Raw genomic sequence first — 70365 nt, forward strand, 5'->3', positions numbered from 1 at the left:
TGGAATAAAATGGTCCATTCTGCAGTGTAAATTTACAAATTATCTGATTAATAATAAGCTGGCTAATAGCAATCACAGTCTTGTGGCGCAGTGGTAGTGTCCCTGCCCCTGGGCCTGAAGTCCTGGGTTCATGTGTCACAAGTTAATCAGCCTGGCAATCCTCCCAATACCCCTGACAGTAGGCGGTAAGAGTGGGAGAGTTTCCTGGTCCAACATACGGGAGAAGGCAACAGCAAACCACTTTTCCAAGCTTAATCGTGGGTCAGTCTGTGGGAAGCCCATGGTCATCAACATTCTCTTAGATACCTGAAAGGGAAGGATCAGCAATCAGGAGGAGGAGATTCTCCCTGAATCATCATACCGCCCATCAGCAAAGAGCATCCCATCCAGATTGTGGGTAACACTGCCAATTCAGGAATCTCAACTTCCTTATCCGTCCCCAAACTCTTCCCCTATCCTGCTCCGCCCGCCCACTGCGCACCCTATCCAAACCCCTCCCTCCCCCACTCCCTCCGCCCTATCCAAACCCCTCCCTGCCCCACTGCGCACCCTGTCCAAACCCTTCCCTCCCCACTCCCTCCGCCCTATACAAATGCTTCCCTCCCCCACTCCCTCTGCTCTATCCAAACCCCTCCCTCCCCACTCCCCCCGTGCTATCCAAACCCCTCCCTCCCTCACTCCCTCCACCCTATCCAAACCCCTCCCTCCCCCACTCCCTCTGCTTTATCCAAACCCCTCCCTCCTCCACTCCCTTCACCCTATACAAACCCTTCCCTCCCCCACTCCCTCCACCCTATCCAAACCCCTCTCTCCCCACTCCCTCCTCCCTATCCAAACCCTTCCTTCCCCCACTCCCTCCACCCTATCCAAACCCTTCCCTCCCCTACTCCCTCTACCCTATCCAAACCCTTCCCTCCCCTACTCCCTCTACCCTATCCAAACCCTTCCCTCCCCTACTCCCTATGCCCTATCCAAACCCTTCCCTCCCCTACTCCCTATGCGCTATCCAAACCCTTCCCTCCCCTACTCACTCTGCCCTATCCAAACCTCTCCGTCCCCACTCCCTCTACCCTATCCAAACCCCTCCCTCACCCACTCCCACCGCCCTTTCCAAACCCCTCTCTCCCCCACTCCCTCCGCCATATCCAAACTCCTCCCGCCCCCACTCCCTCTATCCTATCCAAACCCCTCCCTCCCCCACTCCCTCCGCCCTTTCCAAACCCCTCCCTCCCCCACTCCCTCTGCCCTTTCCAAACCCCTCCCTCCCCCACTCCCTCCGCCCTTTCCAAACCCCTCCCTCCCCCACTCCCTCTGCCCTTTCCAAACACCTCCCTCCCCCACTCCCTCTGCCCTATCCAAACCCCTCCTGCCCCCACTCCCTCCGCCCTATCCAAACCCCTCCCTCCCCCACTCCCTCTGCTCTATCCAAGCCACTCCCTCCTCCACTCCCTTCACCCTATCCAAACCCTTCCCTCCTCACTCCCTCCGCCCTATCCAAACCCCTCCCTCCCCCACTACCTTCGCCCTATCCAAACCCCTCCCTCCCCCACTCCCTCTGCCCTATCCAAACCCCTCCCTCCCCCACTCCCTCCACCCTATCCAAACCCCTCCCTCCCCCACACCCTCTGCTCTATCCAAACCCCTCCCTCCTCCACTCCCTTCACCCTATCCAAACCCTTCTCTCCCCCACTCCCTCCGCCCTATCCAAACACCTCCCTCCCCCACTCCCTCTGTTCTATCCAAGCCCCTCCCTCCTCCACTCCCTTCACCCTATCCAAACCCTTCCCTCCTCACTCCCTCCGCCCTATCCAAACCCCTCCCTCCCCCACTACCTTCGCCCTATCCAAACCCCTCCCTCCCCCACTCCCTCTGCTCTATCCAAACCCCTCCCTCCTCCACTCCCTTCACCCTATCCAAACCCTTCCCTCCCCCACTCCCTCCGCCCTATCCAAACCCCTCCCTCCCCCACTCCCTCTGCCCTATCCAAACCCCTCCCTCCCCCACTCCCTTCGCCCTATCCAAACCCCTCCCTCCCCACTCCCTCTGCCCTATCCAAACCCTTCCCTCCCCCATTCCCTCCGCCCTATCCAAACCCCTCCCTCCCCACTCCCTCCGCTCTATCCAAACCCTTCCCTCCCCCACTCCCTCCGCCCTATCCAAACCCCTCCCTCCCCCACTCCCTCCGCTCTATCCAAACCTCTCCCTCCTTCAAATTCCTATGTTCCAAATCCCTCCCCATCATAAGATCTATCCCCACATTTCCTACACGCCACTTCATTATTTTATCCTTTCTCTGTCCACTCTCCCTCCAGCTGTCTCCTCCTGGCCTGTCTTGTGTTTGCCTGGATGAGGGGCAGAGAGTGGACATATTGCAAGGCTACAATGGAAACCTGGAGCGACATCGTCCTGATTCATCCAATGAAAGTAACACAGGTTTGGGGGGAGGCTGGGCAGTGGGAGGGGCGCTTCCTCACTGGGGCGTGGGTGGGTGGGTGGGGGGCAGGCAAGAGTCCATGACATGGGGGCAGAACATTGAAATGGGAGCCAGGGCTGTTCAGAGGTGATGTCAGGAAGCACTTCTTCATACAACGAGTAGTGCAAATCTGGAACTCTCTCCCCCACAAAGAACAGTTCAAGTTGGTGAATCATTTAACAATGTCAAAACTGAGATCGATAAACTTTTCTTAGATAAGTGTTTGGAGGGTCATGGAACCAAGGCAGGTGGATGGAGTTAAGATACAGATCAACCACGACCTAAGTAGATAGTGGAACAAGTTGAGGGGCTGAATGGCCTCCTCCTGTTTCTATGGGAATATATCACAGGATATATTTCTTATAGAATCTTACCACACAGAAGGAGGCTATTCAGCCCATCATGCCTGGGTTGGCCCTTTGAAAGAACTACCTTCCACCCATTGGCTGAAAGGCCTATCCTTCTATGCGTTCTCTCGAGCTGCCATTATTTTGCAGCCAGCTCTCATTGTGTAACAGGCTCCCGTTCCTGGAGATCCCACCCCCCTCTTCCTGTTTCTTGTGGGTGTCCGGGTTTGCTTCAGTCTCTGAATGACAGGAAAGTTATTGATAGCAAAAGTTAGGCGTGAAAAAGAAAGTAGTTGGAGGGACTTTTGTTTGGTTTAATTGCTGTCGTCATCTGCAAATCAGGGGCTTTCCACAGGATGGCTGGTCTCCAAGAATCATAAACCAAACTGCTTTTAACCACAAACTGCTGGATGAAAAGAGTCAGATATTACAAGGTGTCTCCAGGAGACCGTGCAGTCAGCAGGGCTTGACTGGTTAACCCTGGAATCACCGATTGTGCTTTTGAATGTCAGTTGCAGCTCAGTTAGTGTGTTTCTCATCTCTAAGTCGGGTTGTGGGTTCAAGCTGCACAGCAGCAATCTGAGTAGAGATACCAGGCTGGGTCTCCCGGTGCAGTACTGAGGGAGTACTGCACTATCTTCGGTGCCATCTTTCAGACGAGATATTAAACTGAGGCCTTGGCTGCTTTCTCAGGTGGATGTAAAGGATCCCAATTAGGCACTATTAAAAGTAGAGCAGGGGAGTTCTCCGAGATGTCGTGGCCAACATTTATCCCTCAATCAACACCTCTAGGACTGATTATCTGGTCAGTAATCTCATTGCTATTTGTGGGATCTTGCTGTGCACAACTGGGTTGCTGCGTTTCCAACATTACAACTGTGACTGCACTTCAGAAGTATTTTAATCTGATTTCCATCTCTACCACAGTACCAAAACTACTCCTATCAAAATCACAAATGCGACTGACAAAGGTAAACTTTCCCTCCTCATCCTTCTCAAAGGCTGCTCTCTTCAACACAGTTGCACTGTTGATCCCACCTTCATCCACCAGCATCTCTCCATTGTCGTCCAGCTGCGTGGGACAGCTCTCACTTACTTCCATTGTTTTCTAATCACAGCCAGAGAATCACATGCATTGGCTTCTCTTCTACTCCCACACCATTACCTCTGGTGTCCCACAGGATCTATTCTTGGCTCCCTCCTATTTCCCATCTACATACGCCCATTGGACATCATCCGAAAACACGGCGTTAGTTTTCACATGTACGTTGATGATGCCCAGCTCTATCTCACCATAGCCTCTCTCGACTCCTCCACTGATGCTAAATTATCAGGCTGCTTATCTGACATCCAGTACTGGATGAACAGAAATTTCCTCCAATTAAATATTGGAAAGACTGAAGTCATTGTCTTCAGTCCCCTCTCCAAACACCGCTCCCTACCAACCAACTCCATCTCTCTCCCTGGCAACAGTCTGAGATTAAGTCCGTCTGTTTGTAACCTCGGGGTCTCACTTGATCCCAAGATGGGCTTCCAGCCTCAGATTCATGCCATCTCTAAGGCCATCCATTTCCACCTCTGTAACATCACCAGACTTCACTCCTGTCTCAGCTCATCTGCTGCTGAACCCTCATTCACGCCTTCATTACCTCTAGACACGACTATTCCAATGAACTCCTGACCTATGTCCCACATTCTACCCTTTGTAAACTTGAGGTCATCCAAATCTCTGCCACCCAATCCCATTCCACTATCACCCCTGTATTCACTGAACTACACTGGCCCCCAGCTAAGTAACATCTTGATTTTAAAATTCTCATCCATTTTTTGCAAATCTGCGATCGTCTAATTCTTGCTTCTCCTGCATCCACAATTTTAATCACTCTAACATTGGTAGTTGTGAATTCATTGCCTAGGCCTCAAGATCTGGAACTCCCTCTCTAAACCCCTCTGCCTCTCTCTACTCCTTCAAGACCCTCCTTAAAACCTTACTCTTTGACCAGGTTTTTGGTTACCTGTGCTGATATCTCCTTACGTGGCTCAATGTCAAATTTAACTTGGTAATTTTCCCGTGAAGCACCTTGGGTGCTATGTAAACAAAATTTGTTGTTGTAGCGGTATTGCCTGTAAAGCACTTTGAGACGTCACTCCTTAATTTTACATTAATTTATATATTTAGGAATTAGCTATGGGATTATTTAAAGACTGACAGGACTGGGACATCTGCCCCACAATGAGTGAGCACAGCAAGTGAAGATTTAACTCTTACATTCAGCATCTTTCCACTTTGCTTCAATGGAAAGCCTGAGACAAAAAAAACACTTCCATTTGCTTAACCTGTGGAGGAGCAGCCCCACCTGGTGGAGATCCTACAGCACTGCAGTGCTTGCTGTAAAATGGAGTCTTGTCATCCCAGCTTGATGTTCATCAGCACCTGGAGTGACAAAGATAAATTTATTTGCTCTGCCTCCCTCACTTGCCCTGGGTATATCATTGTGGAGATGCATGGAGGAGGTTTACTTAATGTAACACCCACATCTTGTCACGGCTCTGAGATATACAGCTACTTCGCTTCATGCAACACTCCTCCACACAACACCTGTTCCACTCATCACCAGTGCACCATTCTGTAATGAAGCAATCATTATATTACAAATTATATGTCTATACACTTGTCTCAGTGGGTAGCATTCTTGCCTCTGGGTCTGACATTTGTGGTTTCAAGTCCCACTCTGGGACTTGATCACAAAATCTAGACACCACTCTCATTGCTGTACTGAGAGAGTGCCGAACTGGCAGAGACGCTGTCTTTTAAGTGATGTTTAACCAGAGAGCACTGATGGTTGGCTAAAGAACCAAGGGTGACTTGAAGAAACCTTTTCTTGTTCTGATCTGGAATGCACTGCCTGAAGGGTGGTGGTTGTAGATTCAATAATAACATTCAAAAGAGAATCGATTAAATACGTGAAGGAAAAATAGTCACAGGGCAATGGAGAAAGATTCAGGGCTGTGGGACTAGTTGGATCGCTCCACCAAAGGGCTTGCACAGGCACATGGGGGCTAAACAGCCTTGGTCAGTGTGCTGTAAAATAAACCAATGACCCTTCCGCACGCGCAGAGCGGTGTAAAAGATCCCAAGGCCACTGCTTGAAGAAAAGCAGGTTGTCTTGCCCAATACTTATTGTCTTGGTCGATACTTATCCTACAACTAAAATCATTGTCATGTTTCAGTTTATTACGGATTTTCAGTCAATAATTTATATTTTTAATAACCACAAAAAGCTACAAAAGGATGGCGGCCCAAAGATCACCTGCCTTCTCTTGTGGATTGTAACACGTCCCTGCCTTAGGAGGGACCAAAAGGAATTTTCCAGACTGATGTGGACTCAATGCCTTTTCCCTAAAGCTAATTCAAAAGGGTAATTTCAAATTGAATGGGTCACTCAGAAACAAGGATACTAACTGTCTCGAACTGCAAGGTGTGAAAATCATCAGACAGGTTGCATAAGCCACCTGGCCGCCCACCTTATTGGGAAAAAGACTTTGGGCGTGTAACAGGTCACATGGTAAGACAGTCATGTTGCCTGCATTTAAATCAACAAGAAGCTGTTCTGGACAGAAGCCCAGGTTCCACCATAAGCCATCAACCAGCTGCAAAGACATCTAAGCAGCTAAGGTAATAAACAGCAATTCCTTGATGGTAGAAGGACTCTTCCCAAACTATTCCAACTTCACGCTCAGCTGAAATCTAACCTCCTTGAGGTCAACTATAAGAAGCGATGCAGCGTAGTGAAAATTCTCTGCTGTACAACACCGTCACTTCAACTAAAGTTTCAACTCATCTAAGAAACTACAGGCCTGACACGAAAGGGAGACTGAGACAATCATACATTGTAATTGTATTGTTTTTCTCTCAACTTTATCTAATCTTTGTGTGAGTGATAGTGTGAGTGAGTCAAGTGAGTGAGATGTCATGTTTTAAACCTCAGGGGCAAGTGTGTGATAATAAATAACCTTCCTTATTTTTAAATTCACAAAAAGCTGGCTGCTGGAATAATTAAAATGGGACAATCACTACTAGGATAAGAAAATACACATCCTTCACATACAAATCATGCTGATCATGGGCAGTGAGAAAACACATAAATTCAGTTCATCACATTACATGAGGCCCTACAAGCTGAATAGAGGGAGTTAGGATGTAAATTAAAAAGTAGGACCTTAAAGGTAGGAATCTCAGGATTACTACCAGTGCCACTGCTAGTGAGAATAGAAATAACAGGATATATCTGATGAATACATGGCTGAAGAAATGGTGTGAGGGGGAGGGATTCAGATTCCTGGGATATTGGGACCGGTTCTGGGGAAGGCGGGACCAGTACAAACTGGACGGGTTGCATCTGGGCAAGACTGGGACCAATGCCCTCGGGGGGTTGTTTGCTAGTGCGGTCAGAGACGGTTTAAGCTAGAATGGCAGGGGGATGGGAACCTGAGCAGGGAGACAGAGGAGGGGGAAACAAGGATAGAAACAAAAGACAGAAAAGTAAGAAGCAAAAGTGGAAGGGAAAAAACAAGGGTGAGAAACAAATGGGGTCACAGTGCAAAATAAAGCTAAGATGCCTTATGAGGTTAAAAAGACAAGTCTAAAGGCATTGTATCTTAATGCACGGAGCATTCACAATAAGGTAGATGAATTAACAGTGCAAATAGGTATAAACTGTTATGATATAGTTGCAAATCCAGAGACATGGCTGCAGGATGACCAAGGATGGGAACATCCAAGAGTATTCAATATTTAGGAAGAACTGACAAATAGGGAAAGGAGGTGGGGTAGCATTGTTAGTAAAGGAGGAAATCAATGAAATAGTGAAGAAGGATATTGGCTTGGAAAATCATGATATGGAATCTGTTTGGGTGGAGATAGGAAACACCAAGGGGCAGACAACGTTGGTGGGGGTTGTCTATAGGCCCCCAAACAGTAATGGAGGTGTAAGGGAAAGCAGGAAATTAGAGGCACATGCAATGTGGGTAAAACTGTAATCATGGGTGACTTTAATCTACATATAGATTGGACAAACCAAATTAGCAATAATACTGTGGAGGAGGATGTCCTGGAGTGTGTAGGTGATGATTTTTTAGACCAACTAGAGGAACCAACTAGAGAGCAGGCTATCCTAGACTGGGTATTGTGCAATGACAAAGGATTAATTAATAATCTTGTTGTGCAGGGTCCCTTGGGGAAGAGTGACCATAAAATGATAGAATTGTCCATTAAGATGGAGAGTGAAGGAATTGAATCCGAAACTAGGGTCCCGAATCTAAATTAAGGGAACTATGAGGGTGTGAGGTGTGAGTTGGCAGTGGTGGATTGGGAAAACTTACTAAAAGGATTGACAGTGGATAGGCAATGGCTAACATTTGAGCAACATTTGCATGAATTACAACAATTATTCATTCCTGTCTGGCACAAAAATAAAACAGGAAATGTGGCTCATAAAGAAATTAGGGATAGTATTAGATCCAAAGAGGAGACATATAAAATTGACAGATAAAGCAGCAAGCCTGAGGATTGGGAGCAGTTTAGAATTCAGCAAAAGTGGACAAAAAGATTGATCAAGAAGGAGAAAATGGAGTATGAGAGTAAACTTGCAGGGAACAGAAAAACTGACTGTAAAAGTTTCTATAAATATGTGAAGAGAAAAAGTTTAGCAAAGACAAATGTAGGTCCCTTACAGTCAGAAATGGGGAAATTATAATGGGGAACAAAGAAATGGCAGAAGGAGTGAACACATATTTTGGTTCTCTCTTCACAAAAGAGGACACAAATAATTTCCCAAAAATGTTAGGGAACCAAGAATCTAGTGAGAGGGAGCAATTGAAGAAAATCAGTATTAGTAAATAAATGGTGCTAGAGAAATTAATGGGGTTAAAGGCTGAAAAATCCCCAGGGCCTAATAATCTACACCCCAGAGCACTAAAGGAAGTGGCCCTGGAAATATTGGTGCATTGGTGGTCATCTTCCAAAATTCTATTGACTCTGGAGCAGTTCCTACAGATTGGAGCATGGCAAATGTAGCCCCACTATTTAAAAAAGGAGGGAGAGAAAAAACAGAATTACAGACCAGTTAGCTGAACATCAGTAGTGGGGAAAATGCTAGAGTCTATTATAAAAGATTTGATAACAGAACACTTAGAAAGCATTAACGGGATTAGACAAAGTCAGCATGGGTTTATGAAAGGGAAATCATGCTGAACTAATCTACTGGAGTTTTTTGAGGATGTAACTAGTAGGATAGATAAGGGAGAACTAGTGGATGTGGTGTATTTGGATTTCAAGAAGGCTTTTGATAAGGTCCCACATAAGAGGCTGGTGGGCAAAATTAAAGCACATGGGATCAGAGGTAATATGCTGGCATGGATTGAGAATTGGTTGACAGATCGGAAACAGAGAGTGGGAATAAATGGTTCTTTTTCCGGATGGCAGGCAGTAACTAGTGGTGAACCGCAGGGATCAGTGCTTGGGCCCCAGCTACTCACAATATATATAAATGACTTGGATGAGGGAACCAAATGCAATATTTCCAAGTTTTCTGATGACACAAAACTGGTCAGGGTTGTGAGTTGTGAGGAGGATGCAAGGAGGCTTCAGGGCGATGTAGAGAAGTTGTGTGTGTGGGCAGACACATGGCAGATGCAGTATAATGTGGATAAATATGAAGTTATACGCTTCGGTGTGAAAACAGAAAGGCAGAGTATTATTTAGATGGTGATATATTGGGAAATGTGGATGTACAAAGGGATCTGGGTGTCCTTGTACATCAGTCAATGAAAGTAAACAGGCAGGTGCAGCAAGCAATTAGGAAGGTAAATGGTATGTTGGCCTTCATTGCAAGAGGATTTGAGTTCAGAGGTAGGGATGTCTTACTGCAGTTATACAAGGCCTCGGTGAGACCACACCTGGAGTATTGTGCGCAGTTTTAGTCTCCCTACCTGAGAAAGGATATACTTGCCATAGAGGGAGTGCAGTGAAGGTTCACTAGGCTGATACTGGGGATAGCAGGATTGTCGTATGAGGAGAGATTGGTTCAACTGGGTCTGTATTCACTAGAGTTTAGAAGAGTGAGAGGGGATCTGATTGAAACGTATAAAATTTTAACAGGGCTAGAAAGACTGGATGCAGGGAGGATGTTTCCCCTGGTTGGAAGAGTCGAGAACCAGGGGCCACAGTCTCAGGATATGGGGCCATTTAGGACTAAAATGAGGAAAAACCTCAGAGGGTGAACCTGTGGAATTCTCTACTACAGAAGGCTGTGGAGGCCGGGTCACTGAATATATTCAAGAAAGAAACTGATAATTTTTTGGATATTAGGGGCGTCAAGAGGTATGGAGAGAAAGTGGGAATATGGTGTTGAGATAGAGGATCAGCCATAATCATATTGAATGGCAGAGCAGTCCCGAAGGGCTGAATGGCCAACTCCTGCTCCTAGTTTCTATAAAAACTGATTATCTAGTCATTGTCTAATTGTGGGAGCTTGCTGTGCACATTGGTTACTGCGTTTCCTACATTACAACAGTGGCTATATTTCAAAAGTCCTTCATTGGTTGGAAAGTGCTTTGGGATGTTCTGAGGTTATGAAAGGTGCTACATAATTCAGGTCTTTCTTTTAGGCAATATTGTATTGTCTTACAGATGACCAAGGGCAGGTAGTTCCCATTAACCATTGAGACAGTAAAAGGCAGCACAAACTAATCACAAAACAAACCCAAGGGGAGAGGAGAAAAATCTTGACACTGAAGCGGAGTCATTTAAAAAAATAGTATGGTACTTGCTTGAAGAAGGGGGGACTTTAAAGAATGTGGGGAGCAAGCAGGAGAAAGGTATTGGATACTGCAGTTGAGGCAAAATTAATGACTCGAGATATAAATGAGGCGTTGGTCCCAGAACAGCCAATAAATGCAACATCAATGAACACCTTTGGGTGACTATTATTGGACCAAGGGAGAGGATTGGTGAGGCACTGTAGATCAGTCTGACACAGTAACTGGACACCAAGGGATTTACTGGTAGATTGAATACAGCAACCTGTATTCAAACAGAGCAACAAAACAGGCACAGGCAAGAAAAGATCCATTTGTCTTCCTTCCTTCTCATAAATAATGGAATCAACTAATGGGGAGAAACATGAGGATTATTTGTACAACTAGAACTTGGTTAACAGCGGTCGGCATGGGTCCACGAGTGGAAACTCTAGGCTGCCCAGCCTCCCTGACCCACTGAGGAAGAACACCAAAAGAGGGCATTCGAAAGGCACTTCACCAGAGGTATGTCAGATACGGTGTGACACTGGGCCACATGAAGGAGACCAAACTAGGTCCAAAAGCACGGTAAAAGAGGTAAGTTTTAAAGGTTGCCTTGAAGGAGAGAGATGGAAGCTGAGAGGTCTGGGGGAGGGTGGAATTCCAGAGCTTGGGATCTTGGCAGCTGAAGCCACAGCTTTCAACACTGGAACAATTAAAGTCGTGGTTGTGCCAGGGGTTCAAATTGGAGGAGCGCAGAGGTCTTGAAGGCTTGTTGAGGTAATGTTCCCCGTAAGCGGCACTGCCTCACGAGCACACAACAACCCAAAAGTCCCAGCACAGGCTGCGCACAAGTTAGCCCCTTCAATTTCCCGCGTGTCCACAGCCACTCTAAAAAATTTAAAGGGGTGATGAATTTAACTAAAATCAGAGGGAGCGGCTCTTGCAGGCCTGAAGGTGTTACAGGAATAGGAAAGGGTGAGGCCACAGCACAATTTGTAGCCATGTCTCAGTAATCCCTGCTATGTCTGGTCTGGGCCTTCACATCGTATTATTAGAAAGCAAGGATGTAAGTTTAAAATTCAAGGCATTGCTACATCACGAAGCAGTGTAGGCCAGTGAGCACAGAGCTAATGTGAATGTGACTTGGTGCAAGTTGAGTTACAGGGAGCAGAGTTTTAGGTGACCTCAAGTTTACGTCAGAGGAGAGGGTTGGAATAGTTGAGTCCAGAGGGGTCGAAGGCATGGATGAAGGTTTCAGCAGTGGATAAGCTGAACGATGGTGTGAAAATGTGGTCGGAAACTCAACGTGTGGTCAAGTATGACACCAAGTTTGCGAGCGAGCTAATTGAATCATGGACAGTCGCTAGAGAGAGAGATGGAATGGGTGGCTAGGGAGTGCTATTTTTGGTGAGTAACAAGGACAATGACTTTGCTCTTCCCAATATTTAGTTGGAGAAAATTTCTGCTCATCCAGTACTGGATGTCGGGACAAGCAGTCTAATAATTTAACCAGTGGAAGGATCAGGAGAAGTGGTAGAGAGGTAGAGCTGGGAGCTTTCAGAAGATGTTGTGAAGGAGCAACATTACCAAGAACAGACCCTTGGAGGACACCAGAGGTAACTATGCAGGAACAGGAAGAGAAGCCATTGTAGGCGATTCTCCAAACCAAGGGATCATCAAGTATGGGGCCAGGCGAGTGCAGATGGATGGAGGGGAGGCCAATGGTGTGTTGAAAGTGACAAGGAGGGATAATTTATCACCGTCAGCCACATAAGGATGTCAGCTGTCACTTTGGTAAGAGCCATTTCAGTACAACAGCAGGAGTGGAAACCTGATTGGAGGGATTCAAACGTGGAAGTTCTGGGAAAGAAGTGACAAAAGGTTCAAGGGCCTTGAAGAGGAGAGAGGGATTGGAGATGGGCAGCAGTTGCAAAAATGGTGGGGTTAAGTGTTTTTTTTTGAGGAGGGATGTTGATGCCAGATTTCAAGAAGGCGGGGGGTGGGGATGGGGAGAGCAGTGCTTGGAGGGTACACACAAAAGAGGAGGTGAGAGAACCATTTGAAGTAAGAGCTAACATGGGGACTAAGAAGGGAAGGCAGGTGACCAGCAGTTTAAGTGAGAACAGAGTTAAAGGTGTGGTTCATGAACAAGATGAGATTGGAGAGGCCACAGGGAAGATAGGAGAGGGACGAGAGAAAGGTTTGAGTTCAGGACTAGGGCAGGGGGGAGTATTAGAGGATGTTTGGCCCAGTGTGATCCTGGGTCGACATTGGCTCCAAGTCCAAAAAAGCCTTGAATATAAAGTTTTCATCTTTTTGCTCAAATCCCTCCATGGCAGTGTCCCCCTCCCTCAATAAACTCCCCCTCCCTCAATGACCTCCTCCCTCCCTCCCTCCTCCCTCAATAACCTCCTCCCTCCCTACCACACTCCCTCAATAACCTCCCCATCCCTCAGTAACCTCCTCCCTCCCTCAATAACCTCCTCCCTCCCTCACTCAATAACCTCCTCCCTCCTCAATAATCTCCTCCCTCCCACAATAACCTCTTGCATCCCTCCCTCAATAACCTCCTCCCTCCCTCAATAACCTCCTCCCGCCCTCAATAAACTCCTCCCTCCCTCAATAACCTCTTCCCTCCCTCAATAAAGTCAACCCTCCATCTCACAATAACATCCTCCCTCCCACAATAAACTCCACCCTCCCTCAATAACCCCCTCCCTCCCTCAGTAACCTCCTCCCACCCTCAATAAACTCCCACTCCCTCAATAATCTCCTCCCTCCCTCAATAACCTCCTCCCTCCCACAATAACCTCCTCCCTCCCCCTCAATAACCTCCCACTCCCTCCCCAATAGCCTCCTCCATCCTTAATACACTCCCCCATCAATAACCTCCTCCAGCCCTACAACACTTCCTCCCTCAATAACCTCCTCCATCCCTACCATGCTCCCTCCCTCAATAACCTCCTCTATCCCTACAACCCTACCACTCTCTGTAACCTCCTCCATCCCTACAACCCTCCCTCTCTCTGTAACCTCCTCCAGCTCTACAACCTTCCCTCTCTCTGTAACTCCTTTACAACCCTCCCTCTCTCTTTAACCTCCTCCATCCCTACCACCCTCGCTCTCTCTGTAACCTCCTCCATACCTACAACCCTCCCTATCTCTGTAATCTTCTCCATCCCTACCACCTTTCCCTCTCTCTGTAACCTCCTCCATCCCTACAACCCTCCCTATCTCTGTAATCTTCTCCATCCCTACCACCTTCCCTCTCTCTGTAACCTCTTCCATCGCTACAACCCTCTCTCTCTCTGTAACATACTCCAGCCCTTACAACAGTCCCTATCTCTGTAACCTCCTCCAGTCCTACAACCCTCGATCCCTGGATATCCTCCTCCAGCACCTACATCCCTCCCTCCTTCCATAACCTCCTCCAACCCTACAACCCTCCATCTCTCTCTGTAACCTGCACCAGCCCCTACAACCCTCCATATCTCTGTAACATCCTCCAGTCCTACAACACTCCCTCTCTCTCTAACCTCCTCCAGCTCCTACAACTCTCCCTCTCTCTATAACCTCCTCTAGCCCCTATAACCCTCACTCTCTCTGTAACCTCCTCCAGTCCTGCACCCCTCCCACTCTCTGTAACCTCCTCCAGCCCTGCAAACCTCCTTCTCTCTGTAACCTCCTCCAGCCCTACAACCCTCCCTCTCTCTGTAAACCCCTCCAGCCCTACAACCCTCCCTCTCTCTGTAACCTCCTCCAGCCCTACAACCCTCCCTCTCTCTGTAACCTCCTCCAGTGCTAAAATCGTCCCTCTATCTGTAACCTCCCCCAGCCCTTACAAACCTCCCTCTCTCTGCAACCTCCTCCAGCCTGACAACCCTCCCAATCTCTGTAAGCTCCTCCAGCCCCTACAACCCTCCGTCAGTCTGCAACCTCCTCCAGCCCTGCAAACCTCCTTCTCTCTGTAACCTCCTCCAGCCCTACAACCCTCTCTCTCTCTGTAAACCCCTCCAGCCCTACAACCCTCCCTCTCTCTGTAACCTCCTCCAATGCTAAAATTGTCCCTCTATCTGTAACCTCCCCCAGCCCTTACAAACCTCCCTCTCTCTGCAACCTCCTCCAGCCTGACAACCCTCCCAATCTCTGTAAGCTCCTCCAGCCCCTACAACCCTCCGTCAGTCTGCAACCTCCTCCAGCCCTCTAAACCTCCCTCTCTCTGTAACCTCCTCCAACCCCGACAACCCTCCCTCTCTATGTAACCTCCTCCAGCTCCCACAACCCTCCCTCTTTCTGTAAACTCCTCCTGCCCCTACAACCTTCCCTCTCTCTGTAACCTCCTCCAGCCCTGCAACACTCCCTCACTCTGTAACCTCCTCCAGCCCTTCAACTCTCCTATTCTCTGTAACCTCCTCCAGCCCTACAACCCTCCCTCTCCCTGTAATCTCCTCCAGCCCTACAATCCTCCCTCTCTCTGTAACCTCCTCCAGCCCCTACATTCCCTGTCTCTCTGCAACCTCCTCCAGCCCTACAATCCTCCCTCTCTCTGTAACCTCCTACAGCCCCAACAACCCTCCCTCTCTCTGTAACCTCCACCAGCCCAGACAACACTCCCGCTCTCTGTAACCTCCTCTGCCCCTCAACCATCCCTCTCTGTAACCTCCTCCAGCCCTACAACCCTCCCTCTCTGTAACCTCCTCCAGCCCTACAACCCTCCCTCTCTGTAACCTCCTCCAGCCCCTACAAACCTCCCTCTCTGTAACCTCCTCCATCCCCGACAAGCCTCCCATTCACTGTAACCTCCTCCAGCCCTATAACCCCCCTCTCTCTGTAACCTCCTCCAGCCCTACAACCCGCCCTCCCTCTGTAACATCCTCCAGCTCCCACAACCCTCCATCTCTCTGTAACCTCCTCCAGCCCAACAAATGTCCCTCTGTCTGTAACCTCCTCCAGCTCATACAGCCCTCCCTCTCTCAGTAACCTCCTCCAGTCCGACAACAGTCCCTCAATTTATAAACTCCTCCAGCCCTTACAACATTCCCTCTCTTTGTAACCTCCTCCAGCTCCTATAACCCTCCCTCGCTCTGTAACCTCCTCCAGTCCTGCAACCCTCCCTCTCTCTGTAACCTCCTCCAGCCCTACAACCATCCCTCTCTCTGTAACCTCCTCCAGCCCCTACAACCCTCATTCTCTGTAAACTCCTGCGGCCCTACAACCCTCCCTCTCTCTATAACCTCCTCCAGCCCTACAACCCTCCCTCTCTCTGTAACCTCCTCCAGCCCCTATAACACTCCTTCTCTCTGCAACCTTCTGCAGCCCTACAATGCTCCCTCTCTCTGTAATCTCCTCCAGCCCTACAACCCTCCCTCTCTCCGTAACATCTCCCAGCTCCTATAACCCTCCCTCTCTGTAACCTCCCCCAGCCCCTATAACACTCCCTCTCTCTGTAACCTCGCCCAGCCCCATAACACTCCTTTTCTCTGTAACCTCCTCCAGTCCTACAATGCTTCCTCTTTCCATAACCTCCTCCAGTCCTACAACCCTCCCTCTCTCTGTAACCTGCCCCAGCCCCTACAACCCTCCCTCTCTGTAACCTCCTCCAGCCCCACAATCCTCCCTCTCTCTGTAACCTCCTCCAGCCCTAATCGTCCCTCTCTTTGTAACCTCCTCCAGCCCTACAACCTTCCCTCTCTCTGTAATCTCCTCCAGCCCTCAACCCTCCCTCTCTCTGTAACCTCCTCCAGCCCCTACAACCCTCCCTCTCTGTAACCTCCTTCAGCTCTACAACCCTCCCTCTCTCTGTAACCTCCTCCAGCCCCTACAACCCTCATTCTCTGTAAACTCCTGCGGCCCTACAACCCTCCCTCTCTCTATAACCTCCTCCAGCCCCTATAACACTCCTTCTCTCTGCAACCTTCTGCAGCCCTACAATGCTCCCTCTCTCTGTAATCTCCTCCAGCCCTACAACCCTCCCTCTCTCCGTAACATCTCCCAGCTCCTATAACCCTCCCTCTCTGTAACCTCCCCCAGTCCCTATAACACTCCCTCTCTCTGTAACCTCGCCCAGCCCCATAACACTCCTTTTCTCTGTAACCTCCTCCAGTCCTACAATGCTTCCTCTTTCCATAACCTCCTCCAGTCCTACAACCCTCCCTCTCTGTAACCTCCCCCAGCCCCTATAACACTCACTCTCTGTAACCTCCTCCAGCCCTACAACCCTTCCTCTCTGTAACCTCCTCCAGCCCCAATAACCCTCCCTCTCTCTGTAACCTCCTCCAGCCCAGTCAACCCTCCCTCTGTAACCTCCCCCAACCCCTATAACACTCCCTCTCTGTAATCTCCTCCAGCCCAGACAACTCTCCTTCTCCCTGTAACCTCCTCCAGCTCTCCAAGAAATCTTTCTCCAATTCTGACCTCTTGAGCTTTCCAAATTTTTGTTGCTTTATGTTTGCTGGCTATGCCTTCAGGTGCCATGGCCCCAGGAATTCTCTCTCTAAACCTGTCCACTTCTCTCACCTCCTTTAAGAAGGAACTTAAAAACCTACCTCTTTAACCATGCTGACAGTCACCCATTCTAATCTCTTTCTGTGGTTCACTCTCAAATTTTCTCCAATAACCCTCATTTGCAGCAACTTGGGGCATTTACGACATTACAGCTATTAAATAGTCTCAGAATAGCTAGTGCAGGCCATTCAACCAATCATGTCTGTGCTTCCCCTTCTGAAGAAGCAATTCGCCTGCCTTTTCCTCGTAGCCCTGCTAATTTTTCCTTTCCAGAGAATGATGCAATTCCCTTTTGAAAGCCTGTTGATCCTGCTTCCACCATACTCTCAGGCAATGCATTCCAGATCCTAACCACATGCTGCATGGAAAAGATTTTCCTCATGTCACCATTGCTTCATTTGCCAATTACCTCAAATCTGTACCCTCTGGTTCTCAAGCCTTCCACCAATGAGAACTGTTTCACTCTTATCTACTGTCCAGTCCCCACATTTTGAATACCGCTATCAAATCTCCTCTCAACCTAATCTTCTCCAAGGAGAAGTCTAAATTTCCCTAAACTATGTACCTGAAGTTCCTGTTCCCTGAAACCACTTTAATCTTTTCTGCACCCTCTTCAATGCCTTTACATCTTTCCTATAATGCAGTGCCCAGGACAGGACACAATGCTCCAGTTAAGGCCAAATCAGTTGTTTTATACAGGTTTAGCTTTATTTCCTTGCTCTTGTACTCTTAAGCACCTACTAATAAAGCCCAGGGATGCTGTATGTCTTATTAACTGAGCTCTCAACCTGTCCTGCCACCTTTGATGATTTACATATACACTTGGATCCCTCTGCTCCTGCACCCTTTTAGAAGTGCACCTTTTATTACTTTATATTGTCTCTCTGCACTCCCACCAAAATGAATCAACTTACAATTCTTTGCACCAAATTTTATCTGCCACTTGCCCACCCATTCAACCAACCTGTTTGTCCATTTGAATTCTAAACCATCTTCCTCGTAGTTCATAATACTTGCAAGTTTCGTAACATTCACAAATTTTGAAATTGTTCCCTATACACCATGGTCTAGGTCATTAATATCAGGGAGAACAGGGCTCCTAAAACCGATCTCTGGGGAACTCCACGACAAACCTTCCTCCAGTCCAAAAAGTTACCATTCACCATTGCTGTTTCCTGTCACTCAGCCAATTTTCTATCCATTTTGCTATTGTCCCTTTTATTCCATGAACTCTAACTTTGCTCGCAACTCTGTTCTGCAGCACTTAATAAAATGTCTGCAGGAAGTCCATGTACCCCACATCAACATTACTCTCATCAAAAAACACCAGTAAGTTAAACACGATTTACCCTTCACAAATCCATGTTGACTTTGTTTAACCTGCTTTCTTTACCCAAGTGACTATTAATTTTATCCTCAATTACCATTTCCAGAAGCTTCCCCACCAGTGAAGTTAAACTGATTGGCCTGTAGTTGCAAGACTAGTCTTTATACCCTCTTTTCAACAAGAGTAATGTTTGCAATGCTCCGGTCCTCTGGCACAACCCTTGAATCAAAGGAAGACTGAAAGATTATGGGCAGTGCCTCTGCAATTTCCACACTCATTTCCTTCAGTATCCTTGGGTGCATCTCATCTGGTCCTGGCACCTTACCAAATTTAAGCACAGCCAGCCTGTCCAATACCTCCTCATCAATTTTAAAACCTTCAAGTGTCTGAACCAACTCCTCTTTCACCATGGTCTGGGTAGCATATTCTTCCTTGGTGAAGACAGGTATTAATACCTCAGCCATTCTTCTGCCTCCATGCGTAAATCCCCCATTTTGGTGCCCAATCGACCCCGTTCCTCCTTTTGCTATTTAAATGCCCATAAATGTTGCCCAGACAAATGTGCAAAGCAGCCAGACTGTGTTTGCATGAACCCAAAGCTATAATCGGCGGGCACCATACTTCCTTATGACAGCCTGGCCCAGATCAGGAACATGAGATATGGTTTACTGAGGTGCATCACAACAACACGCCATAAATCATGCCCCCTTCACAAGACTTCCTTTTGAAACAATGAAGACCATGAAAGGTTGCATTTGATTTAATAAATTTATTAAAAATCTCAAGATTAACAGCATTCATTTCAATCAAGCAGCTGTGGATCTGGGGGTGGGGAGGGGGTTGGAGAATTGCTTGACAACAAGTTCCAAGTGTGTAAGAAATGGACTCTTCTTGTAACAACCATAATATATTCCGTGCCTGTACAGGACGACATCTCTGACATAGTTAAGCCGAGAACCAAATGACATTCAGCAGTATAACTGCAACACGATACCCAGTGAATTAGTATTCAAAAACAGCCAACAGACTGGTGCAATAAATAAAGTGACGCAACCGGAACCTATAGTGATGAAGACGACAACATTTGAATTTATACTTCCCGATTTCAATTCAGAGTCCACTTTATGCTAAATATATACAATGAGAGAGAGAGGGGGGTTGGGGGGAAGGGGTGGTGGTGTGACTGATCCAACTTCCAACCATCGCAGGAAACTCACTTCACTCCACATCATCTTCGACTAGGGTCTGTGCAGTCACAATCCTCTGCAGAGGGAAGACAAGACAGCGGTTAGCAATCTCTACTCGCCAGCTATGTTTTGTACTCTTTCTGCCACCCCCACCATCATCTAACTTCCCTTCCAGTTTATCTAGCAGCTATCTCATTGCTGTTTCTGGGAGCTTGCTGTGGACAAATTGGCTGCATTTCCTGCATTACAACAATGACTACACTTTGAACCAAGTACCTCACTGGCTGTAAAGCACTTTAGAACGTCCTGAGATGAGGAGAGGTGCTAAGGCACTCAGCAAAGGTACATTCCAGTGAGAAACAAAAACTCCAGAGTTAGGACACAACATCCATGGCTAACTAATGAAGTTAAAGATAGTATCAAGTTGGAAGAAAACATACAATTCTGTGAAGATTAGTGGCAGGTCAGAAGGTAGGATAGAATATAAAAAAAAACAGCAAATGAACAATAAGGAGGGAGGAATTAGAGAAAGAGAGAAAGCTAGCTGGAAATAACAACAGATAGTAAGAGTTTCTGCAGCTATTTAAAAAGGAAAAGATTAAGTAAAATGAGTGCTGGTCCGCTAGAGAATGAGAATAGGGAATTAATAATGGGAAATAAAGAAATGGCTGATGAATTGAACAGAGATTCTGTGTCTGTCTTCACTGTGGAGGATACAAATAACACCCCAAAAATAATTGTGAATCAGGTGGTCAAAGGGAGGGAGGAGCTTCAAACAATTACAATCACCAGGGAAAAGGCACGGAGAAAATTATTCAAACTAAAATCTGCCAAGTCCTCAGGTCCTGATTCACTTCATCCAAAGGGTATGGGGAAAGGCAGGAGAGTGGTGTTGAGGCCACACTCAGGTCAGCCATGGTTTTATTGAATGGTGGAGCAGGCTCAAGGGACCAAATGGCTGACTCCTGCTCCTAATTCATATGCTTGTATCCTAGGGCCTTAAAAAAAGTGGCTGCTGAGATAATAGTGCATTGGTTGTGATTTTCCAAAATTCGTGAGATTCCGGAAAGGTCCCAATAAATTGGAAAGTAGTGAATGTAACTTCTCTATTCAAGAAAGGAGGGAGACAGATGTAGGAAATTACAGGCCAGTTAGCCTAACATCTGTAATAGGGAAAATGCTAAAATATTATTAAGGAGATTACAGCAGAGCACTTAGAAAATCATAATCAGGCAGAGTCAATATGGTTTTGTGAAAGGGGAATTGTGTTTAACTAATCCATTAGAGTTCTTTGAGGAAGTAACAAGCAACATGGATAAAGGGCAATCTGTGGACGTGATGTAATTAAATTTCCAGAAGGCATTTTTTTTCAAGGTATCACATCAAAGGTTACTACACAAACTAAGAGCTCATGGTGAAGGGGGCAACATATTAACATGGATAGAGGATTGGTTAACAAGAAACAGAGTAGGCATAAATGGGTCACTTGCAGGTTGGCAAGATGTGACGCGTGGAGTGCCACAAGGATCAGTGCTGGGGTCTCAACAATTTACATCAATGACTTGGATGACAAGACCAAATGTATGGTTGCTAAACTTGCTAATGACACAAAGTTAAGTAAGAAAGTAACTTGTGAAGAGGAAATTAGGAGTCTGAAAAGGAATATGGATAGGTTAAGTCACAAATCCAGCAGGTGGGGGACAAGGTGGGAAAATGTTAATTTGTCCACTTTGGCAGGGAGAATAAAAAAAAGCATATTATTTAAACAGAGAAAGATTGCAGAACTCTGAAGGATCTTAGTGCCCTGGTACATGAATCACAAAAAGTTAGTGTGCATGTGCAGCAAGTGATTAGGAAGGCAAATGGAATGTTGTCGTTTTTTGCAAGGGGAACAGAATAAACAAGTAGAGATGTTTTGCTACAGTTGTGCAGAGTATTGCTGAGACCACATCTGGAGTACTATGTATAGTTTTGGTTTACTTATTTAAGAAAGAACATAATTGTGTTAGCAGGTCAGAGAAGGTTCACTTGACTGATACCTGGGATGAAGGGATTATCTTATGAGGAAAGGTTGGACAGGCTGGGCCTGTATCCATTGAAGTTTGGGAGAATGAGGTGTGATCTTATTGAAACATGTAAAATCCTGAGGGGACTTGACAGGGTGGATGCTGAGAGAATGTTTCCTCTTGTGAGAGAGACTAGAAATAGGGGACACAGATTAAAATTAGGGGGTCTCCCATTTAAGTCGGGGGTGAGGAGAATTTTTTTTCTCTGAGGGTCGTGAGTCTTTGGAACTCTTTTCCCTAGAGACCAATGGAGGCAGGGTCATTGAATATTTGTAAAGCAGAGGTAGACAGATTCTTGACTAACGAGGGAGTCAAAGGTTATCAGGGGTAGGCTGAATGTGAATCGAGGCTATAATCAGGCAGCCATGATCTTATCGAATGACAGAGCAGGCTCAAGGGGCCAAATAGTCTACTCCTGCTCCTAATTCGTACATTTTTATGTATAGAAACACACCTACAGTTAATGAGTGGAGATGACTGTGTCTGAGAAGTTTCCCCAATTAAAAAACTCAACAAATCTTTCTATTCCAAAGCCAAAGTTCTGTTCCCCCCTACCCAAATACACCACTGTAACGGGGCTGTGTTAAATCCTGATGAGGAAATGAGGACAGATTCCTCTTCCTCACAATATTCACATCGATATACATACTAGTCTACATCAGTTCTTTTTGCCGGGGTAAAACTTTCATCAGAAGATATCGAGTGGGTATAATCAGCCTTCTCCCACAATCTCTCCCTCAGTTTAGTGTGGAACTTAAACACTGGCAGTGGGCCTCCCCTGACCCTGGCCCCTACTCCGCCTTAGGCCACCCCAAAACCATCCCTTGGCTAGATCACCCCTCCCTAATCCAGCCCAAACACCTGACCCAAGCCTATCCTACCACTGTGCCCAGAAACCTGGCCTATGGAAACATCCACTGACCGTTCACTGCTCCTTTACAGAGGTGTCAGAGTGGTGAAATAGCGAAAAGCACAAGTGAAGCTTAGCACTTTGGAATTCTCTGGAGCTTTCATTTAGCATTCCTTCTTGTCCTGGTCATTGTGATACAAAATAACCAGGGGGTTTAAGAGAATGCAGCTCTGGTAATGGGCAGGCAACACATCCCCACCCACAGCTCCACCGTGCACCCACCCACAGCTCCCCCGCACCCAGCACATCCCCAACCACAGCTCTCCTGCACCCAGCACATCCCCACCCACAGCTCCTCCACACTCAGCAGGGACTTGCAAGTGACAGAGTGAACACAGTTCATGCAGGACTGGCAAACCTAGGACTGTGAACAAGTAATCTTCGACCAACCGAGACTTTAATAGGGCACTGTTCACACCACCAGATTATGAATGGTTCTTTCCTCACCATGACTGTGACCTGGCATCATACCACTGCATACCATTTGATCTCATAGTAATGATCTCATAGTGAGGGCGCCCCTAAATAGCTGTGATGATAATATGCTTGAATTTTACATTTTGTTTGAGGGGCAGAGAAGTGGGTCTGAGACTATGCTTTTAAACTTAATTAAAAGCAATTATGAGGGCATGAAAGCAGAGCTGGCTAGTGAATTGGCAAATTAGGTTAAGGGATAGGTCAATAGAGATGCAGTGACAAAAAAAGGGGATATTTTAGAATACAGATTGGATACATTCTAAAGAGCAAGATAAAGTCCAAGGCTCAGACACACCATCCTTGGTTAACTAGAAAGGTTAAAGATAGTATGAAACTTAAAGAAAAAGTATTTAATTGTGCAAAGATAGATGGAAGGCCAGGGGATTGGACAGAATATAAGGAACAAAGGATGACTAAAAGATAAAAAGGAGGGACAAATTAGAGTACGAAAGAAAGCAAGCCAGAAATATAGGGTAGAATTTTCAGTAATGAGCTGCCCATCCAACCTTAAGGTTGACAGGCAGGTGAAGAGCCCAGGCGGTCTTTGCATTTATCATGAAACCTCATCCACGGGTGGGATGAGGTTTCATGAAGTTTTTATAAATTAAGTGTATCATTAATGTTCCTTGACATGTCCTAGCTCATGTGACAGTGTCACATGAGGGAACATGTCTTAAAATATTTTCTTTCCTTTATTTAGCTTCTAAAAACTTTAACGAATCTCCTTGAGGCACAGAGGTACCTCAGGGAGATTTCTGAGCTCTTTCACGTGCATGCGTGAAAGAGCTCAAGCCCTGACTCAGGGAATGTCCCCCCACCACCTGCACAGGGAGCGCACAGCGCTTCTGGGTGTGCGTCATGCTGGGCAGGCCTTAATTGGCCTGCCCATGCAAAATGACAGTGCGCACCCGATCAGGGGCACCAATCGGTTTCCCGCCCACTCCTGCACAACCCCCCTGGGTGGGGGGGGGGAGGTGGATTCTGCCCATAAAAACAAATTGTAAGTCTCTATAAATATTTTGGAAAGAAATGAGTTAACAATGTGAGCATTGGTCCTGTAGAAAGTGAGTCTGGAGAATTCATAATAGAAAACGAGGAAATGGCAGATGAATTGAACAGGTATTTTGCATCAGTCTTCACTATACAGCATACAAGTAACATTCCAGAAACAGATATAAATCAGGAAATGGAAGAGGGGGAGGAACTCAGGAAAATTACAAGCACCAGAGAAGTGGTACTGAGTAAACTGTTGGAGCTGAGGGTTGACAAGTGCCCAGGTCCTGATGGACTTCATCCTTAAACAAAATGTCTGGTGAGATAGTTGATACGTTGGTTTCAATTTTCCAAAATTCCCTAGATTTGGGGAAGATCCCATTAGATTAGAAGATAGCAAATGTAACTCCATTATTCAAAAAGGGAGGGAGACATGAAGTGGGCAACTACAGGCCAGTTAGCTTAACATCTGTCATAGGGAAAATGTTAGAAGCTATTCTTAAAGAAATTATAGCAGGGCACTTGGATAAGTTCAAGGTAATCAGGCAGAGTCAACATGGTTTTGTGAAAGGGAATCAACATTTAACCAACTTATTGAAGTTCTTTGATGAAATAACATGTGTTGTGGATAGAGGGGAACCATAGATGTACTGTACTTAGGTTTCCAGAAGACATTTGATTAAGTGCCACATCAAAGGTTATTGCAGAAAATAAAAGCTCATGGTATAGGGGGTAACATATTGGCAGGGATTGAAGATTGGCATGGATGGAAGCTCGGCTGGCTAACAGGAAGCAGAGGGTGGGCATAAATGGGTCTTTTTCAGGTTGGCAAGATGTAACAAGTGGTGTGCCACAGGGATCAGGGCTGGGATCTCAACTGTTTACAATTTATATAAATGATTTGGCTGGTTGCCAAATTTGCTGATGACACAATATAGGAAAGTAAGTTGCAAAGAGGGCATAAGGAGGCTATTAAAAGATATAGGTAGGTTAAGTGAGTGCGTAAAGATCTGGCAAATGGAATATAATGTGGGAAAATGTCCATTTTGGCAGCAAGAATAAAAGATAAGCATATTATCTAAATGGTGAGAAGTTGCAGAGTTCTGAGATGCAGAAGGATCTGGGTGTCTTAAGTGCATGAATCGTAAAAAGCCAGTGTGCAGGTACAGCAAGTAATTAGGAAAGCTAATAGAATGTTATCATTTATTGCGAAGGGAACTGAATATAAAAGGTTATGCTTCAGTTATACACAGCACTAGCGAGACCACATCTGGAGTACTGTGTACAGTATTGGTTACCTTATTTAAGGAAGGATGTAAATGCGTTGGAAGCAATTCAGAGAACGTCTGCTGGACTAATAGCTGGAATGGGTAGCTTGCCTTATGAGGGAAGCTTGGACAGACTAGGCTTATATCCACTGGAGTTTAGAAGAATAAAAGAAACATATAAGATCTTGCGAGGTCTTGACAGGGTGGATTTGGAGAGTATGTTTCCTCTTTTGGGACAATCTAGAACTAGGGGCCAGTTTAAAAATAATGGATTATCCATTTAAACAGAGATGAGGTGAAATTTTGTCTCTCAGAGGGTCATGAGTCTTTGGAACTCTCTTCCTGAAAAAGCAGTGGGAGCAGAGTCTTTGAATATCTTTAAGGCAAAGATGGATAGATTCTTGGTAAGCAAGGGGGTGATAGGTTATCGGGGGTAGGTGGGATGCGGGTTTGAGGTCACTATGAGATCAGCCATGATCTTATTAAATGGCAGAGCAAGCTCGAGGAGCCAAATGGCCTACTCCTGCTCCTTGTTCATATGCTCACCATCTTCAGGATAACCACCAGAAACAATCCTCTCACTTTGCAGGATACAGAGGGAGTTCAACCAACCCTCCTCCCCACCCCACCCCTGTCCCACCCTAACTGGTTACCCCATACCTGGCTGATAGTTGGCAGTTTGGTCAGGAGCATCTGGAAGACAGGCGGAGGCAGTGTCTGCTGCAGCACCTGTAGGAGCTGCTGAGGTTGTCCACACACGGCGATAGCATTCGTCAGGTGCTCCACACCCTTCTCATAGTCACCTAAAGAAACAAGACAGTCACTTAACTTCCACAGAGCGAGGGGCAGGGATAGTCACAACTCCATGTTCCACTGACTTTGGCCTCTTGGTCAGCCCCCACTCCCCTTGTCACACGAGTGGTGGCCATGTCTTCAGCTGTCTAGGCCCTAAGCTCTGAAATTCTCACCCCAAATCCCACCCACTCTCTCCTTTAAGACACTCCTTAAAACCAACCTCTCTGACCAAACCTTTGATCACCTCCAATAACATCTCGTGCGACTCGGAGGTTACATTCCTGTTAAACTCCCTGGGACTTTCCTACATTCAAGGCATCACAGTCTTGGTTTGGAGGGTACCACTCTCATTTCTAAATCAGAAGATTTAAGATTTCAAATCACACTTCAGTGACTTGAATAGATAATCCAGGCTGACATTCCTAGTCCAGGGCTGATATAAGATCCTATGGCACTATTTCAGCTAACAAAACAGAAACAGAGTTATCAGTTCATTTTCTCATTGCTCTTTGTGGGATATTGCTGTGCAAATTGGCTGCCACGCTTCCTACTGTATAATGGCGTCTACTCTTCAAGACTACTTCCTTGGTTGAGAGTGCTTTAGAACATCCTGTGGTCCGAAAGGCATAACAGAAATGCAAGTCTTTCTTCAGAAATGTTATTTGGTATCACCGTTCAAAAATTTGGCAGGACCAATAATGAGACACACGTCCGCATAGAAACTTGAAAATAAAAAGCAGGGTCCGAGCCCACCACGCTGACAAAGAAAGGGCAGGGGGCTTTTCCAGCATAATTCACCCACAATCAGCCAAACCAGGTAATGGGATTGCAAAGCTCAACAGTGCTAGAAGCTGGTCTCCCCACAAAACTGTCCACATCCCCAGCTCAAACTAATCATCACAGTGAAGTTCCGCTAGCTGAGCCTGCTTACACGCTTTCAAGGGGTTTCTTAAAATTAAACTTTTCTTTCAAAAAGGAGAGCTAAAGGAATGTTTTAAAAACTTTTGAATTTTTTTTTGCATTTACTAAAACTAACTACTGTATAAGAACTTGGAAATGGTTCTCGAAATAGTTTTTTAAAAGTCATTTTCAGTTACTTGAAGTCAGGTTAGTGGAAGAGACACTGATTGAAAATGTTTCTTTTGTGATAGACCAATTTTCAGCTATTTAATAAAGCTGCACCAAGTTAATGATGGAATAGCTTTTAAAACATTTTTTTTCAAAAACAAAAATTACCTTCCAAAGCGCACTCTGTTGTGCTGGTTCATGTTGTCATTATGTTAGGTGATATTCAAATGAGTTTAAACAGAAATTTGAGGGAGAGAAAAGAGTTCACAAAACTAGCACAATTTGCACCTGGAAGCTCCAGGCCAATATACTTACTGTGCCTGTGCTCAGGGGTTTAGTCAATGACTGGGTGCAGAAGCCAAATCTTTATTGCATTGCTGTCATGACCTGCCAACAATGGAAAGTGCTGCTCACTGTGAACACTCACTCACTCAACAGTACATATACACTGAGCTGATATCCAACAAATGTGTTTCTATCCAAACCCTCCAAAAGGAACTTGTACCTCAATACCAGCTGGAACCCTGATAAACAGTAATGCCTGGAACTGAACATTTTAATATAAAAATCTTAGATTGATATAGTACCTTTCACAACCTCAGGTCATCCCAATTTACAGCTAACAATTTACTGCCTAGAACGTACAGTCATAGATCAATTGTCTATACTGGTGTTTATACTCCACGCAAACTCCCTTCCACCCTACTGCTATATCCTTCTATTCCTTTCACCATTGTGTGCTTATCTAGCTTCCCCTTGTGGTGAGGAGTTCCATGTCCTAATGAAATATGCTTTGAAGTGTACTCACTACTGTAATCTGATGCCACATTGCAACCCTGAACCATGTTCAATCTGCTGTTCCCTTGCTTTGAATCATTTGAGTGATCAATCTCCTTCACTCACAATGTCTCAAGAGAAGCCTAAGCAATAACAAGCTGGCTTTCAAAACTCCATGCTTTTTGCCTAACTATCAGAGCAAAGCCAAATTTACAACACTGGACTTCACATTATAGGAAGGATCTCCAGGCCACTGAGAGGGCGTTGCATGGATTCACTGGGATCAGTGAGGTCTTACTGGGTTAAGGGTTATTGAGGGACGTGAAACCAAGGCAGGTAAAAGGAATCAATTACAGATCAGCCATGATCTAACTGAAAAGTGGAACAGGCTCAAGGGGCTGCACAGCCTGGTATGAGGGTTACAAAAAGACATGAACAATCAAGGCTATTCTTATCAGGCAATTCTGGGTGATATGACATGGTATTTAAAATTACAAGAGGATGGGACAGGATAGATAGACAGACTATTTCCTGTGGTTGACATGTTTAGATTGAAGGCTTATAGATTAAATGTAAAAGATTTATGGTAGTGCAGAAGAAGAACAAAGTTCTATTTCTAGAGGGATAGAACTGGAAAGTAGGGAGGTTTTGCTACACCTGTATCAAACCTTGATAAGACCACATAAAGAGTACTGCATGCTCATCTGGTCATCACATTAAAAGAGTGTAGAGGCACTGGAGAAGGTGCAGAGAAGATTTACAAGGATGATACCAGAAATGTGTGGTATACATATCAGGAAAGGATTGTCAGTCTGGGTCTTGTCTCTTGAAAAAAAGGCAAGGGGGGACCCAATAAAGGTCTTTAAAAATCACAGGGTGAAAGATTTTTGATAGAGTGGAGACAGAGAATGCTTCCTCTTGTGAGGAAAAGAATAATTTAAGGCATTCTACATACGGTAGTCACCAAGAAATCCAATAGGGAATTTAAAAGAAACTTCTTACCCAGAGTAGTGAGAATGTGGAACTCACTACCACAGGGAGTGGAAGAGGAGAATAGCATAGATGTATTTAAGGGAAAGCTAGACAAGTAAAGAAAGAGGGTTATCATAGTGGATTTAGATGAAGAAAGATGGGAGGAGGCTCAAGTGGATCATAAACATCATAAAGACTGGTTAGGCAGAACAGCCTGTTTCTGAGCTGTATATCCTATGTAATTTTTTTTTAAATTACAGAACATTGGTAGCCTGTGGAATGCATTGATTGAAGCAGAGGTCATATCAATATTTAAGGACAGGTTAGAAAGATGGCTAAAGGATAGGGATATAAACAGGACAGACACAAGGGAACAACATACTGTTCGTGTGCAGAATAAACACCAGCACAGACTGGTCAAGCCAAATGGCTGTTTTTCCTATGTTGGAAATTCGATACAGTTCTGCTCTGTAACTCTGCAGCATTTTAACACCCTCTCCCCCACCACTATTATTATCATGGGTTACCATTGGCTTGTTTTTAAAGAACTCAGCAAATTCAGATGGACCAGGGATTGCAGCTTGGGAAACAGAATATGGTTAAGGAGATCAGAGTGGTTGTGACAGGAGGATGGGCAATAAATGCCAGCCTTGCCAGCAGCATCAACACCCCCAGATTCAATTCACAAAAAGAACAGGCATTCTTTTATTTCCCACATTTCAACACTTCAGAACAGAAGTTCAATGGCTGTAAAGCACCTTGAAATGTCAGGAGGTTGTGAGGGGTTACATCAGAGCAAGTTCTTTCCTATACTCATGATGCACAGATCAAGCAGCATTGGACAGAGGTGTGATAAATGGCACCAAACAGAGGCAAATAATACAACGAGCAGCATGACATCTTGCATTTATATAGAATGTGTGACATAACAAAGTGTCCGAAAACACTTCACAGGAGTGCTCCAGATAAAACTGGCATTCCAAATCATGTAAAAGTACTGATGACCAAAAGCTGGATCAGAGCATCTTGACAAAGGAAGAGTTCAGAAGGAATCCTAGAATTTGGGCCGAAGTAACTGAAGGCATAGCTGCCAGTGCTGGAGTGATTAAAATCAAGATGAACAAAACCAAGGAAGGAAGGAAGAAAAGCTTTGCATCTATATAATGCTTTCCAAGACCACTGGACATCTTGAAGCACCTTACAGTTAATGAAGTACTTTTCACTTATGGTCAATGTTGTAATGTAGGAAATGCAGCAGCCAATCTACATTTAATAAATACCAACAAAACAACAACATGATAATGACCAGATAATCTGTTACTGAGATGATCAAGGGAGAATTATTGTTCAGGACAACTCCACCTGAGCCACCTTTAACATCTCATCCAAAAGACACCTCAGTTGGTGTAGTACTCTGTCAGCACTGCATTGGGAGTGTGAGCCCTGATTTTTGTGCCCAAGTCCTGGGGTGGACACTTGAACCTACAACTTTCTGACTCAGGCTGTCAGAGGTGGAATGCTACCAACTGAGCCACGGCTCACAGTGAATTGTACGATGAGACTAGTGTCTGAAAACTCAGCAATCCCTTCATTGTTGGTCCAGTCAGAGAAGAACTAAAGGCCAGAAGCTTTTTAAACTATCTTTCAGTTAATTCTGAGTGCGTGTAAGGCCAATATTTATTGCACATCCTTAGCTGCTCAAGAAGCTGGTCTTGGGCCTTCTCCTTGAACCTCTACCAGTGATCTGATAGAACATTCCAGCTTGGCAGGCCCACTTCAGTCAACCACGATGGTATGGCGCTGCAGTCACATATGTAAGCTCTGACCAGGTAAGAACAGCAAGTTTCCTTCCCGAAAGGGATCTGAGTGAACCAGTCAGGTTTGTAAATGACAAGCAGACAGCTTTGAGTCCACTTTTACTGAGACTAGCTTTTTATTCCTGAATTTGAAACAGCAGAATTAAAATTTTCAAACTGTGACAGCATGATTTAAACTTGTGCTCTCTGGATTGCTGATCCAGTAGCAACTGATTTACTCCTGAACCCAGTGCTTTTGAGCCATGTGCACTAAAGAAGGGAAAGGACAGCGTTGTTTGTTTTTTATATTATAGCAAAGGACACTTTGAAAGTACTGACCTTGTGCCAACAACTCTTCACCTAGTTGGATCTCTTCCAGAAAAAACTTCTGCACAGCTTCTGCATCTTTCAAGTCTGGAAGCTAAGAGCAAGGAGGGAGCATATAGCTTACATGAGAAAAGAACATAAGAAATAGGAGGAGTAGTAGACCACACAGCCCATCGAGCCTGCTCCGCCATCCAAAACGATCATGGCTGATCTTGGGCTTCAACTACATTTTCACGCCCGCTCCCTGGATCCCCGAATTACCCAAGACCCCAAAAATCTGTCTATCCCAACCTTAAATATAGTGAATGATGGAACATCCACAACCCTCTGGGCAGAGAATTCCAAAGATTCACAACCCTTTGAGTGAAGTAATTTCCCTTGTTATTAAGAGCTTTGTTATACCTCACCAGCTGTATACTACAGTCTGATGAGGTGGTGTTGGGGGGGCGGGGGGGTGGGGGGGGGTAGCAAGGAGTGGCAAAGATAAAGTTGAAGCAGGGTTTAGAGGAACAGGTGGCCATGGCTTGGTGGGAGCAATGCATTTGGACACCCAGTTAGTTCCCCATCCCCTGAAGGACAGAGATCTCCAGCTCGAGATGAACAATCATTGAGGAACGTCATTGTTTCGGAATACATTTTATTGGGGTCTCTCCGTCTCTGACCTCAACTATCAATGGTTCATATCACAAGGTTTGGTCACAAAGCCCTGGGTGCTGGAAAAGCCCACAAAGGCTCTTGCATTTCATTATCAGTGCCAAACCATATTTATTTACTCTTTCACAGGACGTGGACATCACTGGCAAGGCCAGCATTGGTTGCCCACCTATAACTGTGCTTGAACTGAGTGACTTGCTCAGCCATTTCAGAGGGAAGTTAAGAGTCAACCAGATTGCTGTGGGTCTGGAATCACTTGTAGGCCAGACTGGATAAGGATGGCAGATTTCCCTCCCCAAAGAACATTAAAGAACCAGATAGGTTTTTATGACAATCGATAGTTTCATGGTCACCATCAACGAGACTAGCTTTCAATTTCAGGTTTAATTAACTGAACTGAAATTCCACCAGCAGCCATAGTGGGATTAGAACCCATGTACTCAGAGGCTTAGCCTGGGCATCTGGATTACCACTACGCCACCATCTCACCTTAAATTAACTAATTTGGTAAATACAAGCTTGATAGTCTAGGCTGGTATAAAGAAAGGTCATGAGAGTGGAGCAGCCCTGCCTTTACCTTACCCTTTGATTGAGTAAAGGAGTCCTACTCTGGGACTGGACATCTACTGGAAATAAAATAGTAGGAAGGAATCTTTGGTGAGAGCTGGGGAGAAGAAATAAAAAGAGGTACAATCGCACCTACTTCCCAACATGAATTGACCCCGATCCAAACTGGAACCTCTTCCCTGAATCCTCACCACCCCTGATCCAGATCGCTATTGACACCCAACACAGACCTGAACCACTCCACGACCCTTCACCTCCCCACACCCAACCCAGGCTGGTACCCCTCCACCGCTCCTCCCCACACCTGACCCAGGCTGGTACCCCTCCACTGCTCCTCTCCACACCCGACCCAGGCTGGTACCCCTCCACCGCTCCTCCCCACACCCGACCCAGGCTGGTACCCCTCCACTGCTCCTCTCCACACCCGACCCAGGCTGGTATCCCTCCACCGCTCCTCCCCACACCCGACCCAGGCTGGTACCCCTACACTGCTCCTCTCCACACCCGACCCAGGCTGGTACCCCTCCACCGCTCCTCCCCACACCCGACCCAGGCTGGTACTCCTCCACCGCTCCTCTCCACACCCGACCCAGGCTGGTACCCCTCCACTGCTCCTCTCCACACCCGACCCAGGCTGGTACCCCTCCACCGCTCCTCCCCACACCCGACCCAGGCTGGTACCCCTCCACCGCTCCTTCCCACACCCGACCCAGGCTGGTACCCCTCCACTGCTCCTCTCCACACCCGACCCAGGCTGGTACCCCTCCACCGCTCCTCCCCACACCCAACCCAGGCTGGTACTCCTCCACCGCTCCTCTCCACACCCTACCCAGGCTGGTACCCCTCCACCGCTCCTCCCCACACCCGACCCAGGCTGGTACCCCTCCACCGCTTCTCCCCACACCCGACCCAGGCTGGTACCCCTCCACCGCTCCTCCCCACACCCGACCCAGGCTGGTACCCCTCCACCGCTCCTCTCCACACCCGACCCAGGCTGGTACCCCTCCACCGCTCCTCCCCACACCCGACCCAGGCTGGTACCCCTCCACCGCTCCTCCCCACACCCAACCCAGGCTGGTACTCCTCCACCGCTCCTCTCCACACCCTACCCAGGCTGGTACCCCTCCACCGCTCCTCCCCACACCCGACCCAGGCTGGTACCCCTCCACCGCTTCTCCCCACACCCGACTCAGACTGGTACCGCTCCACCGCTCCTCTCCCCACCCGACCCAGACTGGTACTGCTCCTCTCCACACCTGAGCCAGACTGCTACCCACCCCACCACTCTTCTCCACACCCGACCCAGTTTAGTACCGCTCCTCTCCACACCTAACCAGACGGGTACCCCTCCCACAGCCCACCCAGATATGAGCCCTCCACAAACCTGGCACAGGCCCCCTCACTGACCTCTCCCCACATCTGACGCAGAACTGGGCCCCTCCAGCTCAGTGCTCCTTTACAGAGATGTCAGAGTGGTGAAATAGTGAAAAGCACAAGTGAAGCTTAGCACTTTGGAATTCTCTGGAGCTTTCATTTAGCATTCCTTTTTGTCCTGGTCGTTGTGATACAAAACCACCAGGGGGTTTAAAAGAATGCAGCTCTGGTAATGAGCAGGCAGCACATCCCCAGCCACTCCCCACCCCACAGGACTGGAATGGGCAGTGACTGGCACTCCAATAGGATCACAAACAATACCTCCTTCTCTAGTGTTCTGGATTTCAAAAATCACAGCTCACAACTTTGCAGTCAATCCATGAACACTTACCCGAGAGAGTCCAGCCTTTTCTCTGGCGAGTCTCTGCCTTCTCCTTCCTGTAAAGTACAGAGGGAAGTTGGAAGATGTGAGATGGAGGCTCATTAATACTGGGTCACTGAGCAGGTTTAACATGCACTGCCTGTCTGGTGGAGCAGAGTGACAAAGTCAGTCACGGTTAGGGAACCTTAACGGCACAACTGGTGGCCATTTGGCCCACTATGCCCGTGCTGGTTCTTTGAAAGAGTTATCAGATTAGACCCACTCCTGCTCTTTTTTACAGCTCCATATGATTTTATCCCCTCTTAGTATTTAATAAAATTCCTTTTTGAAAGTTATTATGTTATTATTCAATCTGCTTTCACCAGGCTTCCAGGCACAGCATTCCAGATCACTACTTACTGCATAATTTAAAAAAACTCTCTCAATTCCCACTCTGGCTTCTTTGCAATTATTTTAAAGTTGTGTGCTCTGGTTACTGACTGTATACCGGTAGTTGCAGACACAGGGCAGTGAAAGCAGATCTGTGAATGAAACACTATTTCCTACTCTTAATGACAACACACCCCAGCCATGTGCTCAGGTCATCGATATGGCTTTACTCTCCTGAATTTTCCACTCAGTCCCCAGCCAGTAGCTCAAGGCAAGCTGGCATTCTTTGCTTGTGATGCAAGGCAGTCAACATATTTGGGCTAATATGCCCCCTCCAACCCACCCATTACACTTATCCAACCTGGAAACCACACTGGGCATGCTCAGGGAGGAATTTCAGCTGCACTGAGCTCCCTCGTCAGTCCTGACTGGTTGGTGGTTTGGGGGTCAGTATGGAGGAGTTCAGTTACCAGGTGGAAGTAAGGGCTGTGGGTTTCAGGGAAGGCGGTGAGGAGGGGGGCAACAGGTGCTGGGGTGTTGAACCTTTTCTGGGTCACTCACTTGAGCGCAGCATCTGGCACAGTGCAGACCACAACCATCGGCAGACACTTTTCCCACAGGTTCTGTTGTGTTTCTAATGGCCTGGACTTTGCCATCAGCACTAGACAAACTAGTCATTCATTCCGCTGACGTGTGGATTCTCTAGGAGATTTTGTACTAAAACCTGCAATGAGTAGAGAGCCATTTCAGCATGACACCCTCATTAGGCAATCTGGAACCTGTGCCTCCTTAACCAACCAGATTAAAGAATCCTCACAGAGGCAGAGTCCAAACCAGCAAGTATAGGTCAGAATATTTGATACAATATAAAATCGTGCCGAAAGACAGGGAAGTTGGAATTGAGAGACAGATGAGATTACAATATGTATTTGCATTTTTTGAATCTCCAAAAATTAAAATCCAAAGAAATGAGACTCCACACTTTTCTGACGTGTTTAGCAGATAATTATGCAACTTGACATGTCAACTCCCACTCTCTCAGCAAGATACTGTTATAGTGAAGCTTCTGGAGGAACAGAGCAAGTCAGACAGTAACTAGCTGACTTCCATGTTCAACTGCACATATGCGGTTGCTGCAAGTCACTGTCCAACGTATTCTTTAATAATAGTAAGCACTGATAACCTCACCATTATTCGACAAATTACCTCCCAATTTTGGCACTGAAAAGGGGAACAAGCTCCAGCAAACACAATCTCGAACCTCCCCAAACGTACAGAAATGTCCACTGACAGCTCACCGCTCCTTTACAGAGATGTCAGAGTGGTGAAATAGTGAAAAGCACAAGTGAAGCTCAGCACTTTGGAATTCTCTGGAGCTTTCATTTAGCATTCCTTCTTGTTCTGGTCGTTGTGATACAAAACAACCAGAGGGTTTAAGAGAATGCAGCTCTGGTAATGGGCAGACAGCACATCCCCACCTATAGCTCCACCGCATGCCCCCCCACAGCTCTCCCTGCACGCGCCCACCCAGAGCCAGCATATAGGACTGGAAAAGGGGACGACTTGCATTGCTCTGGTGAATCACCACTTTGTCCTTCCTGCCATGTATAGAGGGAGATTGGAAGGTGTGATGGTGGCTCATTGAAACAGGGTCACTGAGTGGGTTTAATGGTAGCTCTCAGGTGTGGTGAATGGGATCCGGGGCATTTGCCCAGTGGAATCTGGCAGCAGGAATCCTGGGAAATGGGGGAATGGTATTTGGGGGTGGGGGAAAGAGATGGAGGATCGAGGGGGAGGGGAGATGGGGGGTCGGGAAGAAGGGGAGATGGGGGATCTCATGTGGGGATGGGGGATCGACGGGGGGGCGGGATCGACAGGAAGATGGGGGATCGAGAAAATGGGGGATCGGGGAGATGGGGGATCGCGGGGGGGAGGGGAGTAGGGGGACCGCGGGGAGGGGTGGTGGGGGATCGACGGGGGGAGGAGGGGTGGTGGGGGATCGACGGGGTGAGGGGAGTAGGGGGATCGACGGGGGGAGGGGAGTAGGGAGATCGACGGTGGGAGGGGAGTAGGGGGATCGACGGGGGGAGGGGAGTAGGGGGATCGACGGGGGGAAGGTGGTGGAGGATCGACGAGGGGAAGGTGGTGGAGGATCGACGGGCCGGGGGGGGGTGCGGATTGGATGGGGTGGGATGGGACGAGGTGGGGGATCGGAGATCGGATGGGGGGATGGGTTCCGGTCCCAGTGACTGGGAGATGAACACGTGGGCCGGCGGAAAAGGATTGGGAGAGGCGCTGGGCTCGGCCCCGGGCGGGAACCTGGGGTTCTCTCCGCTCACTGACCGCACCCCCCCCACCCCGGCCCCGAGCCCCCGCTCCTCACTCACTCTCCCTCAGCCGGGTCTTGAAGTCGGGGTCACTCCGCCGCTTGCGGTCGAAGTAGATGCAGTATCCGATGAAGAGCGCCCCGCACAGCCCGGCCGCGATGGCGCCCGTCTTCCCCGCCATGATCCTCGGCAGGGAGCTCCCTCTCTCAGACACACACACACGGGGAGAGGCGACAATTGGGCTTCAGGCGCTGACGCCCGTCACCATGACCCTCAGCCCTCTCTCCTTCGCCGAAGTAGAAAAGGACCCCCTTCCCGGCGGGCCCTTACGTCATCATCCTGCGACAGAAGTCCACGCCACTGCCTGACTCCAGCTCAGCCGCATGGGCAGCACCTGTGGATGCCAGCTAGTCCAATTCACACCAAAAAACAAAACAAAAAAAGATAAATAATGAGCAGTTAAAGCCTTGTCATTCACTCAGGTATACCAGGCAAATTCCACGGATGGGATGCAGTACAATAAAATGGAGTGTATATTAAACAAGGTGCCAGGGTTGGAGATTGAGAAAGCTGTTAGGAAGCAAAGAAATCAAACCTTTAGGCCTCAGCTGGGAGTATTGTGATCAATTCTGGCATCACACTTTTACACAGCAAACGTTTGTGTTTAATCTGGAATACACTGAACAGGTGTGGACACGGATTCCACCGTCCCTTTCAAAAGGGATTTGTATAAATACTTGAAAAAGAAAAAAAATACAGGACAATGGGAACAGAGCAGGCAAGTGGGGTTAATTGGATTGCTCATTTGTATTATACTTTTGTCTTGAATTCCTGACCAAGAGATCTGCTTTTATTTTCCAACCCATCACTGGTCTAACACTTGAAAATTTGAATTTCCACAGCTTAAAGTTTGCAGTCTTCTCGTTGTAAGATTATCATGAATTATTTTACTTACAAATAATCTTTTTATTCATAAAATCCTGTCTTTGATATAGCAGTATTGAGTAAATGTTAAAGATGCAGCAGTTCAAGACATTTTAGAAATGCAGTAGTGTAGAGTAAATTTAAAAAGCAAATTGCATGCCTGAACAAGACAATTTAAAAACAACCCACTGTTCAGGCAGGATGGTGTTTTAGAGAAGTGATGATTGATGACTAACTTAAATTTTCAAACTGTAGTTGAAACTGATCTTGTGCGTAACAAATTGCTAAATTAGGCAACCAACCGTTAAGAGTGTGTGACCACTTGAACAGGAATGACTAGGATCACAAGGTGCAGAGAGGGCAGCAAAACAGGATGAGAGAATGTTATGCTCTTACGGAGATTTTTGGTCTCTCAGGGAATCAAGGTATATGGGAGTGGACAGGAAAGCAGCGTTGAGGCTGAAGATCATGATCATAATGAATGGCAGAGCAGGCTCAAGGAGCCATATGGTCTAACCCCGGTTATGTTAAAAAGGGAAGTGGGAAAGGCCTAGGCGCAAAGGGTCTTAGCAGGGCGACCAGACAACCTGGATTTTCATTAAACATCCGGGTGTCCCGACAATTTCCACAAAATGGTTCAAATGTCCCAGATTTTAGTTTGCCCATTAATTCTGCAGGAGCGGAACGAGTTCAAGTTGAATTTATGTTTACACACAGGTCCTAGATCTGTCCACTTTGCCCCCAGTCGATGCAGTTTGCTGCTTTGCCTCACGATCAGCGGTTTGTGTGCAGAAAACACTTTGGGTGAAGCAGGCAGAAAATGTACTTCAGGAAGGCAGGAGGCATTTGTCCAAGTTATTTACGTTTGCAGAGCATGTTTTCCTCAGCATCTGGTGGGGGAAATCGGCTTGAAATAAGAAAATGTACCGATTTACGGCCACTTCCAGGATTGCCAACACTCCAGGATTGGCCTGTAGTCTCCAGGAATTGAAGATCAATCTCCAGGACACTGCCATGTGCAACTCTGGGGCGATATCACAGGGGCATTAAAAAATGCTTTTTTTCAATCCTCTTTGAATATTTCTCTTTACCAGATTAAATGGGAAAAAAGACTGGTTGGCTGACAGTCGAGCATCATCCAATTGGGTTATGAGTCTTTTTGCTTTCCAAATTGGCATAAGAAGGCAGTGTATGTGTCACACAGATGGGTGTGTTGGCTGACTAATGGCTGGAGCTTGGGGCAAGTCAAATGATGAAATCTTCAGGAATCCATTTAATCACAATTGGCAACCCTAGCCACTTCTTGATTTTGGTAGTACAATGATAAAAATGGAGAAGTTGCTGCATCTGAGGAGCTACAAAGGGAAATCTGTGTGAGGGAGTTGTGGTTTTCACTTTTGAAAATCTGGTCACCCTCAGTATAAGACTCTATATATGAAAAATAATAATTGGGACCGTTGGGTCGTATGACTAATGAGGCAGGGATATAAAGGAGGGGAATTTTTAAACAGTAGAGAGGAGACAATGGAAAGAGGTCTTTAGCTTGACTGGGTGGACATAAATGCTAGCCAGAGCCTAATACATACATACCTTGCTAACAAAAAAGATAAGTAAGAGGTGAAAGAAGGAAATGACAAGAAGCTGCAGTGATACAGTACTTATCTGCAGGAAGCAGTCTCTGAGATTTACAATCAGGAGAAACAAGATATATATCTTCCTCATATTTCATATATGATAAATCAGGAAGGGTCTCAAGGTGGTGCCAAGAAGATAGGGTTGATGACAGAGCGAGACTCAGTGGGACAGAATGCAGGCAGGAAAAATAGGCTTGCATATATATTTAGGGCAGTGGTCAATGAGAAATACATTCCACTTAAAAGCAAGAACCAGCCAATAATGAAACACCACAGTTGAATAAAAAGGTAAGGGTCAAATTGAAACTAAAAAAAAATATACAGCAAGCACAGACAACAAAGGAGGGGCTGACAAATGCCAATACAAAGTGGTTAGGAAAGAAATCAAAAAATTTACAAAAGCAAAGCAGAATAAAATTACATTTTAAAGAAATATAAAAATAAATATTCTGCAAGTATTTTATAAATACAATTACCAAAAGAAAGAAAGAATCAGGAAAAAACAGGGCCACTAAGTTAACAGAACATGTAATGACAGCAAAATGGCAGAAATATTGCAGTTACTTTGATGGTGTTTAATATAAAAAACAAGTTGGGCATGATTTTAAAAGATGAGATCAAAAATATATAAAGGCATTTTAGAAGGCTATAGAGAATTGATAAATAAACTAATCAAACTTAAGATAAAACCTCTGATCTGGATGGATTGCAACCAACGTACATTAAAAGTTAGGGAAGAGATAGCAGAGGCACTATTACAGAGATACGAAAATTCAGTAGAAAAATCGAAGTGTGTCAGAGGAATTGTGGGCAGCTAATGTGATTCCTATATTTAAAAAGGTAGATAGAATATGTCCAGCGAACGAAAAACCAAACAAAACGCTGGGGTTCATTTATAGAGGAATAGAGTTGAAAAACAGGGAAATTAAGTTAAATTTGTAGAGAAGCATGGATATACCACACTTCTGGATTACAGTACAGCTCTGGTCTCTGTGTTATAAAAGGATACAGTAGCACTGGAGAAGGTGCAAAAAAAAAAATTTACAAAGATATCAGAACTAAGAGATAATTCCCATCAGGAAAGATTGAATAAACTGGAGCTCTTTTCTTTATAAAAGGAGAAGGTTGAGGGACAAAATCATCTGTAAAATTATACAGAGGTTTGATTGAGTGGACAAAGAGATGTTTCCACTTGTGAGGGAGATCAAGACTTTGGGCATAAATATAAGATTGTCACTAATAAATCCAACAGGAATTCAGAAGAAATCTCTACCCAGAGAATGATTAGAACTTGGAACTGATAAACACGAGGGAGAAAAGAAATAGTTATGCTGATAAGGTTAAATGGAGAGGAGTGGGAGGAGGATTGTGTGTGAAACAAACACGGGTATGGAACAGTTAGGCAAAATGACTTGATTCTTAGCTGTACAATTTATGTATCGGACCCTTTATGACCTGCCCCCAAAGCGCTTTACAGCTAATAAGGCTTTTTTTCTCAGCCTAATCAGTGTTATAATGGAGGAAACTCAGCAGCATATTTGTGCACAGGAAACTTCCATAAATAGCAATGTGGTAATGACTAGATAATATCTTGTTAGCAATGTTGATTGAGAGAAAAATATTGGCCAAGTCATCCAGTTCTTCTTCCAATAGTGCCACAGGATCTTTTATATCTAGTTGACAGGTAGAAGGGGCTTTGGTTTAATGTCTTGTTGACAAAACGGCACCTCTGACAGCACAATACTGCACTGGCTGCATAACCCTAAATTATGCTCAAGTTTCTAAAGTGTGGCTTGAATTCACGACATTCTAGTGCGAGTACCACCTTAGCGACAGTTGATGACTTATTCAATCCCACTTAAACATTTTATCAGTTATTCATTTGAGAATAAAAGCTCCACAATCTTATTTATATTTACCACTGATCGCTGTCCTTGATAAATGAACAAAATGTTTAAATACAAGTCTGATTTATTTATTGAAGTGTTGCACTGTCTATCTCTAAACCCCAGGCGTTAAAAACGTTTTCAAAGTGTTTTAGTTGAGGTTAACTCAGTTTTGCTTTCTAAAGGTGCCGCCTAACCTGAGTATTTCCAGCAGTTTCTGTTTTAGGACAAGAACTTTATTTAGTTGCAAAAAAAAAACACAAAAAACACTTCATCAGGTGCTAATGTTGAAATTTTGTGGTGCATATAACTTACAGGGTTTTACTGGCACAAAAACCTATTGGCAACAAAATGTGGCAGAGACTCTGTCTCTGAATGATGGAAATACCACCTCCAAAGAATGAGGTTCTCTCTAATACCCTGTTGACCTCCATTGCTAAAAGTCACTATCTTTCAGCATCTTCCCTGTTCTGATCAAAGGTCATAAGCCTGAAGTGTCATAATAAAGCAAAAAACTGCAGATGCTGGAAATCTGAAATAAAAACAGAAAAAGCTGGAAAAACTCAGCAGCATCTGTGGAAAGAAACAGAGTTAACGTTTAAGAGTCCAAATGACTCTTCTTCAGACCTGAAATGTCAACTCTGTTTCTCTCTCTACAGATGCTGCCAGACCTACTGAGTATACCCAGCATTTTCTGGTTTTTATTTCCAATTTTCAGCATCCACTGTATTTTCTTTTTGGTTTTGTATCTTGATGAAGTGAATATAATTCTGATGCTCACTGGGCCTAACATTTTCCAGGCTTCAAGTGAAATCACTTGTTTGATGTATCAGCAGGATTTCCCCCCCATGAAGCTTTGTGCTGCACTGCAAAGTGTAGACTGTAATGAAGCAAATTAATAAATACACCTTCAGTTATCCAAACTGCATTTTTTAAAAACAGGAGTAATCACAATCAAATTTGTAATCTATTGTTAGGGAATTGGCCAATATTCCCTACAGTTTAGGAGAACAAGAGGTGATCTCATTGAAACATATAAAATTCTTCAAGGGCTCAACAGGCTGGTGAGTCTAGACCTAAGGTCATAATCTTAGGATAAGGGTTGGCCATTTGGGACTGAAATGAGGAGAAATTTCTTCACTCAAAGGGTTGTGAATTTTTGGAATTCTCTAACCCAGAGAGCTCTGGATACGGAGTTGAGTGTATTAAAACAGAGATCAATAGGTTTTTGAGCCCTAAAAGAATAAAGGAATATGGGGATCGGGTAGAAGATTAGCCATGACCCTGTTGAATGGTGGAGCAAGCTCGAGGGACCTATGGTTTACTCCTACTCCTATGTTTACATTTTGATGTTACCTACTTGCAAAACTTGATACCTATTCTTTTATCTGTTTTGACAACTGTATCTGAATAGAAATAATTGGTCAAAGCAGTATTCATTTCCCCCTGTACTAACAAATCTGCCTGATCTGATTTGGAGTGGGGTGGGATGCGGTGTGGTGAAGGTTGGGAGACAGCGAGTGAACACAAACTCTGTAAAATTGTTTTAATTGTTTAAGTTGAGCCGAGCTGCACCATCCAACGGAACCAAACAGGTCTGCCTCTGAAAACAGATGGGTGCTGGTCCACTTCAGAGAACACTTCACACGCAATAAACTTTAAACAGCCATAGCTCTCTCCAAACCATTAGATAAAGAGGAAGGAGGACCTGTAGGTCAGTTGGGGAGGGGATCAGTCTCAGGGAAAGGCTGTCTGCCAGGTCTTGGGTTTTCAATTAACTCCAGCTTCAGTTTGAAATCTCCAGTCTGCGTTACTGGTGAGCCAGTACCTCCAGAGAGAGAATGAGGGCTTTTGGTGGAGATCGGAGAGAATGTGGTATTTCCCGGCTTGCTTGAAGGCTTGCTGGCTTTTCCACGGTTCTGTTTACTCTTCTGTCCTTTCTTTTTCTTGGTTTTCTTCTTCTCCGCTGGCTTTGCCATGACCCCAGCAAAGTCCTTGGCTTGCGGTGGTTTCTTCCCTGGTTGGGCCTTGGCGACTGTGTCCGAGGGACTCCTCATTCGGGCCTTGTTGGCTGTGTCCTTCTCCACCGAGCGGCTGACTCTCACCTTGCGTCCCTTTAGCTCAGAGTTATTAAGCTGCAGGGCCAGGGTTACAGCATCCATGCTCTGCAACCGAAAATAATACCATTGATATTATTCTCTAAACCGTGCCTCTTGCACCTCCCTCACTTTTCTATGAGTCTTTCTGTGCCTTCCACCATCCCAGTTCATGGGTGGATTCACTCTACGTTTCCCTCTGCTTGTACAAGTGAGGTCGACTAACATGGCCAGTGAGGAAAGATAACAATTTTTATTTATATAACACCTTCAAAGCGGCAAGAGAGCCATGGGTGCCTCATAGAAACATCATCAAACAAAACAGCCCTTAAGGAAATATTAAGACAGGTGACTGAAAGCTTGGTTAAAGAGTCAGGCTCTTAAGCAGCATGTTAAAAGGAGGAAAGTGAGATAAAGAGACAGTGTTTAGGGAGGGAATTCCAAAGCTTAGGGCCTCGGCACTTCAAGGCACGGTCAGCAAAGGAGGCGGAAAGGAATTGAGGAATTTGAAAAGCGCCAGAATTAGAGAAGCGCACAAATCTCAGAGGGTTGTAGGGGCTGGAAGAGGTTAAAGAGGAAGGGTGGGTTGTAGGGCTGGAGAAGGTTGGAGAGGGAGGTTGAGGTCATTGAGGGAAAAAAAAAGACAAGAATTTTGAAATCGAGGCATTGCAAATCCATGATCTATAGCAGCACCATGGAAACCAGAACCAGGGAGTTGCTCAATAAATGACTAATCAAGTTGCTCCCATTTTACGCCACCAAATAGAGTTAAACTGATAACGTGTCACATCCTGTCCAGCTGCTCAGGTCAAGGTAAAAGATTCCATGGCATTGTTTAAGTGCAGCGGGAAAAGGAAACAAAAAAGAGTAGGGGGAATGAGCTGGAAAATACAACAAAGTGAACAGTTCTTTCATGAGCTAGCATCAGAGCAATGAGCTTTGAATGGCCTTTTTGTGGCAAAATTATGATTCTAAACCTTTAACTATGATGCAGTAGGTTTCCAAGTCTCAGTTTGGCTGGATGTATCACCTCACCTGAAAGAGGACATATCCAAAGCCTTTCCCCATTCCTGATACCCGGTCTCTCACAATCCGCACCGACTCGATTTCACCACATTCGGAAAAATGATCTCGTACTTCGTCCTCTCCAATCTCTATACTCAAAAAGAGCAAACTGAGTAAATGGGCCGCTGAAGCAATCACAGAAGTCCTGTGAGAAGAGCTCTTGAAATAGATTGAGCAGGTTGGGGGAGGGTTTGAAATGCTGCAGTTTCCCCAAGCTGATGTCCCTAATACTTTAAATTTAATGAAAGAAAATCTTGCATTTCTATAGTGCCTTTCACAACCACAGCACATCTCAAAAAGAGGATACAAGTTTAAAAGCAAGTTTGGTCTGCACAAATGATAAATCATTTCTTCAAAGGAACTGTGCAGTTTGAAAGCTCAAGATAACAGTGGAGAATGAGACTGAATAACTGACAAAGCACATCACCAGTTACAGAAAGATTCATCTTACCGTATGACAAGTTGCCCAAAAAGATGGATTTTCGTTGGTCATGCTGCAAAATATAAAAATAAAAATGCCTTGCTCTAATCTTAGCCAGTAAAGTGTAAATCAACCCACTATAAAACTTTGATTCATAACTCACAAAGTTTGACCTGCTGGCTAGGTCCACCCGGATATGAAAGCCACTTTGTATTTCACATCCATTCCTTCAAAAAGAACAGAATTTATTTAGTCTTTGAAAGTAAAAAAATATTTGGAAAGGCACAGACGATCATTAAAAATAAACTATTAAACACAGAAAACTGACTGCACGTAAACCAATAAATACACCGTGCTAGTTACGTCTAAACTAATAAACAGAGTACTCGTTAAAACTAAACTAAAACATTGAGTACTGGTTATAAAGGAATACCCCTGCTGTACAGTAAAACTCAATTTACAATGGTGCTATAATGTGAGGCTGCCCTCCAAATATATTCGCATTCTGCACAGCAGCTGCACTTTTGACCGCTATGCGAGGTTCTGCACGGTGTAGGGATGCGTAACATTTAACTGGGTTGTGCAAGTGATTTAATCTAAGACACACGCTCTTCATTGGCTGTCTGGCAGGAGACAGAGAGTGGGGATAATGGGGTCCTTCTCAGGATGGCGGCCGGTGACTAGTGGAGTTCCACAGGGGTCAGTGTTGGGACCACAACTTTTCACTTTATACATTAATGATCTAGATGAAGGAACTAAGGGCATCGTGGCTAAGTTTGCAGATGATACAAAGGTAGGTGGAGGGACAGGTAGTATTGAGGAGGCGGGGAGGCTGCAGAAGGATTTGGACAGGTTAGGAGAATGGGCAGATGGAATATAACATGGGGAAGTGTGAGGTCATGCACTTTGGTAGGAATAATAGAGGCATAGACTATTTTCTAAATGGGGAGAGAATTCAGAAATCTGGAGTGCAAAGGGACTTTGGAGTCCTACTCCAGGATTCTCATAAGGTTAACTTGCAGGTTGAGTCGGTAGTTAGGAAAGCAAATGCAATGTTGGCATTTATTTCGAGAGGACTAGAATATAAAAGCAGGGATGAGCTGCTGAGGCTTTACAGGGCTCTGGTCAGACCATATTTAGAATATTGTGAGCAATTTTGGGCACCGTATCTCAGGAAGGATGTGCTGGCCCCAGAGAAGGTCCAGAGGAGGTTCAGGAGAACGATCCCAGGAATGAAAGGCTTAACATATGAGGAACGTTTGAGGACTTTGGGTCTATACTCGATGGAGTTTAGAAGGATGAGAGGGGATCTGATTGAAACTTACAGATTACTGAAAGGCCTGGATAGAGTGGACATTGGGGAAGTTGTTTCCATTAGTAGGAGAGACTAGGACCCGAGGGCATAGCCTCAGAGTAAAGGGAAGACCTTTTAGAACAGAGATGAGGAGAAACTTCTTTAGCCAGAGAGTGGTGAATCTATGGAATTCATTGCCACAGAAGGCTGCGGAGGCCAGATCATTGAGTGTATTTAAGACCGAGATAGATAGGTTCTTGATTGGTAAGGGGATCAAAGGTTACAGGGAGAAGGCGGGAGAATGGGGTTGAGAAACTTATCAGCCGTGATTGAATGGCGGAACAGACTTGATGGACCGAATGGCCTAATTTCTGCTCCTATGTCTTATGGTCTTATCATTCATAAAGTCAGAAGTCACTGAGACAAGAGCAATGAATGCTGGAGTCCGATCTCATACCTCGTCAAGGCTCTAACCGCATCATTAACCTGCTCAAATACGACGTAGGCATTCAAATTGTTTCTCTTGGGATGAATCTTCCTCCTGAAGTCAGCAATGGGAAAGAGTGGGGTCAGAGAGAAATCATATCAGTGAGAAATTTGTTGTCCGTTTATACTTTCAAACCGGCGAGCTGGAAAAAGATGAAGGGAGCATTTAAAAATAAACCAAGCATAGAAACATGCAGACATAAGGGCTATGTTCTGTATCAAAGTTAATTCCAAACTGCAGCAAAAATACAGCAAACGTTTTCACAGCACATACCCAGGGAGACCACTGGAGGGCAGAGTTATTTGCAGTTAATTGAAGATTAATGGATTTATAAAGAATTAACAGCCCAGAGGCAGGCCATTCAGTTTAACTACCCCGTGCCAGTGTTTATGCTCCGCACAAGCCTCCTCCAACCCTACCTCTTCTAACCCCTATCAAAAGTAAAAACACAAACCAAGGGATCTACTACAGGAAGAGAATTTCTAACAAGGTCTTGGCAGTCCTTTCTCAAGCTTGGTGTATAAGGGCAGCAACATAATGCCAGTGGATTGTATAGAGAGATGAGGTCACAGGTTCAATCCCTGGCCTGTGCAGAGTAACAATCTTCCACATGACTTACTGTCTTTGGAGAGAGGGGAAGGGGAAACCAACCAGGGGTTCAGCTCCTATATACTGACTTCTGCTGTAAACTATATACATGTGCTTGCCGTCATGGATCTACATTTGTTTGCCCGTGTGTTGTGTGCATGCATGTGCAAATGCTTGTGTATGTACACATGTCTGAAGCTCAGCCCGAGGGCAGAAACAGAATTATCAGTGTTGGCTCCATGCTTGAAAACACTGCTATCCGTCTGGGTGTAATGATGAAATGGCTAAGTGCTGTCTAATTACACCACAGCATATAAATGTGTTTTGTGAAAGGACAGAAGAGAGTGAGGAAATAGTGTTGTTAAACACCCCAATATTGCAAGGCTTATGTCTATGTTACATGGAGGGCAGTCAGCAGGTAAACTCCCTGGCGAACAAGCAGTGACTTACCGGATTGTGGCTAATCTCCTGGAGATGTTGGGCTCCGCACGTGCCTTTAGTTGAGGGACAAGAGAAATATAATCAGATTAATCATCTCACTTTCTCATACATGCAGGAGGGCAAAAAAACAAGGTTTCAAAATGAAGAGGTGAGCAGTGCAACACAGCCCTATTTTCACCATAGCTCATCCTCCTGCCTCAGGGTAAACCTGCCTTCGAGCTGCAGTGTAGCTAGTCCATAGACTTCTAGTCACTTGGTCTCAGGTGTGCTATTTATACACCTCCCTCCCCATTCTTCCATATAATAAAGGTGCATTTACATTACTGGGATGCGGAGGGATGACTGTAAATTGGAGTGAGTGAGCGAGGACTGGACGAGTGTCAACCCACTCCACAGCCACCGATTTATGTCCCAGCTATCTTAATCCTGAGCTTCAGTTATATCCCACCAGATAGCTGCCTGTCCCCAGTGCTGATGACCTTATGGGGGCTGGATTACAGACCGGGGGCAACTAAGCTTCAGTTATACAAAGCCTTTGGAATACTGGCGTTTCCAGGCACAGCAGATTCACCAGAATGATACTGGGGCTAAAAGGGTTAAATTATTCCAACAGGCCACATGGATTAGACTTGTATTCCCTTACAAAAACAGAATTACCTGGAAAAACTCAGCAGGTCTGGCAGCATCGGCGGAGAAGAAAAGAGTTGACGTTTCGAGTCCTCATGACCCTTCGACCCTCCGGGACACCCTGGTCCACTCCTCCATCACCCCCTACTCCTCAACCCCCTCCTATGGCACAACCCCTTGCCCACGCAAAAGATGCAACACCTGCCCCTTCACTTCCTCTCTCCTCACCGTCCAAGGACCCAAACACTCCTTTCAAGTGAAGCAGCATTTCACTTGCATTTCCCCCAACTTAGTCTACTGCATTCGTTGCTCCCAATGTGGTCTCCTCTACATTGGAGAGACCAAACGTAAACTGGGCGACCGCTTTGCAGAACACCTGCGGTCTGTCCGCAAGAATGACCCAAACCTCCCTGTCGCTTGCCATTTTAACACTCCACCCTGCTCTCTTGTCCACATGTCTGTCCTTGGCTTGCTGCATTGTTCCAGTGAAGCCCAACGCAAACTGGAGGAACAACACCTCATCTTCCGACTAGGGACTTTACAGCCTTCCGGACTGAATATTGAATTCAACAACTTTAGGTCGTGAGTCCCCTCCCCCATCCCCACCCCCTTTCTGTTTCCCCCTTCTTTTTTTTTTCCCAATAAATTATAAAGATTTTCCTTTTCCCACCTATTTCCATTATATAAAATTTAAAAAAAAACCCACTAGAGCTATACCTTGAGTGCCCTACCATCCATTCTTAATTAGCACATTCGTTTAGATAATATCACCAACTTTAACTTTAACACCTATGTGTTCTATTGTACTATTGTTGTTGACATCTTTTGATGATCTGCTTCTATCACTGCTTGTTTGTCGCTACAACCACACCAACCCCCTCCACCTCTCTGTCTCTCTATCTCTCCGCCCCCCACACACACACCTTAAACCAGCTTATATTTCAGCTCTTTCCTGGACTCGAACTCAAGTTCTGTCGAAGGGTCATGAGGACTCGAAACGTCAACTCTTTTCTTCTCCGCCGATGCTGCCAGACCTGCTGAGTTTTTCCAGGTAATTCTGTTTTTGTCTTGTATTCCCTTATCAGTCAAAGTCAACAGGATTTTACAAAAGAGAAATCATCTCTGACAAACTGATTGATGTAACTGGTAGTGTAGACAAGGAGCAGTGCATCCAATTTTGGGCACCACACTTGAGGAAGGATGTGAAGGCATTGGAAAGGGTGCAGAAAAGATACATGAGAATGGTTCCAAGGATGAGGAACTTCAGTTATGTGACAGATCGGAGGAGCTGGTACTGTTCTCATTGGCGAGGAGATTTGATAAAGGTCTTCAAAACATGAGAAGTCTAGGCAGATTAGATAGGGAGAAACTATTCCCATTGGTGCAAGGTTCGAGAACCAGAGGACAACCAAAGGCGATTGACAGAACCAACTGTGACATGAGGAAAACATTTTCACACAGCAAGTAGTTAGGATCTGGTATGCACTGCCTGAAAATGTAGTGGAGGAAGATTCAAATGTGGCTTTCAAAAGCGAATGGGATAATTATTTGAAAAGGTTTTTAGGACTATGGGGAAAGGCTAGGAGTATGGGACTAGCTGAGTTGCTCTTGCAGAGAGCCAATACAGACACTATGGGCTAAATGGCCTCCATCTGTGTTGTAACCATTCTATAACCTGGATTTCCAAAAAGCATTCGATAAGGTGCCACACAACAAAAAGTTAATACACAAGGGCGCATAGATTTGGGGGTGATATATCAGGATTGGTTAATGGCCAGGAAGCAGAAAATAGGGATAAAGGGGGTATTTTCAAACTGGCAGACCGTAACTAGAGTGCCCCAAGAATCAGTGCTGGGCCTTAGCTATCAACAGTCTTTATTAATGACTTACACCAAGAGTTATGTATCCAAATTTACTGACAATACAAAGCTAAGTGGGAAGATAAGCTGCAAGAACACAAAGCAATATAGACAAGTTATGAGAGTGTGCAACGAGGTGGGAGATGGAGTATAATGTGGGGAATTGAGATTATTTACTTTGTCAGTAATAGAAAAGCAGAATTTTTTTTTAAAAAGGTGTAAAGTTCTAAATGTTGATGTTCAGAGAGACTTGAGTGTACTCACATAAAAAAAAGAGCATGCAGGTACAGCATGAAATTAGGAAAACAAATGGCATTTTAGCCATTACTGCAAGGGAATTAGAGCACAAGAATTAGGAAGTCTTGCTAAAATTGTATAGTGCTTTATAGTGAGAGCACACCTGGAGTAGTGTATTAGTTTTGGTATCCATATTTAAGCAAGGATATATTACCCTTGGAGGCAGTAGAGGGAAGATTGATTCCTGGGATGAGGGGGTAGTCTTATGGTGAGAGACTGAGTAAATTGGGTCTATATTCTCTGGAATTAGAAGAATGAGAGGTGTTCTCATTGAAACATTCGAGATTCTGAAAGGGCTTGACAGGGTAGACACTGAGGTCATTTCCCCTGGCTGGAGAATCCAGAACAAGAGGGCACAGTCTCAGGATAAGGGGCTGATCATGGCAGATTAAGATGAGGAAAAATTTCTTCATTCCGAGGGTGCTGTGCCATTGGAATTCTCTTCTCCGAAGGGTTGGGGATGCTCTTATCAGTGGGTACATTTAAGTCTGAGATAGTAGATTCTTGATTTCTTAGCGAATCAAAGGATATGGGAAAGGGGCAGGAAAATGGAGCTGAGGCAGAAGATCAGCCATTGCTTTGAATGGCAGCGAAGATCAGAGAGATTTGTTAGGCGTTTTAAAAATATTAAAATGTTCTAATATGGTAGATAGAGAGAAACTAATTCCTTTGGTGGGGGTGTCCAGAACAAGGAGGCATAACCTTAAAATTAGAGCAATTTTTCTATTTTTTTTCAGTTTAGTAGTCCTTCCAAATTCACTAATTTTGGAAGCATCCAAAGTCAGGCAAAAAGACAGGTTTCACTGGCCGGGAAATCAGACATCCACAGATCAGGTCTGGTTTCTGTTGAGCGAGACTCTGGACTGGGAGCATCTCGCCAGTTGGGCAGCTGAAGCACAGAGAAATATCAAACATCAAAACTGCAGTCTTCTGGAAGCAACAAAGAAAAGCCCACTCTCCAGGACAAAACCTTCACACAGCTGAAACCAGCTTCATTTCTCTAAGCAATCATTGGAGCTTATTTCTCAAAAAATGAAAAACTGTTGCCTTACCACCGAACGGAATCGTACAGACTCAATAGGCCCAAACTCTTTAAACATCGCTGTGATCATCTGTTTAAAATGATACAAATGATATATTACTATATATTAGCCAAGTGATACACTCAAGAGCAGGAGGGCAACATTCCCGAACAGATACAGCTTTGCATGTTATTATTACAATTAGGAACATCAAAATTAATGAGACAGGACAAGATTAATGTCTATCCATTTAGCCTTCTGCCATCCTGTTATTCGAAAGGACTTGCTTTATACAACACCTTTCATGGCTGCATAATGCTCTTTACACCCAATGAAGCACTTTTGGGGAATATAATTACTGTTGTAATGTACGAAATGATGCAACCAATTTGTGTGCAGCAATCAATGTGATAATGAGCAGATAATCTGTTTCAGGGATGTTGGTGGAGGGATAAATATTGGTCAGGACACCATGATACAATGAGAATGAGGCTATTATTTAACCACAGTAATCAATCTTTATGAATTAATCTATAAAAGGCCTTGAGACATGAGGTGAGGAAAAGCTGCAGTGGTGAAAAGTTTTGGGTACCAGAGATTCAAAGTCACAGATTCCTCCTTAACATGGACCACACGTCAACATCAAATGACTCATATATATGGTACACCAAAATATTGTCTGAAAGTTACTTGCATGGGTGAAGATAAAGGACCATTGATTGCTCCATAGTGCAAGAAACAGTTAACAGAAGATGGGTTGATATGGTCTTTAACATTTGTTTCTGTGGTTGTGGTAGGGGAGGGAGTGAGGTCAGAGACATCTCGTTTGCTGCCTCTCTTTAATCCTGCAGCTGCTGTTAGTAGGGAAGCCTGCTCTCCTGCCATTTACAATGAAAACATGCTCCAACTTCCCTGTAAAAGCCCAGTAACTCTCCAATTGTTGGCTCTAAAATAAAAGCAAGACACTGCAGATGCTGGAAATCTGAAATAAAAACAAAGTGCTGGAAATAGCAGGTGTGACATCATATGTGGAGAGAGAAACAGTTAATGTTGAGCCAAATATTTCTGCAGAAGAGTCATATTGGAGTCAAAACGTTAAATCAGTTTCTCTCTACAGGTGATGCCAGAGCTGCTGAGTTTTTCCAGCACACTGTTTTTATCTCAAAATGTTAGACTGTATTATCAACCCCCACTCTCTTGCTCCAACATTGTGGCCTAAGCCACAAGTTCTGGAATTCCCTCCCGAAGTTTGTCTCTCCTTGTTAAAAACGTTTCTTTAAAACTTCTTTCTTTGACCAAGCTTTGGTTCATCTGTCCTAATACATCGTTACGTGACTCATTTTGTCCAGCGATGCTGCTGTGAAGCACATTTGCATGTGTTACTACATCAATGGTGCTGTAGAAACAGAAGTTGTTGTACTCTCAGTATCATTATTTAAGTGTAACTGACCAAGGATATAGAAATTGACCCACAGTTCTTTCAACCCACTCGCCCTCCCAATCATTGCATATGTCTACAAACCCTCATGTCTGGGGTGGCAGCAGAGCAGCCATCTCTCACCTGCTTACTCCACTTTGATGGAAGGTTGCCAACAAACAGGGTTCTCTTTTTCTTTATTCTCTCCAGTGCAGGGTTGGCTGTGCTTTTCATCACGTCAGGGTCGATAGTGTTTCCTTTTGGCATCACTGGAGCAACTGGCAATTGCACTGCCTTCTTGCTCCATTTAGGTTTTCTGCGTCGTTTTGCTTCATCTTCATCATCTGCTGCTCTCAAGGCATCCTCCCTGCAAGTGACACAGTGAGAGGGCAGCTCAGCATGGCAAGAATCCCGACACCCCCTTCCACAAAACTATAAGTCACTTCCCTGCTACCATTCTCATTTACCTTCGCTGCTCCTTTTCTTTGGATTGACAATTTAGATGTGCAATTAGCCCTCCAGCCAGTGGCGGAGCTCCAGCAACTCAGCCATGCATCACCCAGCTCCCCAACTGTTTTAGAGGGAGACCCAAACCAAACTCCACCTGAACATTCCACCTGTGTGCAGTCTGGCAGGCATGTAATAGAAACACACATTTTAAAATGGGTGAAAACAGAAACATCTCATAGCGGTGCAGTTGCTAAACAAACTAATTATACTAAAAGGGGAAAAAACGGTTAATAATTACAAGAACAGGAGGCCATTCAGCCCCAATACTCAGTTCTACCATTTCAACTGGAGCAGTGTACTCTTATCCCATTTCACTGCCCTCTCTACCAATCCTGCTTAACTCTACTTTACAAATTTATTCATTTTTCTTGAATGCAATTGTGCACTTTTTCCCTCAATCGTTCCTTCTGGTAAAGCATTCCTTAGTCTAATAAACCCTACCTCACCACGTCTGCTGCATGAAAACATTAATTCCAATGCTTCCCTCTGTTCAGCTGCTGTGTCCTCCCTTGTTGCAAATTCACCAATGGTGAAAGCAACTTAGCCTCTCAATTTACCCTTTCCTAATTTTGAATAGCCCCATTAGATTCCATCTTCTTCGGGATAGAGGATCCTTTAACCCAATTGCACTACACTTAGTAATGACTACCTTATATTTATGGCCCCAAGTTCTGGTAAGACCTAAAAAATGGAAATATCATCCCCATGTCTACCCTATCAACCATTATCAGGTTACCCCTCAGTATTCTCTTCTTTAGGCAAAGTCTTCCCTGATAGATTAACCTCTCAGCTCTGGTGGATCTTTCTTGCACTTTCTCCAGAGTCTCGATTTCCTTTGTATGATACAGAGACCAGCCTTCATATAATACAGTATTCCAAGGGTGCCTTATTAATTCATGCCCAGCTGTCCCAGAATTTCACGCTTGAATCAGGATTCTGACATGCCACACTATTGAAATGGCTCCTTCTTTTTATTCTTTGATGGGATGTGGGCATCGCTGGCAAAGCCAGCATTTGTTGTCCATCCCTAATTGCCCTTGAACTGAGTGGCTGGCTAGGCCATTTCAGACGGCAGTTAAGAACAACCACATAGCTGTGACTCTAGATCTACATGTAGGCCAGACTTAGGTAAGGGCGGCAGATTTCCTTCCCCAAAGGACACTAGTGAACCAAATGGGGTTTTATGACAACTGATGATAGTTGTCATGGTCACCATTACTAAGACTAGCTTTCAATTCCAAATTTTATTAATTGAATTGAAACTCCACCAGCTGCCGAGTTGGGATTTGACCCCATGTCATTAGCCTGAGCCTCTGGATTACTAGTCAGTGATGTTACCACTACGCCACCATCCACCCCCCAAGTCACAAATGACATCCTATGTGACTGTGACAAAGGTAAACTTTCCCTCTTCTCCTTCTTGACCTATCTGCAGCCTTTGACACAGTTGACCACACAATCCTCTCTCAACACCTCTCCTCCATCACACAGCTGGGTGGGACTGCTTTCATGTGGTTCCATTCTTATCTAAATTGTAGCCAGAGAATCACTTGCAATGGTTTCTCTTCTACTCCCACACCATTACCTCTGGTGTCCCGCAGGATCTATTCTTGGCTCCCCCTTATTTCTCATCTACATGCCACCCATTGGACATCATCCGAAAGCACAGTGTTAGTTTCCACATGTACCCTGATGATGCCCAGTCTATCTCACCATAGCCTCTCTGGACTCCTCCACTGATGCGAAATTATCAGACTGCTTATCCAACACTAAATGAGCAGAAGCTTCCTCCAATTAAATACTGGGAAGACAGAAGCCATTGTCTTTGGTCCCCAGTCCAAACACAGTTCTTGACTCCATTCCTCTCCCTGGCAAATGTTAAGAGACTAAACCAGTCTGTCAGTAACCTTGGTGTCATATTTGACCCCAAGCTGAGCTTCTGCCCACATAGTTGCACTAAGACCACCTACTTCCATCTCTATAATATCACCCAACTTTGCCCGTCTCAGCTCATCTGCTGCTGAAAACCTCATTTAATGCATTCCTTATCTCTAGACTTGACTATTCCAACACACTCCTGGCTGGTCTCCACGTTCTACTCTCTGTAAACTTGAGGTCAGCCAAAACTCTGCTGCCGTGTCCTAACTTGCACCAAGTCCCATTCACCTATCATCTCTGGGCTCACTGACCTACAGGGGCTCTCAGTCAAGCAATGTCTTGATTTTAAAATCTACAAAGAGGCAACAGGGGCACTACTGTTGCGACACCTTCCCTCACCACTGTTTCATGCAGGCTCTGGCTCAGAGTTGAAAATCTTCAGAGCCTCATGGTTCTGATCGTAGAAGACATTGTGTTTTATCGTTTTGGGATAAAACTCTCCAGTCGACAGAATTTGTTTGGCTTTATCCTCACTTCTGCATAAGGGACTTGCAGAGGCTGACACCTGTCCCGAGGCAAATGAGACACAGCTAGAAGGCCACGTTTCCCTGGCTCCTGGTGAGGGATCATTAGGCAACTCATGTGCCTTTGTCCATAGATGTGTTGATCTGCAAAGTGGCAGCTGTGGGGGTTACAGTCTAGGGATGGACAATGTCCAAAATGCTGCCCCTCACTTGAGCCTCTGCATTGCTGGCTCTTTCTGGAAGAGGATGACAAGGGTCACTGGTCTGCATTGTCTGTTCTACTCTTGATGTAACTTCCCTCCTTATGGCAGATGGAGCAATACCAGCAAGCAGGTACAGATTGTCCATTTTAGTAGGTTTTAGGCAGCCTGTCATCGCCGTCGGCTGTCTCTCAATGAGAATGATGTCCAGTCAGGGTTGAGAGTTTCTGCCATGGGTCTTCGTGTGACTGAACAGGCTGATTCTCAACCTGCAGATCTTTGGGCATGAGGCAGGATGTCCCATGAGGTACTGGGATCCGGGGTGCAGAATTTGCTTCCTTTACTTTCCTTCTCTGCCTTATCATTAAGACGTGGTTACTCAAAAGCATAATCCAGCTTGATGGACAAATTGTCGCCATTTTGATTGTCTGGTAACAAGTTCCTCCCAGTCATTATTGTCAATGCTGCCGCACTTCAAGGAGAGCTTCAGAGCGTGTTTGAAATGTTTTCTTTGTCCTCCCCAGGAACATTGGCCATTTGAGAGTTGGGGAAAACAGGACTCAGCAAGGGAGATGGGTTTTGGCCATCCGGACACTGTGTTTAGTCCATCAAAGTTGATTTTTGCTGGAGTTTTTGCCTGAATGCTTGTGGAGCTGGCTTCACCAAAAGACACGAGGGTCGACGATCCTTCTAATGTATCCGAAGGACGAGGAGGAGGCATTGCTGATGGAATTTTTCTTGCGCTCATGTGTGTCGCTGATACACAGATAATGGGGTCATGGAGTTGGGGAAATAATATTAGCGCGGATTGAGGTTCAGTTAAAGGACAGAAAAGAGAGTTTAGAAATAAACAGGTTATTTTCAGCTTGGCAGGTTATTACTAGTTGGGTGACGCCTCAGCTATTCATAATCTATATCAATGAGACAGACAAAGGGACTGAGTGCAATGTATCCAAGTTTGCTAAGAATATAAAGCTAGATGGGAAAGTAAGTTGAGAGGAAGACAGAGTCTGCAAAGGCACAATTGTAGACATTAACCACCTGTGTGAGACAATTAAACTTCTTGTAGCACTGCTGCCAAGTCTTCAGGTCCAGCTCACCCATCGCCCCAGCTCTCACAGGCCTACACTGGCACCAGTTAACAAATACCTCAATTTTAAAATTCTCATTCTTGTTTTCAAATTCCTCCATCGTCTCACACCTCCTATCTCCTCCAGCTCCAAAACCCTCTTGAGATCTCTTAATGCCTTGAATTCTGGTCTCTTGCACATACCCAATTTTAATTTCTCTACCACTGGTGGCCATACCTTCAGCTGCTGAAGCCTGAAGCTCTCTCCTGAAGCCTCCCCACCTCACTCGTCTCATTTAAGATGCTCTTTAAACCCTGACTCTTCAATTCAGTTTGTAATTATCTGTCCTAAAGTCTCCTTGTGTGAGTTGGTGTCAAACTTTGCTTTAGAACACCCATAAAATGCCTCCACCCTACCATGCAACACCTCCCTGACCACCTGCTTTCACTCCCTCTTGAGCGTGATCCTCGAGGGCCTATTGCCCCCCAAAGCAATGATGGCATCTCTCCTCTTGCCCACCTAAAGCCTCCTGCGCTGTATCCATCAGCCCAAAACCTTCTTTCTGCTTTGGTGTTTCATTTTCCATGTTTTAAATTCCACAATATTACTCAGTACAGCTTCCCTTTAAGAGGGACAGACTGCCTTTAAGAAAAGTAGGCTGGCTGCACCCAGATGCTCTCAGTCCCCAGCTGAGCACAGGGGCAGCCAGTAGAGCAAGGAACCTGCTCAGCCCCAAGCTACAATCATGGTAACGAGATGGTTTGCGTACTGCCCACCTCCAACGAAAAAACGAATCATGAATCTCCACACCCAAAAAACAGGCCAGACAATTTTTTTAACCCTGCAAAGGGATAAAGATCCATAAAGTGATTGGGTAAGAAGATGGCAGATGGCGTATAATGTGGAGTCATTCACTTTGGTAGGAAGAATAGAAATAACAATACTTTTGAAGTGGTGAAAAACTTTTAAATGGTGTTCAGAGGGATTTTGGAACTCTTGTACATGAAATACAAAGTTAACATGCAGGTATAGCAAACAATTTGCAGAACAAATGGCATGTTGGTCTTTATTGTAAATGTGTTGGAGCAGAAGAGTAAGGAAGAATTGTTGCAATTGTACAGGGCTTTGGTGAGATAATACCTGGGACTAATACGTACAGTTTTAATCTCCACGCTCAAGAATATACTTGTCTTAGAGTCAATGTAATAGAGATTAAATTGAAGATTCCAGGGATCAGAGAGATTGCCTTATAAAGGAGAGGTTGAGTGGATTAGGCTTATACTCACTAGGTTTATACTAACAAGGTTTAGAAGAATCAGAGGTGATCTCATTAAGATATATAAGGTTCTGAGCAGGTTTGGCAGGGTAGATGGTGACAGTTGGAGAGTCCACAGTCTCAGGATAAGAGGATGACCATTTCAGACCGTTATGGGAAGAAATTCTTCACTTAGAGGATTCTGAATATTCAGTTGTTGAGTGTATTCAAGGCTGAGACCGATAGACTTTTTGGTCTATGATCATCAAGAGATATGGAGACTGAATGGGAAAGTCTGATGGTAAGGATCAACCAAGATCATATTGAATAGTGGAGTGGGCTCTAGGAGCCATATGGTTAACTCCTGCTCCTATCTTTTATGTCCTTAAGAGATGAACTTCCAACCATGTATCTGCGCCATCATTATTTCGAACTTTGTAACAATGCCTATATCCCTGCCTCAGCTCAACAGCTGCTGAAATGCTCATCCACGCCTTTGTTACATTTAACTTGACTGCTCAATACATTCCTAACTGGCCTCTAACATTCTACCATCTGTAAACTTGTCATCCAAAACTCTGCTGTCCAGGTCCTTATATGCATCAAGTCCTGCACATCCATTTCCCCAGCACTTATACGCCTACATTGGGTCCAGTTAAGAAATGCCTCAATTTTAAAATTCTCATCCTTGTTTTCAAATTCCTCCATCATCTCACTCCTCATTTCTCTGTAATCTCCTCCAGCGCCACAACCCTGAGATCTCCACGCTCCACTAATTTTGACCACTTGCACATCTCCAATTTTAACTTCTCTGACTGGTGGCTATGCCTTCAGATGCTAAGGCCCGAAGCTCTGGAGTTCTTTCCCTAAGTCTCCTCACCTCACTCGTCTCCTTTAAGGCTCTTTAAAACCTGACTCTTTTCAACCCAGCTTGTCTCCTTGCCTGACCCGCTGTCAAACTTTGCTTTAGAATGTCTATGAAATACCACAGGGTGTGTTATTATATTAAAGGCATTCTTAAAAAAAATTACAAGTTGCTGTTGTGCTTGTAAAACAAAATAGCCGAACTGAGTAATCCTCCTCCCGACCATGCAACACTCACCGTTGGGCTAGTTTCCTTTCAGCTGCTGTGAGCCGTTTGTCACAGACAGGCTTCCTTTTGTCCAGCTTCTGTTGCTTGGCCTTATTTGTGACATCAGACTCGTCTTCCACAAGCTCCTTCTTCTTGCAGGTGACCTAAGGGGTAACAATCCCAAGTCAACCCTAACAGGTTACTATTGAAAAGTCCAATGGAATTGTTGTAAAAGCAGAAAATACCATACACTAGGAACATGCATTTATTGCTGACCTAGGTGCTGGCCAGTAAACAATAAAGAATTGGCATGGAAGTTCAAGGTGTGAGTTATTTGGACCTGTGCATTTTAAACTGGGTGAAATTTTAACCTTTGATATTCCTGAGATTGGGAACTTACCTTGTTCTCTGGAACAGGAGTGAAGATAGGCTGAGTAGCAGAGGGTGGGATGGTGAAGAGAGTTGCTAATGGAGTTAACTTGCACTGTTCTGCCTGCATTTGGAACAGACTGTTGGCCACCTGGCCCAATACATAGCTCCCTGTTTCTCCATTCATTCCATCACTGCAGAAATGGGAGAGCAAAAAAATCAGATAAAACTGACTCAAACAATTAAATAGTATCATAAAAGCAACCATTCAGCCACTGTACCTGCACCAACTCACAATTAGTCCCTTTCCCCTGCTTTGTTTCCTCTTCAAGTATTAATCCAATTCTCTTTTAAAGTTACTATTGAATCTGCCTGCACCATCCTTTCGGGTAGTGTATTCCAGATCACAGCAGGCTGTATAAAGAAATTCTCATCTCCTCTGCCAATTATCTTAAATGTGTCCTCTGGTTACCAACCCCTCCTGTCATTGGGAAACGGTTGCTCTATCAAAATGTTGAACACTTTGATTAAATTGTCCTTTAACTCTTAACACATGGTTTGATGCAACCACAAAATCGGCAGCAGCACAGGTTGAAGCAGAGAATAAAGAATAGCAAAATAGCTTGAATGTGGAACAAGGGGTATTTAAGGGAATGCTAGATAAGTACATGAGGAATAGGAAGAAATACAGATGGGGAGAAGGCGGCTTGTGTGGAGCCAGCATGGACAAGCAGGGCCGAATGGTCTGTTACTGTGCTGCAAAGACTGACTGCTGAGTATCTCCTACCTTCTACCCCGGGATAATGTTCACTCCCCCAACACTCCCCCTCCCCTCCTCTCCTCTCCCCTCCCCTCCCCTCCTCTCCCCTCCTCTCTCTCTCTCTCACTCTCACATACACACACACCTTGCTTTTCCCTCGCTCTCCGCCATTGCCTCACACTCCAGGTGCCTGCTCCGGGACCGGAAGTGCGCTGCTCAGTTCCTTCCCCCGGTCACCCGGCTGTAGGTTCCGGACCGACCGGAAGTGGATGGGGGGGGGGGGATGGTTTGGGAGGACGGGCTCAGCGTGCAGATTAAATAGAGAAAGTGTTGACGTGATAAACGTTGCAGCGGTCAGCACTCGGAGCTAGTGGAATCATTGACCAACCGCCCCCTTCCCCCTCCCCCAAAAGAGAGGACTCAAAGGACTCCGGTTTAAAAATCTAAAAGATTGCACATCCGACAGCGCGGCCCTCCCCATTGCTCCAAATACATAAACAAATAGAATAGTTACAGCACTGGAGGTCATTTGGCTGTTGTGTCCGTGCTGGCTCTCTGTAAGAGCAACTCAATTGGTCTCTTTCTCCCACTTTCTCCTGTAGCTCTGTCTTTTTTTTTCTGTTCAGATAATTATCCAATTCTTTTTTGGAAGCCACAGTTGCATCCGATTGCACCACCCTCTCCGGCGGAGTATTCCAAATCCTAACTATCCCCAGTGTAAAAAAAAGTTTTATCCCCATTTCAACTCTTTTGCCAATCACCTTAAATCGGTGGCTTCTGGTTCTTGAACCTTCTATCATTGAGAAGAGTTTCTCCATATCTATCCTGTCTAGACCCCTCAACATTCTGAGCACCTCTATTAAATCTCTCAACCTTCTCTAAGAAGAACAGCCCCAGCTTTTCTAATCTATCCTCGTAACTAAAGTCTCTCATCTCTGGAATCATTCTCGTAAATCTTTTCTAAGCTCCCTGCAATGCCTTCACATCTTTACTGAAGTATAGGGCCCGAATTGACCCAATTCTCTAGTTGAGGCCAAAAAGTGTTTTATACACGTTCAACATCACTTCCTTGCTTTTGTACTCTGTGACTCGATTTAAAAAGCCTAGGAATCCCGTATACCCTAGACTTTCTGAACCTGCCCTGCCACCTTCAACAATTTGTGCACTACACCCTGAGGTTCCTCTGTTCCTGTACTGCCTTTAGAATTGTACCTGCTATTTTATATTGCCTCTCCTTGTCTTTCCTGCCCAAATGATCACTTTACATTACATTTCAACTGCCATCTGTCCACCCATTCCACCAGCAGTCCATGCCATCTTGAAGTTTATCACTATATATAATATATATCAATAAAAGATGTTCTAACATGGACATCTGGGAACCCCACTACATACCTTCCTCCAGTTCTCCACTACACTCTCCTATGTTAGACAATCAACTTCATCTCGGTGCTGTCATTGGCCCTTTTATTCCATGAGTGTCAATTTTGCTGACAAGCCTGTTGTGCGACACTTTATCAAACACCTTTTGAAAGTCCATGTACACCTCATCAACCCTTTTTTATTTCATCAAAAAACTCAATCAAATCAGTTAAGCACATTTTGCCCCTAAAAATCCAAACTGGCTTTCCTTAATTAATCGACATTTGTCTAAGTGACTTAATTTTATCCAAGATTATCGTATCTAAAGGTTTTCCCACTTGCAAGGTTAAATTGCTTGTCTTGTATTTGCTGGGTTTATCCCTACACCCTTTTTTGGACAGGGGCATAACATTCGCAATTCTCCAGATCTCTTGCACTGCCCCTGTATCTGAAGATTGGAAAATTATGGCCAGTGCCTCTTAAATTTTTGCTCTTACTTCCCTCAGTATCCTCAGATGCATCTGATTGATTTCTGGTGACTTATCAACTTTAATAACAGTCAGCCTTTCTCCTATATCCTCGATCATTTTTTTAGCCCATCCAGTGTCTCAACTAGCTCCTCTTTCACTATGACTTAGGCGACATCTTCTCCTTTGGTAAAAATAGATGGAAAATAGTACTTAGAACCACAGCTATGGCTATTGTCTTCATGAATAAATCCCCCCTTTGGTCCTCTTTCAGCCCCCTCCTCCTTTTATCACCCTTTTACTATTTATATCACATAGAAGACTTTTGGATGACATTTATGTTATCCGCCGATTTCTTCTCAAGCTCTCTCTTTGCTGCTTGTTTCTTTTTTCACCCTCTCTCAAATTTCTTTATTCAGTTTGGTTCTCATTTGTATTATCAAGCTGATGTCTGCCATATGCACCCCTTTTCTGCTTCATCTAACTCCCTCTTTCATCATCCAGGGAGATCCATGTTAGAACATCTTTTATTCATATATATATATTTTATATATAGTGATAAACTTCAAGATGGCATAGACTGCTGGTGGAATGAGTGGACAGATGGCAGTTGAAATTTAATGTAAAGTGATCATTTGGGCAGGAAAGGCAAGGAGAGGCAATATAAAATAGCAGGTACAATTCCAGTTGTGGGAATGTGCCTCAACTGTACTCAAAGTAGCTCCTCTATTACAGTTCAAATACAGACTTACCTGGGCCAGACTCGTTCTCTCCACATTGAAATTGGCTGTCCCTCCCCCACCTCCCCCCCACCCACCCCGTTCATTATTTGTACTCTAGATTGCTCTTTGTTCTTTTCCATTGTCAACTTATGAAACTGTGATCACCATCCCCTAAATGCTCCCTACTGACACTTGATCCACTTAGTCCACTTTATTCTCAAGAATGATGCAGCATTGCCTCCTTCCTCATTGGAAAATAAACAAACTGATGTAGAAAATTCTCCTGAACACATTAGAAACTCTTGGCCTCTCTGCCCTTCACACGATTACTGTCCCAGTATATATTTGAATAACTAAAATCCCCCATCAAACTATAGTTTTTGCCCTTCTCTGTAATTTCTTTGCAAATTTTGTCCTCTATGTCTTTCTCATTAGTCGGTAGCCTATAGAATACTGTTAGTAGTGTCTTGGCATCTCTATTGTTCTTAGCTTTCACCAAATAGATTCTGTCTTTGACCCCTGTGGGACATCCTCTCTCTCCAGCATTGTGATATTATCCTTAATCAATGATTAAAGAGAGAAGGGCACCCCTCCTCCTCTCTTTCTTTCCCTATCGTTACAGAACACACTGCATATAGGAATAGTCAATACCCAGCTCAACCCTTTATTGAGCCAGACTCTGCATTCACCACCACATCATACTCCTGCGTGGTTATCTGTGCCTGCAGCTCACCAGTCTTAACTACCACACTCTGTGCATTGATATATATGCATAATAAAACTAATTTAGTCCACACCCTCTTACTCTGCCCTTTCTTACCCTAATGCTATCTGTCTCTCCCAATTCTTTGTGCACTTTGTTTTTTTGTCTCTAATTTCTGGCTCCATTTTCTCTCCAATAGCACTATCAAACTACCCATGCAAGAACACTGATTCCAGCTCTGTTCAAGTGAAACCTGTCTGCTCTGTACAGATCTCATCTCCTTCCAGAACTGGTCCCAATGCCTTAGGATGCTAAAGTCTTCCCTCCTGCACCAAGTCTCCAGCCTCGCATTCATCTGCTGTTTCCTATTATTTCCATACTCCTTAACACATGACACCGGGAGTAATCTGGAGGTCACTACCTTTGAGATCCTGCTTCCTAATCTCTTTCCTAGCACCCTAAACTCTGCCTGCAGGACCTCATCCCTCTTTCTAGCTACTGATAAGGACCATAACCTCTGGCTGTTCACCCTCCCCGTTCCAAGTGCTCTGCAGCCACTCAGTGACATTCTTGATTCTGGCGCTAGAAAGACAACATTAAATCCTGGATTCATCTCCGTGGCTGGAAAAATGCCAGTCTGTTCCCATATCGATTCCCCGATGACTCATGTTTTTCCAATCTTCCTCCAGTTCCTCTGTAGAGCTGAGTGCCATAGACTTGGTTCTAAATGCAGAACCCGGAGGAACCATCACTCTCACCAGTATTCAGAACTGAATCAAAGCTGGAGAGTGAGATGCATGCAGGAGACTCCTGCACTACCTGCCTGGTGGTCACCTATTCCCTCTCTGCTTACACACCTTTAAGCTGTGGGGTGACCACATCCAAAAACATGCTATTCATTCAGCTCTCAGTCTCCTGGATGCACCATTGAGATGCCTGCTGCTTAAGCTCCGAAACACATATCTCAAGCTGCTCTAGTTGATCACACTTCCTGCAAGTGATGTCTAGAATGCAAGAAGTGTCTTGGATTTCCTACGTATCCACAGGATTGAGGATCTCATCAATGCCTCTATTTATTAGACTAACTAAAAATAACATAAATAAATTAAATACTTATAATAAAAGACTTGTTAAAAAACTCACCAAACTGCAGCTTCATCTGCTGATGATACCTTTAAATTTTTTTATATCTTGCTCCCAACACTCACTGCATTCTGCTGCTGTCCCCCAACTCTTTAAGCTATGGCCTTCTCACCTTTGGGCTATCCAAATAACCAATCACCTACCTACTGTCCTGTAAAATCACCCCTTGATTTTTTTTTGTTTGGTCTCCCAGTGTTCTCCCGCTGACATACTGTCTCTGCCTTTCCCACCAACTCCCTTGGTCTCTACCTCCCGCTGACTCCCTCAAATCCCAGGATTAGTCCAACCAATGAAATACCACATCTGGCGGGGCCATAGATTGTAATGTAGTGCAGGTTGTGTGTTTTGCAAGTTACAAAAAGCCGTTGCTCATATTCCAACTTGCATGAAGTCCTGTTCCCCCAGTACTTATTGACCTATATTGATACCTGGGAACACCATCTTTAACCTCTCTACAATCCCACACAGCGGTCTCTCCACTCTTCCAATTTCAGAGTTTCATCACTCTACCCTTGGTGGCTATGCCTTCAGCTGCAGAGGCCCTAATCTCTGGCATTCCTTCTCTAAATCTCTCCGCCTCTTGCTTTTCCCTAAAATCTACCTTAGTGACCCAACTTTTGGTTATGTCACAACATCTGCTTATATGTCTCAATGTCAATTATTGTTTAATAATGCTCTTCTGAAGCACTCTGGGATGTTTTACTCCATTAAAGGTGCCATGTGAATGCAAGCTGTTGTCATCTTCAGTGATAATTCAAACCACACAAAGCCCTGTCTTATCACAATGTGAAGAGTACAAGCGTCCATGTGCTCAGTGGCCAAGATGTTTTGCTTATGGTAATGTGCATACTCTTCCCACTGATATCCTTAGTAATTGTTTATTTGCTACATGCAGCATTTGATGACCAAACATAGACCTTAGTTGCAATCGTCAGGTTAAAAATAATCAGCAATTGCAAAAAATCCCAAGGGTTATTGACAGACAGTTCTGGATTGAAAAAACAAAATAAATCACTTAACAATCTTTGTTCTTGAGTATTGCTGAAAAGAGAGACATGTCTTGTCCTCATCAGGATACTTCGTAAGATTACCAATATATGGGCAAAACAACATACGGTATGTGAAGAGAATTTTGATTTCAAAATTTGCAGACAATACAAAAATTGGAAGCGTTGTCAACTTTGATGGGGATAGTCATACACTACAAAAGGACATAGACGTGTCAGTGGATTGGGCAGACAAGTGTCAGATGAAGCTCAATGCAGAGAAGTGTGAGGTGATTCAACTTGGCAGGGAAAATATGGTGAGACAGTATAAAATAAAGGGAGGGCCTCTAAAGGAGCTGCAGGAACAGAGGAACCTCAGTGTATACATACAGAGGTCATTGAAGATGGCAGGGCATGTTGAGAGAGCAGTTAATAAAGCATATAATATCTTAGGCTTTATTAATAGGGGCGTTGAGTACAAAAGTAAAGAGGTCATGTTGTATTTGTATAAGACACTAGTTAGGCCTCATCTGGAGTACTGCGTCCAATTCTGGGCGCCATTCTTGAGGATGGATGTGAAGGCATTGGAGAGAGTACAGAGGAGATTCACAAGAATGATTCCAGGGATAAAGAATTGTAGCTATAAGGATAGATTAGTGAGGTTGGGACTCTTTGCCTTGGAGAAAAGAAGGCTGAGGGGAAACTTGACAGAGGTATTCAAAATCCTGAAGGGCATGGACAGGAAAATAGTGAGAAACTGTTCCCACTGAATAGAACATCAAGAACAATCAGCATGGTTTTGTTAAGGGGAGGTCATGTCTGACCAATTTGATTGAACTTTTCGAAGAGGTGGCCAGTTGTGTAAGATGAGGGCAATGCATTCGACGTAGTCTACTTGGACTTCAGCAAGGTTTTTGATAAGATCCCACATGGGATACTGATAACGAAGGTAAGAGCCCATGGGATCCAAGGCAATTTGGCAAATTGGATCCAGAATTGGCCAAGTGGCAGGAAGCAGAGGGTGGTGGTCGTGGGGTGTTTTTGTGACTGGATGCCTGTGTCCAGTGGGGTTCCACAGGGACCAGTTCCCTTGCTGTTTGTGTTATAAATATATAAACGATTTAGACTCGAATGTAGGAGGGTTGATCAGTAAGTTCACGGATGACACGAAAATTGGTGGGGTGGTAAATAGTGAGGATAGCCTTAGATTACAGGAGGATATAGACGGGCTGGTCAGATGGGCTGATCAGTGGCAAATGGAATTTAATCCGGATAAGTGTGAACTGATGCACTTGAGCAGGATAAACAAGGCACAGGAACACACAATGAATGGTAGGACCCTGGGAAGTACCAAGGATCAGAGGGACCTTGGTGTGCATGTCCACCGGTCCCTTAAGGTAGTAGGACAGGTAGATAAAGTGGTTAAGAAGGCATATGGGATACTTGCCTTTATTAGCCATGGCATAGAATATAAGAACAGGGAGGTTATGCTGGAATTGTATAAAATGCTGGTTAGGCCACAGCTAGAGTATTGTGTGCAGTTCTGGAATCCGCATTATAGGAAGGGTGTGATTGCACTAGAGAGTACAGAGGAGATTTACCAGGATGTTGCCTGGGCTGGAGAGTTTTAGTTATGAGGAGAGATTGGATAGACTGGGGTTATTTTCCCTGGAGCAGAGGAGATTGAGGAGGGACATGATATAAAATTATGAGGGGCATAGATAGGGTAAACAGGAAGGAACTTTTCCCCTTGGTGGAGGGATCAATAACCAAGGGGCATAGATTTAAGGTAAGGGGCAGGAGGTTTAGAGGGGATGTGAGGAAGAATTTTTTCCCACCCAGAGTGTGGTGGGAATCTGGAACTCACTGCCTGAAAGGGTGGTAGAGGCAGAAACCCTCATAACATTTAAGAAGTATTTGGATGTGCACTTGCAATGCCATGGCATACAAGGCTACGGGCCTAGTGCTGGAAAATGGGATTAGAATAATTAGGTATTTGTTTAACCAGTGCAGACTCGATGGGCCAAAGGGCTTTTTTCTGTGTAGACCTCTATGACTCTATAACTAGAGGGCACAGATTCAAAATAATTGGCAAAAGGAGTAAATGTGATGTGAAGGAAAATATTTTCACCCAGAGGGTGGTTGGAGCCTGGGATAAACTGCCTGAAAGGGTGGTGGAGGCAGGTTTGATTGAGATATTGAAAAGGTATTTGGATTGCGACCTGAAAAGAGAGAATGTGCAAGGTTATGGGGATAAGACAGGGGAGTGGTACTAGGTAGAATGCTCTTTCAGAGACATTGCAGACTTGATGGGCTGAATGGCCTCATTCTGCACTGTAAAGATACTGTGATTCTGTTGTCCAATTGCAGAATCACATCTGATGTTGGACACTGTGTTTTGAGTTTTGCATGTACAGGCTGGTTGAGTACGATCTGTACCTAACCGTTGTGACCAGCAGCTGGGACATGCTGTTTGATGCAACCTGCCAGTCTTTGGGACATACCGTCTACATACCTATCATCACACAGGCACTGAAATTCATATACCACATTACTCATTTGTTTGACAGGCAGAACGCCCTTTTGGCTTGACAGCAGCGTCCTGTTAGTGGCAAATACCACTCGTGTTGCTACTGCATAGTACAAGCAACATGTGTGGTATTCTCTATTAAAAGGATGCTGCCAAGGAGCCAAAAAGAATTTCGGTGCCAGTGTGATGCTAGGTATGTAGACGTACATTCCAAAGACAGCCGGATCATATCAAACAGCATGTCCCAGCCGCTGGTCGCAACAGGCAAGGTACAAACCATACCCAACCAGCCCACGCTTGCAAAACTCAAAAGTGTCCAAAGTTAGATGTGATTGACAACATTTGCTAAATAATCTTTAGTGTGCTACGAATTACACTGACAACCAATTTAAGATCATCAGTTGGGCTCGCGGTGTGGTGCATTTGTGTGTACTGTAAGCTACATATATTAATATACAGGGCCCTGTTCTTTGCAGACAGAAAGAACATGTACACACATTGCGCCTGTTTCAGATAAACAAAATAAGTGATAGCCATTCGCTGACTCATTCCTCAGGGTAATGCCTTGACCAATCAAGGTCAAGCTGCCTGGATTAAATTTCAAACAATGCTTGGCAGTTAACTGTCAGTTACCATCAATGGTACATTCTTCATGGTAATGCCTCGACCAGGGTCCACTTGCCAACCAATCAGCACTCTCTTCACCTAGTATAAATTGTTGTCTTCTCCCTATATTGGTATTCTTGAGGTGCCCTGATGAGTTTAAGACAAAAAGCTTCAACACACCTCTTTTTCAGCAATACTCAAATTCTGTACCACCAAATGACTAATCTTTGTTCTACAGCTGAGAAGAGGCACATGTTGCTGAAGCTTTTTGTCTTGCACCCATCAAGACAAATGCAAGAGTGCCAAATTTTTGAACAACTTTGTTTTCTTTCCGTTGTATCCGTGTCAGCCAGGTGAGGTCTCCTGCCCTCACCTGGCTGACCAAACAAGGCAAGCAATTGAAGGTGTGTTCTACACCCATAATACCCATCAGTATGGATGAAAGATGGCATGCTCCCAGTGCCACCACTCTTCCCTGTTTTTACCCCAGTTTTGGAATTCTTCATTTAAGTTAATAGCTATGAGGTTTAAATCCAGAAAATCATTCTGAAGGAGCTGGATACACAGGATACTTGAGTAGGCACGCTTTGTGACAATGAACTGGGTATCACAGCCATGTCTACCAAATGTCAACAGAGACACTTTCCAGAAAGGATCATTGCTTAGCAATCAGAAGCAGGGGTCTAACCAGCTATCTGATGTAAAGGCTAAATATCACATCCTGAATCCCACCTACCCTGACTTGACACCAGTGAACTCAGCAAAAACTGGGAACTGTATGGCTCAGCAATCACTCAATCAATCATTGGAGGTAAATTCCAGGATTAGATGTCAATGCAATAATAAGCAGTAGCGTTATGGACATTCTGCACTGCAAGCACATCTTTTAATAATCAGTGAGATAAGCAGTATAGTGTATCATGAAACAAATCCCTGGAAAATAAGCTCCAATGCTAAAAGGGAAAATTTCCATTTTTATCACACATTTCACAATCTCTGGACATCCTAAAACACTTCACAGTGCAATGAAATACTCTTGGAAGTGTAGTCACAGTTGTAATGCAGGAAACCCAGCAGCCAATTGGTTCACAGCAAGGTCCCACAGGCATCAATGTGATCGTAACCAGACAATTTGTTTTAGTGATGTTGGTTGAGGGATAAATATTGGCAAAGATATAGGGAGAACTCTCCTGCTCTTCTTTCAATGGGATCTTTTATATCCATCTGAGAGGGCAAATGGGGCCTCAGTTTAATGTCTCATTGGAAAGGTAGCACCTTCAACGGTGCAGCACTCTCTTAATACGTCAGCTTAAATTTTGTGCTCAAGTCTCTGAACTGGAACTCAAAACATGCTAACTCAGAGTACAAAGTGTTAACTAACTGAGCCACT

At 44.9% G+C, this 70365-nt stretch overlaps 2 protein-coding genes and 3 non-coding genes across 5 annotated transcripts; all 5 read right to left on the reverse strand.

Annotated features, from left to right (window-relative positions):
- Positions 1-19205: 19205 nt before the first annotated feature.
- On the reverse strand, positions 19206-37077 carry tomm20a (translocase of outer mitochondrial membrane 20). The gene is made up of 5 exons (XM_041187151.1): positions 36821-37077; positions 34074-34120; positions 31100-31181; positions 26013-26155; positions 19206-19714 (listed from the first exon to the last, which is right to left on the reverse strand). The coding sequence occupies exons 1-5, from the start codon at positions 36939-36941 to the stop codon at positions 19670-19672; spliced, it is 438 nt and encodes a 145-aa protein (XP_041043085.1). The 5' UTR covers positions 36942-37077; the 3' UTR covers positions 19206-19669.
- LOC121278538 lies at positions 22647-22782 on the reverse strand. The gene has a single exon (XR_005943198.1). It is a non-coding gene; the product is annotated as a small nucleolar RNA SNORA14 (small nucleolar RNA).
- On the reverse strand, positions 33771-33906 carry LOC121278536. Its single transcript, XR_005943196.1, has one exon. It is a non-coding gene; the product is annotated as a small nucleolar RNA SNORA14 (small nucleolar RNA).
- LOC121278537 lies at positions 35745-35880 on the reverse strand. The gene has a single exon (XR_005943197.1). It is a non-coding gene; the product is annotated as a small nucleolar RNA SNORA14 (small nucleolar RNA).
- Positions 37078-42736: 5659 nt separating the features above from the next.
- Positions 42737-60703, reverse strand: rbm34 (RNA binding motif protein 34). The gene is made up of 11 exons (XM_041188903.1): positions 60602-60703; positions 59728-59890; positions 59358-59491; positions 52963-53185; positions 51432-51491; positions 47606-47649; positions 46538-46621; positions 44950-45013; positions 44817-44859; positions 44336-44454; positions 42737-43369 (listed from the first exon to the last, which is right to left on the reverse strand). The coding sequence occupies exons 1-11, from the start codon at positions 60625-60627 to the stop codon at positions 42920-42922; spliced, it is 1410 nt and encodes a 469-aa protein (XP_041044837.1). The 5' UTR covers positions 60628-60703; the 3' UTR covers positions 42737-42919.
- Between the last annotated feature and the right edge of the window lie 9662 nt (positions 60704-70365).

This window comes from Carcharodon carcharias, chromosome 5 (genome assembly GCF_017639515.1).
Source record: "Carcharodon carcharias isolate sCarCar2 chromosome 5, sCarCar2.pri, whole genome shotgun sequence".
Classification (NCBI taxonomy): Eukaryota; Metazoa; Chordata; class Chondrichthyes; order Lamniformes; family Lamnidae; genus Carcharodon; species Carcharodon carcharias.

Excerpts from the sequence above, each read along its gene's own strand:
- tomm20a (XM_041187151.1), bottom strand. The coding sequence starts at position 36,941 with ATGGCGGGGAAGACGGGCGCCATCGCGGCCGGGCTGTGCGGGGCGCTC. Across the intron at positions 34,121-36,820 it reads CAAGACCCGGCTGAGGGAGA|GAAGGAGAAGGCAGAGACTC; the intron begins GTGAGTGAGGAG and ends TGTACTTTACAG. Across the intron at positions 31,182-34,073 it reads AAAAGGCTGGACTCTCTCGG|CTTCCAGACTTGAAAGATGC; the intron begins GTAAGTGTTCAT and ends CCTTGCTCTTAG.
- rbm34 (XM_041188903.1), bottom strand. The coding sequence starts at position 60,627 with ATGGCGGAGAGCGAGGGAAAAGCAAG. Across the intron at positions 59,891-60,601 it reads GAGAGCGAGGGAAAAGCAAG|TGATGGAATGAATGGAGAAA; the intron begins GTGTGTGTGTAT and ends CCATTTCTGCAG. Across the intron at positions 45,014-46,537 it reads GCGGTTAGAGCCTTGACGAG|GAATGGATGTGAAATACAAA; the intron begins GTATGAGATCGG and ends TTCTTTTTGAAG.